The 64,208-nt window shown below is 36.2% G+C and overlaps 2 protein-coding genes and 1 long non-coding RNA gene across 7 annotated transcripts; 1 reads left to right on the top strand and 2 right to left on the bottom strand.

The window, feature by feature from the left end:
- Window positions 1–4,004: 4,004 nt before the first annotated feature.
- On the top strand, window positions 4,005–12,032 carry LOC113706749 (putative disease resistance protein RGA3). Of its 4 annotated transcripts, XM_027228723.2 has the most exons (4): window positions 4,005–7,637; window positions 7,874–8,003; window positions 10,676–10,754; window positions 11,889–12,032. In XM_027228723.2, exon 1 carries the CDS (start codon window positions 4,151–4,153, stop codon window positions 7,583–7,585), a length of 3,435 nt encoding a protein of 1,144 aa, XP_027084524.2. In that variant the 5' UTR covers window positions 4,005–4,150; the 3' UTR covers window positions 7,586–7,637; window positions 7,874–8,003; window positions 10,676–10,754; window positions 11,889–12,032. The 4 variants fall into 4 exon arrangements, with proteins under 4 accessions (XP_027084524.2, XP_027084523.2, XP_027084522.2 ...); XM_027228722.2 differs by lacking the exon at window positions 11,889–12,032 and having other exon boundaries at window positions 10,676–10,968; XM_027228721.2 differs by lacking the exon at window positions 11,889–12,032 and having other exon boundaries at window positions 10,555–10,968.
- An 18,176-nt stretch (window positions 12,033–30,208) lies between these two features.
- Window positions 30,209–36,397, bottom strand: LOC113705341 (uncharacterized zinc finger CCHC domain-containing protein At4g19190). The gene is made up of 7 exons (XM_027227157.2): window positions 36,046–36,397; window positions 35,005–35,067; window positions 34,653–34,813; window positions 34,421–34,534; window positions 33,809–34,010; window positions 31,768–31,882; window positions 30,209–31,669 (listed from the first exon to the last, which is right to left on the bottom strand). Exons 1-7 carry the CDS (start codon window positions 36,262–36,264, stop codon window positions 30,756–30,758), a joined length of 1,788 nt encoding a protein of 595 aa, XP_027082958.2. The 5' UTR covers window positions 36,265–36,397; the 3' UTR covers window positions 30,209–30,755.
- Window positions 36,398–37,648: 1,251 nt separating this feature from the next.
- LOC140013204 (uncharacterized) lies at window positions 37,649–44,552 on the bottom strand. 2 transcript variants are annotated; one of them, XR_011820270.1, is made up of 5 exons: window positions 44,213–44,552; window positions 39,471–43,810; window positions 39,215–39,328; window positions 38,682–39,125; window positions 37,649–38,578 (listed from the first exon to the last, which is right to left on the bottom strand). It is a non-coding gene; the product is annotated as an uncharacterized lncRNA (long non-coding RNA). The 2 variants fall into 2 exon arrangements; XR_011820269.1 differs by having other exon boundaries at window positions 38,682–39,328.
- Between the last annotated feature and the right edge of the window lie 19,656 nt (window positions 44,553–64,208).

Raw genomic sequence — 64,208 nt, 5'->3', positions numbered from 1 at the left:
TTTCACCTTCTTTGCATCATTAAATTCCAAACTAACATCCATGTTTGCCAACTTAAATTTGTAGGCTAATATAAGAAAAGTTTTCAGAAATTGCAAGTTCAATTTGAGGGTCTCAACTTTCTTTGGGCAAGTGAAGGGAAAATCCAGTTTGGATGTTTCCCTGGAACTTTAAAAAAAGGGAAAAAGTGCTGGGATTTTAAATGTATATATTTTTTACGTCTAAAAAAAAAAAAACCCACCCAAACTTCCAGGCGTTTGCCTCGATTCTTGGGGCAAATGTCCCATGATATTAACGCCCCATTTAACTGTCCAGGAGTAATTGTGGTTGTATGGGTTTTTATTAATGGGTTTTGAATTTAGCATTCTAAATAATGTTAGCACGTGCAAATCATTGTTTTGAACTTCACAAACAATGAAGTTCAAAACAATTAGATTCTCATTCCAAAGACAGCCGGCCATCTCTCTCTCTCTCTCATCCTCCAAATTTTAAAATTTCTTCTCACAAAAACCTCACCAATCTTCATCCAAATCCTACCAAATTTCATACACACTTAGATCCACTCTTGGACACCACTTTGAGCTGCAAAAAGGTTTAGTAAAGAATTCCCTACACCAACAATTTGTTGGTAAATAAATGCCCTACACCACATATTTATTAAGTGGTAATTAGAGGTTACCTAAATGGATTAATGTTGGAGAGACAAAAGGATAGCTTTAAACCAAAAAGGTGACAAGTGTCATTTTGTGATTCCATCTTGGACTTTGACCATCTTACCCAATTTTAATAAATAACAAAAATTGACCCAAAAATCATCACTTTCTTCATCCTCTTGGCCGAACCATCTAAGGAAAGAAAAGAAGAGAGTACTCCAACTATTTCATCCATTTCTTGCCCAAATCTTGTGAATCAGCCACCAAACTTTGAAAACTCTCCATAAAAATCCTTTGTTAGGTAGTATAGAAGAAGTTGGTGGAGTGGGTTGGAAAGAGGAGGTGCTAAGTTGCTTCTTTTTTTTAGTTTACAAGGTGAGTGGCTAAGGAATTCTTCCCATTGGTACTATTTGAAATCAACTAAAAGTTTAAATGTGCTAATTCAATGTGCATTGATTACCCTCAACATCTTATAGTTGAGGGTAATACATTTATTTAAATGTATTACCAACAAGAAAATTGCCGACAATAATTTGCTTTCCCACGAAGTTAGTCACTCAATTATAGCATTCTTAGAGTTCAGGCTTTGCAACAATTTAGGAATTAGAGCAGTAGATCTTCTACATATTTTTAAATCATGCCATTCAAAATAATTGCAACCTTTTCCTCCGTCACCCTTCACAACTAACATCATAAAGCTTTAGCGCAAAGGTCAAATTCATCAACTAAAATAAAAAACAGAGAACCATTCCTTCTTGATGGCACAAGTGAAATATCTTCTCCTAGAATTGTTGTCTATCCAGGATGTAACCATTATTGCTCGCTGCTTGCAATCACAATTTTTCATTGGTTCCATGAGGACCTAAATTGAGAATAGAAGAACAAAGTTCTGCCTAATTCTTGCAAATTTATGCCAAAATCTGCAATTTTTGTTCTCTGATTAGAAAGTGATTGAGGCTCCTATGGTATGTTCTTGAGTTGGACAAGAGAACATGAGGAAAGAAAGAAATAGAGGACATCGATACCCCTATTTATTTTGTGATTTTTTCCACTAATCATTACTAACTGCTTGATTAGCGAATTTTAGCCTTTTATGTCTTTGTTTAATAAAAAAAAAAGACAAGAAAAGCTGAAAATATTTAAATATGTGTTTCAAAAATTAAAAAGTTGAAAAAGGGGTTTTAAGTGCCGACACATGGTCTCACATGACTTGGTTCTAACTAAAATTGAAGAAATTTCATCAATTCTCCACTTTCGCGCAAAATTGAATAGATTGGGGACCAAAATTGATTTGCACAATTGATTAGGGACTAGTTCTGCACATGGTCTATAGATTAGGGACCAAAATTACAATTCTTCCTTTTTTAAATTCCCCTTTAAATTGTAGTTAGGGCCCCAAAATGTAATAGTTAGGTCTTTATATGCGTTTATTTTCTTATGTGCTTGCATGCTTGGGTGCTTATGTATTTATTCGAACTATCTCACTTGCTATGAGTCGATGTGGAACAGTTAACTGGCCCACAATATGAAACTGTATTTAATTAACCACAATCTACTCAAAGTTTATTTAAATCTATAACCGTGGGGTTTGGAGGGTATTTAACTCCAACTAAAATTCTTGAGGGTTATCAAAAATTCTTTTGATAAGGTAGATTTATTTATAGTACCTTTCATAAATAAACCCCATATGTTTATTTATTTAGTACCACTTAATCGAGTACTTATTTAGCACTAGAATCGTCATAACAAATAACCACATGTGGAGATAACGGTTATAACTATTTGGACATAGTAGCTATCAAAGGTACCAGTCAAATATTTCCCTCAAAGTTAGCTCGATTCGCCTGCTAACACTACTCTCAATTCTTTCATCAAGGGGGCGCCTGGAAGAAGGTTGCTAATGAGTAGTTCGACAACCATTTGGTTGTCTGGTAATCCTGATTCTTGGAATTGGTTAATTATCGACATTCTAGTATGACTTTTGCAGTGTGTAGATCCACTTAACCCAATTGTTCGATAGGTATTATTTAACATTAATTGTTGATAGTGAAAATCATTTAGCTGTATCTTGTTATTGCTGGGCTACACCCATTGTTTTGTATGGATGTCTGGGGGCAGTGTTGAAAAGCCCTACATTGTACAATAATTAGGGCCTTTAGTTATAGTGTATTTTGATGATGATTCCAAATTTTGTTCATCTGAGAATGAAAACTATTGCAATTATGTTAAAAGGTGGTTGTGCAAAGTGTGCTGAAAAGGGCGAAAACTACTACTATGAGAAGAAAAAGCTGTTGTCAGATGCTCCTTCAAACTTGCAACTAAGTCATATGACCCAAAAATTGGATCCATGACTAGCGTTAGTGCCCTCCCGGGTTAGGATCCTCTTTGTTAGATTTCTCTCCATTGGTCTCTCCATTTATTCATATATAAATTTATGTAATGCTATAAAATTATGTAATTGTGTCATTATTTTTCTTTTGATCTCTAGATCAATTTTTTTTGAGAATATTTGATTTGCATGGAACATTTGAGCGGTGAAAAATGGATAACATTAGGATAAAATTAATAATGATTAATTAGATGGGAATAATTTGATTCCCAGGCCCTCCACGTTCATGGGTGGTGCCGTGAGTCAGTACTTTCTTTATGAACATGTGCTGGTGGAGACCACGATTTGGATGAATTGTTAGGCATTTGCATAGATTGCATTATCTTGTCTGGTAACTGGAGCCCAGAACCAGGATGCGGTAAATTCTGTAGTGACATCCCTAGAGGTTGAAATTTCAATGTTCGGCAAAGTTTTCACACCCTTTCTCGAGGAATCTTTTTCTCATCCCTTCTTTAAGTTAACACATTTGCATCCGAGACTTTTATACTATTCTAATTAAATTGTTATCATAAGTACAATTTTTGCTTTAACATGTGAAGATCCGACCAAAAGCCAACGAAAAAAAAAAAAATACGGCCAGAAGATAATGGTGATTCTTTCACCGGAGACCAGGGATCAATGGAAGATACATGCTGCTACATTGCTTCGTTCAAGAAACAAACAAAGCTTCTTTTTTTATTTCTTAGGGTAATGTAATGTAAGCATATGCACAGATAAGTTTTGGCACATGTTCAAAGATGATTGAAAATGCATTACAAGTGTAGCAACTTTACCCAAATACAAAAAGTTGCCCCGAAAGCAAAAAGTTGGTTTGGTCCTACCTCAACTAACGTCTACAGATTCAATTATTTCAATGGTACCCACAAGCCGTGTGGTCCTGAATTATCTCAAGTCTTTTCTTTTCTTGATGCAGTACTTTTTTGTTAGTTTTCCAACTTGGTAGGAAATTTCGTTTTGGAAAGATATGAATGGAAGATAAGTAATGGATTCCCTGCATTGTAACGCTAGCTGTTGAATGTTGACCATCTCTGCCTGCAAAAAAAATACAGTTCAACTATTCAACTTCAAACAACGCATTTTACCTTCATCTGTTAAAGAGTTTCACAGACGATGGCTGAAGCTGTACTTAGTGTGATCTTGGATAAGATACTTCCACTTGCTGCCGACGAGATCAGCCGGGCATGGGGTGTAAAGAAAGACCTTCAGAAGCTTGCCAAGAAAATAGAGATGATGGAAGCTTTGATTTTTGATGCTAAATGCAAGCAATCAACAAGCAAAGCCGCCCAGCTCTGGCTCAAAAGGCTCCAGTCCATAGCACGTGATGCTGAGATCGTGTTGGATGACTTCGGATATGAAGTTCTGCGGCACAAGGTTGAGAATCGGAAGCGCGACCAGGTACTCAACTTCTTTTCTTCCTCAAATCCTATTTCCTTTCGTCTAGAGATGGCTAACAAGATCAAGAAAGTTATGGCATCTCTGGAGGAAGCTCACAAAGAAGCAAATGAGATGCTTGGTCCGGTTCAGCTAACCATGACATCTGCTGATCACAAAGGGAATCGGTCGATTGTTCCTTTTGTGGATCGGTCGACCGTTCCTTTTGTGCGGGAGTCAGGAACGGTGGGAAGGGAAGTTGAGGTATCTCAAGTTGTAAGCATGTTAATTAGCTCAGACTATAAGAAGGATTTACCTGTCATCTCAATAGTTGGGATGGGCGGCCAGGGTAAAACAACCCTTGCACAGATGGTGGTAAAAAATGAGAGTGTAATGAAGCATTTTGATAAAACAATATGGGTTTGTGTGTCTGACGATTTCAGAGTGGAAAAGCTGTTGAATGAGATGCTACAATCCCTCGAGGGAAAAAGTGCTGAGACGACAAACAAGGAAGCATTGGTGAGGAAGTTTCAAGGAAATCTGAAAGGTAAAAGTTACTTGCTTGTGCTTGATGATGTTTGGAATGAGAATCGAGAGAAATGGGATGGCATGAGGAGCTGTTTGCTCGAAATAGGAGGTGCTCCAGGAAGTAAAATATTGGCTACCACACGTAGTGATGAGGTAGCCTCAGCAATGCAAACATCTGGTATGCATCATCTAGACATCCTCTCAGATGATCATAGCTGGATGTTGTTCGAAAAACTAGCATTTGCAGACGGTGGTGCAAGAAAGACTCAAGATCTACTGGACATTGGTAGAAGGATACTGAAAAAGTGTGGCGGCGTGCCATTAGCGATCAAAGTGATTGGGGGTTTGTTGTATTCCAAAAAGGATGCCTCGGAATGGTTGACGATCGAGAAGAGTGAAATATGGAACGAGTCGACCAATATTGCGAATGGAGTCATTTCTGTCCTGAAGCTGAGTTATGAGAACTTACCTTCATTGTCAGTGAAGCACTGCCTTGCAAATTGTTCCATCTTCCCGAAGGACGCTTACATGGAAAAACAAAGCTTGATACAGATTTGGATGGCCCAGGGATTGATTACTGATGCCAAGGGAGGAGGAGGTCATTTGCAAATGGAGGATATAGGCAGTGAGTATTTCAACGTATTGCTTCGGAGTTCTTTGTTGCAAGCTGCTCCTGAGTACGGAATCGAGTTATGCCGGATGCACGACCTTGTGCATGATCTTTCACTGCATGTGTCAAATAATCGTTTCTTAAATACAGAGGATGACATGGAAGTCAGTCATCATGATGAAGTTATGCATTTGACCATCATTGGGAGTCAAGGGAAGGTGTTAAAGAATATCGAAGGGATTCCTCCAAATTTGCAAACGCTTTATTATCTTGAGGGTGATGGTATTATGCTCGAAGACATCTTGAAAAGGTCTAGATATCTTTGTGTGTTAATATTAAAGTGCGGGGATGTTACTCATCTCCCGAATTCAGTGGGTAATATGAAACATTTAAGACATCTTGATATCAGGCGAACTGGTATCACCGCTTTGCCAGATTCGATCACAAAGCTCAACAATTTGATGACCTTGAAAGTCTTTTCCTTGAAAGAGATACCTAAGAAGTTTGGCAATTTAATTAACTTGAGGCACTTCGAGTTTTTCGAGGATAGTTTGGATGGGTCCAGATGTTTGTTCCCTGGAATCGGGCAGCTGGCTAATCTTCGGACGTTGCCCCACTTCAGGGTAAGCCAAGACAAGGGATGTCAACTTGAGGAGTTGGAATACTTGCGCAACCTCCAAGGCGAGCTAAAAATATTTGGACTTGAAAATGTGAGCAGCTGTGAATCAGCAGCAAAAGCAAAGTTGTCCGAAAAATCAAGCATTCAAAGTTTAACACTTTCATGGGATGATACAAATGAAGATTGCGATGACGACAATATTAATAGTGTCATGGAAGGTCTCCAACCTCACCCAAACTTGAAAAGTTTAGGCATTTGCGGTTTCAAAGGTTCAAGGTTTCCGTCGTGGATGGTGGCAAAGGATCACTTCATGGTACTCCTTCGGAATCTGATAGAGATCAAGTTGACCGGATTGGGTAAGTGTGAACAAGTACCACCACTAGGGGACTTGCCTTGTCTCGAGTCCTTAGAGATGGAGTCCTTACATAATGTGAAGTGCATTGGGGCTGAATTCTATGGTCTCGATATTAATGCAAGGAGCAGCGCTTCTTGTAGTAGTAGCAGTAGCAGAGAGGCGAAACCAATCAGTCTGTTTCCTAAACTGTCGCGTTTTGTTTTGGAGAAAATGGGAAGTCTGGAGGAGTGGTCAGATGCAATGGTTCCCTCGGATTCTTCTTCATCAATTAAGGTATTCCCTAATCTCCGGAACTTGACAATTTCCGATCTCCCCAAGTTGGCTGTTCTACCGGATATGGAGAACTTGACGTCTCTTGTGGAGTTACAGATAAGGGGATGCGGGAGTTTGGCCTGTATAAGGAATTTGAATAGCCTCACATCTCTCGAATCCTTAATCCTAAGTGACTGCCCTGCTTTATTAGATGCTTCTCTGGATATGAAAAACCCCCAATCCCTACTTTTTCTAAGCATCTCAGGATGTGATAAGTTGAATTCTTCGTTGAGTAATAATCTTGAGAAGTTCACGTCGCTCAAGTGGTTGGCGTTCATTTCTGATGACCCTGGTTGTTGGCCAATTACGGTTCTCCACCATCTAGCCAACCTCAGCGAGTTGGAACTCGGTGGCTTCTCTGACATCCTTGACCTTGATCATTTCCCGTGGCCACACTCCATCGCCAATCTCGTCTCTCTGGAGCGTCTTGTATTGCGTGGATGGCCAAAAATCACGGCTCTCCCAGACCAAATTCAGCATCTCTCTACCTTGAGAACTTTAAATATTCGGAAGTTTGAGGGGTTGGAAGTTCTTCCAGAGTGGATGGGCAGCCTTCGGAATCTTCGAGCATTGTCCATTTATAATTGCTCTAACCTCAGACAATTGCCCTCTGCAGAAGCAATGCGACACCTCACCAATTTAAATTTTCTAGGTATCGCCAGCTGTCCTCTTTTAGCAGAGAGATGCACCAAAGGAAGTGGCGCAGAGTGGCCCAAGATTGTACGCATTCCCGATGTTTATATCGATTGAACAAAGGAAGTTTGACTGGTTTCGCATCAGGGACACAAACCCCACTGCAACTGTAAGTAGTTAATATTTCCAACGTTCTGTTTTAATCTCTACTTATTCGGTTTGTTTAGAATTCTATTAGTAGTACTTTTTTTTTTTTTTTCTTATATATAATCCCCGGAAGGAAAAAGGAAATAAAAAACGCTACTGCTTCCTTTTAAATGGCCATATCCTTCAATTGCTCTTTACATTTTCTTTTCCGTAGATTCTTTCGTCCTCCTCCTTATCATTCATTCTTTTTTCTTAAAGGGTCAGAATCAAGGCAACTCATCCAGCGTCACAAAAGAAGAAGAGCAGTTTTCTCAATTATTGATTCCAGATGTCTGCTGAGTGTCTCATTTATTCCGTCTTGTTGGATTTACCTGCTCTCTCCTTTGAGGTGCATCTTCTCTGTTTTTGTTTCAAGCTGTAACTTAAAAGACAGATTAAAGTATTGATAGACATTTTCCTTTTTAAATAAAAAAGATTCATTACATTGTCTGAAAGACTTCAATGCACCAGGGATTGTTTTAGTAGTTTAAAGTAGTAGACTTCAATGAAAATTTATTATTATTATTTTTTTTGGATGAATACTACTATCGAATTGCTAGAACAGACATGCGCATGTATTTTAAAAGAAAAATTACAAATTGACTTTTGCTCTCTGTTATGTAATCAAACTTCGGGCCAATAAAATCTAACAGCTCTGACCTGCACCTCTATGAACGACTCATAACAGGATGCTACTTGGAACGGTATGAACTCGGAATGACATCATTATTTACACTGAAAATTAAATGACCCTGGTCTCAGTGAAAATTACTGAGACCGAACTAGTTTAGAATTAGCATGATAGTTACACCACATGTTGTGAGATGAACATTAGGATATGAGTAGAATTGTGGTTATTTAAAGTTGTGTAACTCCAAATAATGAGGTATATGTTTACACGTTATAGTACCACTTAATCGTTAGATTTAAATAATGTGGTAATTAGAGGTTATAGATTTATTTGAACTAACTTCCTGCATAATCACCCATAGACTATGATGTTTTAAAGTCGAGTTGAGCTAGTTTTAACATTCTTTTGTATAGCTCCTCGATGGTTGGAAAATCATAAATGTATTTTGATCCAACCTTTCCTTTTGAGTTGTAACTTTGAATCCATACGTGTATAATCAACCACCATCATCCAACTAAATAATGTGGAGTCCACGCGATTATCTCCACAAGTACGGGTTATACTGCCCCACTCCAATATAACTGTCCAAATAGTTACACCACATGTTATCCCTCTGAGATAACATGTTTTAAACCACATGTTACCACATTTGCCACTTCAACCTTCTGAATTTGGAAAACCTAGGTTCTTAAACACTAGAAGATTTAGCGTACAGTACTTTTGAACACACAAGGAACCAGATCATGATTGGCAAGTCCTAATTAACTGATATCAAACTGAAAAGGTTGGCAACATCTTAATGAAATTGACAAAGAACACAAAATTAGTGCTCTCGAGTAGCAGCTGCCGGTTCCCTATCAAAAAAAAAAAAAACACAAAATTACTGTCTCATGAGTATATCCAGGGGAGGGGATAAGAAGGGATGGACTGGTTATAACCTAATTCGTATTTCCCCACGACTCTGAAAAAGTAGCCTTTAGGTGTCAATGACTTGGAATTGGGAAAGGTTCATATCTATCTTGACAATTCTTAGAGAAAACAATTCTACGTTTCTTAAGCTAATACAACTGTTTTGCTTGTATTTATTAGAGCTTATAAATTCTTCTCACTTTCACAACAGATGAACATTTCTTGAGTAGTTTTTTGGTATAGTTCAACTACTATGTTGGCATTTGATGTATTAAATTTTAACCTCTACTTGTAAGGGACATCATTCTAATGTTCCAGGTTGCATGGCATTCTCACAGAACTGATGCTAGGCAGTAATACCACCAAAAGGTTTCTGGCAACTATTCTCGAGAAATGAATGCTTTTTGGGTTGGTTCATAAACTAGTATCATCTTACAAAGATCATGTATAACCAATTAACCATCATTAGTGAGGTACACTCAATCAAATATAATTTTTGGCTCATATTGAAGATTTTGATCTGATATGAAATCAAACCTTCATTTCCTTGTTAGTGTTTTGCTTCGATTCTGGTCTTTGATTTTTTAACAAGTCCTTTCTTTTTTCTTTTTTTTTTGGTTTTCTTAATTCCCTTTTTCACTATGTCATTTTTTCTGCAAATGGCTTCAAGTTGGAGGTGGTCCTCAAGTTAAACCTCTAAATCTGGAGATTATGATTATTTAATTAAAATGTTTTGAGTTTTGACTAATCATGTATTACTGTCTTTTTACTTTTAATCATGTATTATTTAGAGTCTGAGGATAGTGTGCCTGGCTCTAATTTTTCACAACAATTAAGTAAGGATAGTGATAACCAGCTAGCCATATCTGGTTTTAGTTTTCATTTATTGTCAATGATACATAGCTTCATATGAGAAACCAGAGGATTTATGCCACCTTTTCAGCCAACTTATTTGTAGAAACTGGTGCCTTGTGAGACTAGTGAAGCTATTGTACTCGTGTTCTATTAGCATTATCAATTCATATCCTCACAGTTTGCAGAAAAACTGGGATTTCAGCCATGATTGTTCGTGCCATCAATCATAGAACACGAGCCCTCCTTCGCGATCATTATCAAATTATGTTATAATAATAATATTTTTTATACTTCTTTCCTAATATTGATTGTCAGCACGAGCAAAGATTAATCATATTGGGTTTGCCTTTTGGTGTTGAAAATTCAACATCAACAATCTTGTATCAATGTGTTATGGTTTTACCAATATTTGATATTCTTCCAGTAAAAATTACATTCTGCCTTTTGCTTTGCCAACAATTTTTTGTCTTTGACATGCATCAAACTAACGGCAATATATAGGCAGGCAATCAATGTCAGTTTTCCTCCGTCTCACCTGAAACACATATCTTTGCTTGTCCTTTGAGATGGAGAAGCAAACAAAACAATTACATACATTCACTTCCGGTTTGTTCATCATTTGTTAGTATGGAGAGGATTTTGGAAAGATATGAAAGATACTCGTACGCTGAGAAAAGACTCAGTGGCTCTGGCCCTGAACAACAGGTACGCTGGCCAATCCTTCAATCCTCTATTTATCTTATTTTGTCTGTATTTTCTGGGCTTGCAATGCCGTCCTGCTATATGTGTAAACTGCGGGACAACGAATGTGTTAAGGAGTCTGTAAATATTGCAGAAGACATTCTTTCTTAAAATTTTCATTCAAATGTACCTTATATGAAGTACTGAAAGTATCAAATGTTTGCTTGAGGGCTGGATAGATGGTTGCTTGTACATAGGGTAAAGAAGAGTATGTAACTAAAATTTGCCGGATCCATGTGTATGTGACGCAAATCTACCAGGGAAGTCAATGAGATTAGGACCATCGAATAAAATGCCTCTTCTTCTTGTTATTCTTGACCGCCGTGTTTCTAAATATTAGCCATCCTGTGCTGGACATAATTTTTCTTTACGCCTGAAAAACTCCGGTATGCTGCAATTCTCTTGCCCAAAACCTTGTTTTCTCCTCCAAATTTACCAGTTTGTATAGATAGGATGACCATGGTGGATAGCCTCAATGCAATTCTCAGGGGCTGTCAAACGAAAATTATTGTTCTGATAGCTCAAAGGGAATGACTAGAGATGAAGTGTTTTAATTGGAAAGGAAGATGGCCTGACTTTTGTTTCGTCACTTACATGACTTCCTAAAAGAAATTTGCATAATCAAATAAAGAACTTCTTACACATGTTTGAGTTGCTAGGTTGAGGGAATGCCTGTTCATTCATTTCTGCTAGGACAAGTGCTTCGCTCGGTAGCCCCTTTTGAACGACGAATGTCCTTGCCAGTTTAGAACAAATTCGCCTTTGACTTCATCTTGCAATGGCAACTTCGCTTTAGCACTTTGTCCCTTTTTCAAAGAATCGCCGGTGGACCTTTTTTGGGCCATGTGTTTATGGTGGCTTCGGCCGTGACATATAGCATTCAGACACTTTTTATCAATCAGAGCCAATTGTTCATGATGTTGCTTTAATCAATTAGTTTCTTCCAATTTGGCTTCCATTAGAATACACAATGTAGGGATTTCAATCTCGGCAGGCGGCACAACTTCCCTTTTTCTGCTTTTCATTCAAATGTCTACTGATCTTTATCTCTTTGACTTCAGTCTCGGTGCCATTGTTAACAATCTCTGTCTCTTCTAGGTTCGATTTGGATTTCTCTTCATATTGTTCGGGGACTTTTGAAAAAAGAACCAGATATTTTCTCATCATCACTCTCTTTTGAATTTCGGATTCCATAATCTCAAAGTCGTGAGTGATGTCAAGATTGCCATCATCGGATTCCAGAACAGTGATAGCCAAAGGTCAAATACTTTTATTTTTGGCCATCTAAAAGAGCTTAGAGCGAAATTAAAACCAATAAACAATCAATATAAACAAAATGGTATCAACCAAAGTAATGAAAAGATGTGACTATACATGCTATTGCAAAATTCAAAAACAACATAGGAATTTGATAATGCAAAAATTGTTTTAGCCAAAACTTGATTGAACATAATAAAACTATTTACACAAAAGCAAATAGTGCTGATTTTCATGAATTTTAACAAATGACAATCCCCAAATTTATCGAACTTCCCTTCAAGAGGAAAGATACTCGGCAATCCAATTGTGCAAAGTTCTTTCAAGATTTTTAAATTTCCTCGTTGGCGGTGGATGCCTCAAAGGTGTCCTTGTGTTCAGGAAAAGGATTTGTATGATAAAGAGGGATGTCATGGAAAAAATGATAAAGACCCTAAAAAGCGAAAATATGCATGAGATGAAGTGATTTTATCACACAATTATGATCTAACGTGCGGATGGTTCTTAAGGGTCTAGCGTTGGACTAGCCCTTAACTCACGTTCTCTCACAAGCATTGGACTTGTAAGAGCTCGAAGGGAAGACCATGACTAGCATTGGACTAGCCACGGTAACGTACATTCCATCCACATAGTCAGATATAATACTAAAAGCAAATAGGCATGCCAAACACATAATTTCACATAGCACGTAACACATAAGCATGCTTGTCTAGATGCAGAATCCTAGGGAAAACCATTGAACACATAAGCACACACAAACACATAGCACACAAGCACTATCTATTACAAAAGGGGATGCCTACTACAATCTAAAGGGGGAACAAAAATAAATAATTAAAATAAATACCTAACTATTACAACTTTGGCATTCAAGTGCCTTTCAAATAACCAAAATTGAACTAAAATAAGTATGCAAAATTAAAAATAAATAAAGTGAATAAATAAATAAATAAATAAATAATTCAAAAGGCAAGCAATTAAGCATATAAAGTCACATAAGGCACTTAGAGTCAAATAAAGTAAGAAATGAGGGAAAGGGTGTACCTCCCTTGATTTGAAACCCTAATGAAGTGAAATGACTTATTTACCCTCCAAAAGACAAGGAAAAGGTCAAGACATCACTTTAATTAACAAAATAATCACATGAAATGGAAATAAACACGAAATTGAATCACTCAAAACATTCAAATAAACTAAATAACTCACATTCGTCAATTTGACACAAACAAGGACCCATTGGAAAGAATTAAAGAAGTTCGAGGGATCAACTTATTATTACTACAAATATCAAGGGTTTAAAAGGAAAATAAATTAAAATTAAGGACTTAAGGTGAAACCTATCCCAAATCCAAAACTAAAATTCTCACAAAATGAATGAAAAACTATTTACTACGATTAAACAACAAAACACCAAAATCACTAAAATCCAAATCAAAACTAAGAATTATCAAGAATCATAAAATACTCAAATTCCATCCTAAAATTCCTAAACAATTTGCCCAAAAACATTAAAACATAACAAAAGAAATTAACATCGAAAGGGACCAAATTGATCGATTTTTTAAACTTTCTGGGCCATAGTGAAACAAAGGGAGACTTAGGGGCCAAAGCGCAATTTTTTGGGAATATTTCCCATGCAAAAACCATGCAAAAGGCTACGGAAACATTCTGTAACAGAACATTTCTGATGAAAACTTTCTGCAACCAAAAGTTACAATTTCCAGCCGCAAACTTTATCCATAACCTTCGGCCATCCAAAACTTTGCACTAACTCTAATGAAAGCAAGTCCAAATACTTCTTAACAAGGCAAATCTTAGAAGAATTTCAAGCAAGTTTCATGCAAAGAATGAGCTTTTGCAACCGAAAAAATGTTTTGCAATTTTTACTCACTCAATCGAGATAACATTCATGCAAATGACTCAACACATCTTCACTCATCAAACACAAAATGCAAAGACTTGAAACAAAGGTAGGGGAAAGATCAAACAGGATTCTGAACTAAAAAATGCAACAAAATGATCTGGAAAGCATGCTAACTTTGAAGAACAAAACTTCTGCAGCTTTCTCATGAAGACAGAAATATGATCATGCAAAATGCTAGAAATGAAACTTATTGATTTATCCACCGAACCCCCAATATTATAGCTTCCTACTCCTGTGGTTAACTGCAAGACAATCATTTATTCCCCAAAAGATCTACTCAAAGAAACCGAACATAAAGGGTAGGAAAACCGTGAGGAAACATTTTGTAACTGAACCCATTTAACAACCCACATAGCTCGGGAAAATTTGAGACAGAACTTCAATCATGCAAACGAAAAAGGAGCTGTAAAACATAACAAACAAAAAGCCCATTCAAGATTTATTCCGGATTAAGCTCAGTCAAGACTTCTTGTTGGAATTTTTCTGCTGCAAAGTTTCTACACCTTTCAGTTATTCATTATGCAAATTTATTGCTCAACAAAACGATGGAAAGGAAAGGGGCTACAGCCTGCGATTTCAGAAAAAAAAAACAAAACATATATATACCAACCCTCTTAAAAAAAACATCAACTACCTTCAACTTGAATAAACCAAAATCTCATGACAAAACATGCGAGACAGGAGAGAGTAAAAACCACAGGAGTAAGGAAAAGAAAGGAAACAGCAACAACTAGATGAAGTTTAGTTTTAACTAAAACAAATGCAACTTTAACTATTTTGGAAGGAACGCAAATAGCATGGTCTAGATGCAAGAACCACAACTGAGCACAAATCCAAAATCTCTGGTTACACAGACCAGATCTCATATGGAATGGAAATGGAGAGGAGAAAGATCGAGGACTACCTGTTCAATGCCTTTGGACTTGAGCCTTCAGTCTGGATTTGGCAAAGAGATCACTGTCGATTCTGATGGACAACTCTACCTTGGTCTCTCTCGAATCTATCAGTTCCTCTCTTTCCCACGGCTGTTCCGGCTTTCTTTTCTCAGTTCCCCAGACCCTCGGCCTTTCCCTCTCGCTTTCTCTCTCAAAGTCTTCCTTCCTTCTGATTTTTCTCAGCTATCCCCGCCGTTATCTCCCTCAGCCGCTCTATATCTTTTTCTTCTCTTTTTCTTTTACCCGTTGCTACCTTACTCCCCTCCAAACCCTAGCCGTCCCTAAACTCCCCTCTCTGGTTTCTTTTTCTAATTTCCGCCCTTCACCAACCGTCAAAAGCCTCAATGCTCCAGGGTTGAAAATTAAATGCATGCCAAATGAGATAACGGTTATAGATTGTGGTTTGTCCAAATTAAAGGATGTGGGACCACGACTATTTTGGACAAACCACACGATTCGGTTAATGTGGATTAACCGATTATTAAGTGGTACATCTTTAGTACAAACTGTATCTCTTGTACCCTGGTGTTTAAAATACCCTCTAACTATACCGGGTAAATAAACGTGGAGTCCTCCGTGTTTTTTGGTAGAGGGTAAATATAGCAAAGATAATTTTTCAATCGTGTTTAAATAATGTACAGTTTATTTAAACTGTACATTATTTATTTAGTACAAACTGTATCCCTCATAGTGTCTCGAGAGAAGGTGTAACTGACAATCGCCTACACTGTAGGAATAGAGATAACGGACTTTCTAATAAACAAATGTAACATATGCTTCCCCTCACGTTACACCACTTCTCCGTAGGAGTACTAAATATTGGACTTGTGCCTAGAAATATTATTGTGCTTAAAACTTGTTCAATCTTGGGTTTGTTGGCTGAGAGTTTTGACCAGTTATAAGGGAAAACTCTGCTAAATTTTTTTCAAAATCTTGTCCAAATTTGCAAAATTATCCCAAAAAAGTTGGACAACCTCGCTAGATCCTTGGGCAAACGTGCTACGTGTCTCGAAATGCGTTGATCGAGGACCGTATCATGGTGCCAAGTTGTTAGGGTTTGAGATGCTTAAGGAGATATATGCCCATGACCATGACTTTGGGGAAGTCTACGCATCTTGTATGAAGAGTCTACATAGAAAGGATTTCTTGCACAATGGATTCTTGTTTTATGTGGATAAGTTGTGTGTCCCTAACTCGTCCATTCATGACCTTCTGATTCGAGAGGCACATAGCGGTGGCCTTATGGGGCACTTTGGAATTGCTAAGACTCTAGCCATGCGTAATCTTCTTCCCTTTATGGAGGAAAGTGTACATGTTGGTATGACCATCATGGCTAGTACTCCTATCAAATTGCCATGGTCTACCAAGTAAAATATGGCTAGCCTGCATAGGTACCACATCACAAAATACTTCATCTTCATAAGCACCAATTTTAAAGGAAATGAGTACCTGTTGAGACACTCGAATGTCTCCGCAATTGTTTAGCCACTGTAGGCGATATGGTCAGAGGTGTTCATAGGTGGGAAGTCCTAATGCCTCGACCATCACCGCGCTTGTGACATTGGTACAGCTCCCCGGGTCAATCACCAAGCTACACACTTTACCATTTATATGGCATCGGGTGTAGAAGATATTTTTCCGTTGGATGTCTTCTTTCTTAACATGTGCAGCTAGAGCTCTCCTTGCAATGAGTCCTAATCCCACGGACTCTTCCAATGGTGGTTGTATGACCGCCTCAATGTCCTCCTCACCTTCTAAGGACGGTATTCCCTTGTATTCTTCCTCGTTGTCGGATATCACTTCGCCATTTGGTAGCACAATCATTGTCCTTTGGTTTGGACATTGGTTAGCAATATGGCCAAGTCCTTGACACCTCCAACACTTGGTGTCGCGGCTCCTTGCCCTAGGAAGTTCATTGGGCAGTTTGGAAATAGGTTTTCTCTCCTCATTGGGCGGCATGGTCTTCGGCTTGGTGGGAGTGGTATAGCCTCCCATTGGCTTGGTCTCCTTCCTTGGCGTGCTAGCTCAATTGTATGATGGTGAAGGCATGGAGAAGGTTCTAAGTTGACTCCTCCTCTTAAGCCTTCGCTCCACTTTTAAAGCTTTCTCGAGCATATCTTTCAACTCCACATAATGGAACATCTCGACTTCATCCGCGATCTCAGCTCGTAGACCACTGAGAAATCTCACCATGATAGCTTCTCGATCCTTCACTATGTCTGCTCGGAGCATGATTACCTCCATTTCCTTATAATAATCCTCCACACTTTGGTTCCCTTGCCTTAAGTTTTGTAACTTGTGGTACAAGTCACGGTGATAATGGCTAGGAACAAAGCGCTTGTGCATAAGGATCTTCAATTCGAACCAAATGGTGATCTCAATGTCTCCACTACACCTTCGACTAGTGGTAATTTGGTCCTACTAGATGATGGCATACTCGGAGAATGCCATGACCGCGAGTTTCATTTGCTGCTCTTCCGTGTAGTCGTTGCAATTGAACAGGAGTTCAACCTTCTTTTCCCACTCAAGGTAGGCATTTGGGTCGGATTTACCTTCGAAAGGTGGTACTTGCATTTTGATTCCTTTGATTGCCTCTCCCCTGGGTTTGTAGCTCTTGTTAGCTCTCCTCGTGTGTGGTCCAATCTCGTCGTCGGAACAATTAGAGCTATCCGACTCATGTTGGATTAATTTCCTTCGACTTCTACTCCCTCGTGATCCGCTTTGGGCAGCCTCGACTTTGTCAAGCTGTTCATGGACACTTTCCAATGTTTGATCCATGATTCGACGGATGTCACGCCTTAAAGATTCGGCAAAAAGCTTGAAGTCAAAAGCTGATGGAAAATCTCCTCCTGCGTTAGACATGCTTAGGTATTCCTGCAAGAAAAGGTTAGTTTCGAAAAGATAATCTCTTCCCTCACTCCTTTAGTGTTTACGCTCGCGCTCGTGTATCACACACTTTCATTTATAGGCTCACAAAATATTCTCGAAGCTTGATTTTACCTTTGAAGAGGTTAGATTAGCTCAAACAAGTTGTTCACTGGCCTACCAGAAGTAGATCACTTGGCACATGAGATGAGTTTTAGGGACTCGAAAACAGATTTGGAAACTTAACTAAGACAAATACTTGCGGATCAGATTTCGAATTTTAATAATGAGACAAGTAGTAGACTGATCAGCTATGAAAAAAAATGGACAAGTCAAAACTTGATAAGTGACTCAACCGAGTCTATTAAAGCAAGAGACAAAATGGCAGAAATTTATGGATCCTAGAAGGACTTACCCGATCTTGCACTTGGCTGTGTTTTTGGAAAGTGTAAGGAAGCTTCTTGGACTTTTGTCGTGTAGTAGTGGCGGCTGGTGACTGGTTTTCTACGTGGTTTTATGTTACCAATTAGAAACTGGGATTCCAAGTAGAACTAGGATTTGCTTTTACAAACCCAAGTCAACTAGGTTTCCTAATTCTAATGGGTTTCCTTAAGTTGGTAGGACTGAAACTGGTTTCTTTTTGTTGCTTTCTCGCGTCTTCCTTTTTTTTTGTGGTAGTATTGACGCAAACCAGATCTCTTTTGCTTCTCCCAATTCGGTCTCAACCCAACACAAAGGTTACGGCTATGGCTTGTGAGCAAGAATAGCCGCCAATTCAAGAATCAAGAACTAGTTAGTTGGGTTTCAAGAAGTTCAAGAACACCCACGGCTTTCAAGATTTTTGTCCAAGTTTTGCTGTGGTAATTCCAGATTTGATTCAAGATTTTCAAGAATATCAAGAACAAGGTATATCAGCCGTGCAAGATACAACTTTCCCAACCCCTTTGTTCAAGAATGTAACCCGAATTGCTTAAAGCAAGATAGCGACCAGATTTCTGTTTCTTTTTTTTTTTTTGTTTTGACTCGACAATTGAAGACTCCAAGATGCAACAACTAAATAGTAAAAACCGGACATAAACAACATATTGTATTCGGCAAACAACTAGACACAACAATGGACAGCAACAGAACAAGGAAAACTAGCGACACAACCAAATCAGGTTTTTTTTTTTTTTTTTGTGTTTTACGTTTGGACAACAAGACAGATTTGAAGCAACAAAATATGACTAAAACAAAACAAGAAAAGGTAGGATATAACCTAGAAGTTGTCAATTAGCTTTGATTACCAGATGATACGAAGCCAACCATGCTTGGCGAACTTGTATTCCAATAACACAAGACCTAGACAAGTGACTCCAAGGTTTGAACGAGCGGAACCCTAATCCCTCTTAGAATCCCTTGGATGAGAACTAAGATTGATTTTTAACCCTCAAGAAAAAATTAAAGGAACTTATGGTTAATGGTAGAACGGCGCCACGAGCAAGGGTAATTCATGCTTGATAAGCCAAGAAGAACACTTAGAACAAAATCTAAGATATTCAAAGTTAACCAAGGCTAAGAGAATGCTCTTAAAACTGAAATTTGTTTAATGATTATTGAATGAAATAAAGTCTCGGCCAAGCCTTTATATTTATAGGCTTTGTGAGCTAAAACCCTAACTATCAATGGAAAACTAACTCCAACTAACCCTAAACCTAACTTACTAACAAAATTAACAATGAAGCCCGCACATGGGCTGGTCGGCCAAGGCCCTATGGGCTGCCCATCTTTATTATGGAGCCTATACTCTCTAGTCTTCCTCGGCCTCCTCATGGACTTGGAGTAAGCCCACCATTGTATGATTAGCATCTTGAATCCTTCGAATGCGTGCATGAATTATTTGGAGAAATGTTTGGAGATTCTAAAGCATCTTTCTTACCCTTGCTCGAGTCATTGGTCCAAGGTTTATTGATGGCGCATGTAAGTCATCCTTACTCGAGCCTTGTGAAGCGACAACATGAGTCCTTGGCAGTTCCTCATCACTGAGCAATACCTAGGGTTAATGTTCCATAGGGTATGTGACTTGTTATGTTTTGTATATAAAGATAGTATTTATTTTAAATGTGTTCTATTGTGTTTCACTTTATGATTTGGAAATGCTTTTATCGAGGTTTATGGCTACTTTATTTTACTTATACTTATATAGTCCATTGCTCAAAAGAGGTATGAAGGGTAGGCGATGTCAAGGACGTGAAACTACCCGAGGACGCAGTTCTAGCCATGGCCGTGGGACTAGACAGGCACAAGAACCAGTACAAGAACAGAGAGAGAAGAGAGGTGAAACGGTTGAACCACAACCTAGACCCCGAGCTGAAGGGGGGGATCGGGTAGCAACGACAATTCAGCAAATGACCAATATTTTTGCTCGACTACTAAAGCAGCAGGGTGAAACCCCTGTTAATCAACCTAGGGACCCTGAAATGGGGTAGGACAGGGCCCTAGAGCGATTCCAAAAGTTTTCTCCTCCTAAGTTTTTTGGAGGACCAGACCCTGAGGTAACTAAGAGGTGTTTGGAGACGATGATCAATATTTTTGTTGCCTTAAACTATACGGAGGATAGACAGGTGAATTTTGCTATATTTCAGTTTGAGAGATCAACTAGAGCCTAGTGGAATGTAATAAGGGCTAAGTGGGAGAGAGAGAGAGTAGCATGGACCTGGTTGAATTTTATACGGAAATTTAATGAGAAGTATTTCCCACCGATAGTCCAGGAGAAGAGGGAGGACAATTTTATTAAACTCTGACAGGGAACTCTAAGTGTATATTTGAGTATGAGACTTAGTTCACCAAGTTATCCAAGTTTGCCTGGAATTGATAGCTACGGAGCAAAGGAGAGTGAGGCGGTTTGTGCAAGGATTGAACGTAGAAATACAGGAAACCTTGGCGGCTGCACAAATTAATACTTTCACCGATGTTCTTGAGAAAGCCCAAAGGATAGAGATTGCAAGGGCACAAGTAAAAGCTTTTCATGCAAGAAAGAAAGGTGTGTTTAATGGAGACCATGTGACGACCCAAAAATTTACTTATTTTTATCTTATTTTATTGGCTTATTTAAATATTTATTTATCCGTTTTCTTTGAATAATTTATTTCAACCCTTTTAGAACCAAACATGGAACTATGACTTGCATATATTTTTAAAATGTTCCGTTAATAAATTTAATTTTCGGAAGCTTGTTTAGTGAGATTTAGTGAATACGCGTTTGGAGGCAATATTCGATTTGAAAGTATAGTGACCTTGAAGATTTGAGAACTCATGCGTTAGTCTTAAAATAGGTATTTTATGATTAATTACCCTAGTATTAGTTAGTTATACTATCGTTGCAAGAATTTCTTAGAAATTACGCTTTATCGCGCGCGAGTTGGAAGTTTGCATTTTCACGCCTGCGACTAATTGAAGGACTTTAGAAATTTATTTTTAGACTACTAAGAGTGAATAATAATAGTATTAAAGGAGGTACATTAAAGGTTTACTGCACAAGTGAAACAAACCCGAGAGAAAACGGACACGAAACGCGAGTGTGTGCGCACTATTCAAAGTTGACTTTGCTTAAATTTGAACCACCAACCACCAAGCTTCTCCAAGAAGCCTCTTTGATCAGCCTTTTCTCTCTCCTTTCGTCCTCAAGGGCCAGCCATCCAAGCAAAGGAGAAGAAGAGAACTCTTCATCATTCCACTTTATTTCACTTCCAATTTTCCAACCATTTCACTCCAAATTCACCACACAACTTTCACTTCACTTGGACTAGGAAGGAAGCATCTTTCTCATGGTTTCTTGGAGCTTTTAGAAGTGCAAAATTTTTCATTTTTCATCAAAGCAAAGAGGTAATGATACGTTCCTCGATCCACATGGTTCGAGACACGTAGCACGTTTGCCCAAGGATCTAACGAGATTGTCCAACACTTGGTTTGCGGAACCTGGAATCAAACGGACGACACGATTTGATTTAGGTGGTAGATGACACTCCGATGAAGGTGAATACTCCAGGGGAATAGGTCGGATGAACAATCAAGAACAGGACGCAAGATTGCTTAATAACCCTTGCCAAAGCAAGTTAAGGCTCGAATTCTCTTGAAGAAAACGAAAGTGCTAAGAATTTTATTCATAAAACGTATTCCCTTAAACCTTACAAAGCAAGCCTATTTATAGGCTAAGTAACTGAAACCCTAAAGAAACCCTAAGGGCAAAGTCGGCCAGCTTGTCTTCAAGACGGACTGGCCCATGCCTTCTACTAAGCATCTAGTCCAATGAAATAAATGACAACGACTAAGGCCCTACTCGGCCGGTTCACAAAGAGGCCCACTTGATTCTTCATGGGCTTGGATCAACGTGTAAGTTGCTTGGTTGACTCTTTCCAAGCCTTTAATATCTCTATGGGCTCCATGTTGATCTTGGACAACTCGAACAAGGGCTTGAAGGGATTCTTTGAAGAGCTTGGCCCGTGCGCGTGTGACGGGGCCCAATGGGACGCGGACTGGGCTCTGGTTCATGCTCACATTAGTCCCCTCCTCTTGAGAAGGATTTGCCCTCAAATCTGGATCCTCCTCACCAAGAAATGGGCTCAGGTCCGCGACATTGAAAGTCGCACTAACATTGTACTCCCCAGATAGCTCCAATTTGTATGCGTTGTCATTGACTCGCTGGAGCACCCGGAATGGTCCATCACCTCTTGGGGATAATTTGTTGTGACGTTGCTTGGGAAAGCGCTCTTTCCTCAAGTGTAGCCAAACCCAATCTCCAGGCTCAAAAATCATTTTGCGACGGTGTTTGTTGGCTTGCTGGATGTATTGCTGCGTACGCTTCTCAATGTTTGCTCGTACGGCTTCATGTAACCTGCGCACAAAATCAGTTTTCTTTTTCCCATCTAAGCTTGTATGCTCAGAGGAAGGTAAGGGCACCAAATCAAGGGGGGTCAGGGGGTTGAAGCCATAAACAACCTCAAAGGGAGAATATTGTGTTGCACTATGCACTGTTCGATTATAGGCAAATTCAACATGAGGTAAGCATTCCTCCCAAAACTTAAGATTTTTTTTGATCAAGGCCCGAAGTAAAGTGCCAAGTGTGCGGTTGACAACTTCAGTTTGTCCATCACTTTGTGGATGACTAGTGGTGGAGAATAATAGCCTGGTGCCTAGTTTGGACCACAAAGTCTTCCAAAAGTAACTCAGGAACTTGACGTCTCTGTCACTAACAATAGTCCTAGGCATGCCATGCAGACGAACAATCTCCTTAAAGAATAAATGTGCAATATGAGATGCATCGTCAGTTTTGTGACAAGGGACAAAATGAGCCATCTTAAAAAATCGATCAATCACCACAAATATGGAGTCATTACCCCTTGGCGATCGAGGCAAATCTAGTACAAAGTCCATAGACAAGTCAACCCAAGGATGGTGGGGAATAGGTAATGGGGTATACAAGCCATAAGGATTTGTCTTAGACTTTGCCTTGTGACAAGTAACACACCTACCAACCATGCGTTCAACATCCCGACGCATATGGGGCCAGTAAAAGTGCTCTTGTAACATGGCCAGAGTCTTGGCAATGCCAAAGTGGCCCATGAGACCACCACTATGTGCCTCTCGAATCAAAAGATCACGAATGGAGGAGTTAGGCACACACAGTTTATCTACATGGAATAGAAATCCATCATGCAAGAAGTACTTTCCATGCGGGTTCTTAACACAAGTAGCATAGATATCACCAAAGTCATGATCATTTGTGTAGAGTTCCTTAACCAGTTCGAACCTGAGTACCTTGGCATCAAGACAGGCAAGCAAGGAGTGTCTACGTGACAAGGCATCAGCTACCACATTTGTCTTGCCAGTCTTGTACTTAATCACATAAGAGAAGGTGTCAATGAAACTTACCCATTTGGCATGTCTCAACTTGGGTTGCCCTTTGAGGTACTTCAATGACTCGTGATCAGTGTGTATCAGGGGTAATGAGTAATTTCAAGTAAAATAAATAGAGTAACCAAAAATTGAAGTAGTTGAAACCAAAGAGCAGAAATACATACTTGTCCAACGTTTCCCGCGCTAGTTTCGCAATATAATGTGCTTTAGCTTCTGCAATACCCGAAAATCCTGTAACACGAAATCTCTTCACGACATTATGAAGGTTTTTATGAAAGGAAACTGGCAACCAACGAAGCCAATCATTAATTCCTCCCCTGGGTCTAGTAACACGCTGCAATTAAATTTCAAGTGAAAGTAAAACTCAATTTCAATTTAAAAAAAAAAGGAAAAAAAAGAAGCATTGGTTCTAGAATGAATGTACCGAATCTCTAATTTCGTCAAATGATTTTACTCTTACATAGAGAGTGTGAGAGAGCCCCAAGGCTCGAACCAACCCGAGGCATTGGTTCTCCGCGCCGGCAATACCGTTGCCGATTATAACCGCTCTCCTGATTGTTGGCATATATAGGAAGGACGGATGGCTGGACGGGTAAAGGATGTAAATGGATGGAAAATTTGCAGAAAGATGGTACCGTAGAAATTCTTCCCAGTAAAGGTTTTGGAAAGGGTTTTAGCGAGAGTTAAGAAACAAACCAGTTGACTTTGAGAACCGAGAACGCTAGCTCAAAACGACAGCGCAGTGTATAAGCGATGGAGAGCACGACTCGAAAATGCGAGACGCAAACAACGACGGAACCAAAATTGATCGAGAAAATAAAGTGCTCTCGACCCTTCAGTAATTTCATCCTTTTTTTTTCTCTCTTTTTTCTTCTTGGTTGGTATTTTTTTAGAGTTATTATCACTTTACCCCCTTAACGTTTGGTACTACTATCAATTTCCCCCTTAACGTTATCTTTTAGTCATTTTACTCTCAAAACTAATGGTTAAATTTAACGGAATTTGTTGATTAAAGTAAAAAGACATGTTTAACCCTTAAAATTATTATCACTTTACCCCCATAAAATATAGTCTCATTATCAATTTATCTCCTGGAGTTTTTTTTAAGTAATTTATCCTACCATTAAACCAACTTAACAAGTTAAAAAATTTTAGAAGAAAATACCCTCCTCTTTGCATAATAAAAATAATAAAAAATTTAAATTGACTCTTCTCCTTTTAGTATCAAGAAAAAAAGTCAAAATATTAATTTCTTTCTTCTTGACAATTTTATTAATATTGAAAAAAAATAGAAAGATGGAAAGGGGGAAGGGGAGGGGGAGGGGGAGGGGGAGCTCAATTCTTTTTTAAAAATTTACAAATAAAAAGAATTAAATAATTTTATTATTTTAAAATTATTTCACTTTTTTGTTTACCACCAAATTCTAATCCTAATCTCGATAACCTTAAAGTAATACGATAATGTTAGACTTTTCTTTTTTTGCAAAATCTAATTTTTTGTGTTCTTCTTTCCTATCTCTTTTTCTTTTCCTAGTATTAATAATGTGAAAAAAATGAAATTTGAGAAAATCCTTTATTTTATGTTTTTCGATCTCTTAAAGTAAAAAAAAAAATAACTATTCCAACTTTTTATTTTTTATTATATATAAAAAGGCTAACTATATTTAAAATTTTTTGACTATACTAGTTAGATTAACGATGAGGTAAAATGGCTAGAAAATAATGTTAGGAACTAAAGTGATTGTATCACTATAATCTAAATGAATAAAGTGATAATAACAATGTAGTAATGTTATAAAATAAAAGGGTATTTTTGTCCAAAATTTTTTAACATGTTGAGTTGAATTACTTATGGAGGTAAAGTAACTAAAAGATAACGTTAGGAGGTAAACTGATAGTAATGGTATAGTTTAAGTAGGGCTGCAAATGAGTCGAGTCGAGTCGAGTTTTGGGCTAATCGAGCCGAGTCACGACTAAATTTTACCAAGCTCGAGTTCAACGAGCCGGCAATTTAAAGCTCGATCTCGATCTTGAATCAATTCGAGTCGAGCTCGAGCTCAAGTTCGAAAAAAATAAAAAATACTTATTTTATTTAAAAAAAATAAAATAATATTTTTTCTTAATAAATAATAAAATAATAATGGTATAAATGTAATTTTACTATTAAAATAAAAAATATATATACTTAAAAGAAAAAAATAAAAAATATTATATATATATACTCGAGCTCGCGAGTCTAACGAGCTTAATATTTTGAACTTGAGTTCGAGCTCGATTTCGACTCGCGAGCGGCTCGAACCGTTTGCAGCCTTAAGTTTAAGGGGGTAAAATGATAATAACCATTTTTTTTTATTTTACATAACTTCAGTGCTTCACCCCTTCATGTACTAAAAAAAAAAGGGCATTGAAAACGCCAAAACAATAAAAGTTGTACCATTAGTTTCATGTAATTAGGTGTATTTAGATCTGATACAAGCTCATTCCTAAGAGAGACAAACAAGCCTAAATGAAATTAATTTTTTTTATCAACTTATAAGTTTAATCGTACGTGACTTGATTATAGTTCAATCCCGAGCAATTTTTTTCTTTATCTTTGTGTAATTGATTCGACTCATTTTTCCTTTTTTACTTAAATTACTAGCATCAGAATTGAAAATGTATAAATAAAGAATTAATGGAAAAAGCATGATTTATTTGTTTCAACCGGTGACAAATATGTTTCTTTACGACATAATACATACTAAACTATGTAAATGATTGCATGTAAAGAAATGTATATTATTATTTTTTAATGCACATTCACTAATCACCAGTCAATCTAATGAATAATCGATATAGTTGATCTGGCTTATACTCTAAATCAGATTAATAGTGTTTTCTTTGTAACGTGGAGTTGTATTTCTTTTCCTACCATTGGTTTTCAATCCAAATGTAACCGGAAGCAATAATATGATGATTTAGTTCCCCTAAAGATCAACTTTATAAACTTGATTTTGTTCTTTTTTACAATGAGATAATTTCAAAAACCTCCTTGGAAGTTCCTAGTAATTTCACTCAGCTTCCCTGAAGTTTACATAATTATGGGGACTTCCCTGGATGTAATAAAAAGACAACAAATGCCCTTCATTTAATTGTCAACTCATCAAATAACTCTACCAATAATTAGTTTTCTCTCATTTATTATCAACCAATGACTCAAACTAGAGTTTTTCACATTTAACTCTCTATTCTCTCCCTCCTACATCTTCTTTTCTTTCAAACTTATTTATTTATTCTCATTGATCAAATGTGTATTGCCACCACTAACAAAACCACCATGCGTACCAATCACCAGTACTTACCCATTATGGTGTCTAATTCCAATTCCCTTTCTTTCAATACTAATAAAGAGCTTTTTTTGTGGTCATTTTTGGTTTCAATTTTTTGCAGGTATTAGCAAATTGAAATTGTCAAACAAGATGTTAAGTGATGATTTAGTTGTCAAACTAGATGGAGAAGAAGAAATGAAGATACTTGTAGTGATTAAAAAAAATTAAGGGTGAAAAATGGAAGAGAGACTAAATAAAACTTATACTATTATGGTTGTTATGGAAAAAATATGTTCCTAGTATATTATAACTACATTGTGTTTCTATTTTTTTTATTTGCAGTTATTGGTGATGGTTCTACAGAGAGAAAATTTGACTGATTTTGAACTTTGTACTAATGGAGTATATTGGGTGTTAGTATTAGTGGTGATGACTTAGGCTATTTTGTATTAGAAAGGTAGCAATCATGAAATTGGAGTTTAGGAATATCTAAGGTTGATATGAGTTTAGAAATATTTAAGGTTAATATGAGATTGTAGATGAGTTTAGGAATATTTAAGGTTGATATGGGTTCTACATAAATAGTTATGCTCTATCTTTTACAGCAATTGATAATTGTCGACTCTTCTTTATTACATATCAACTATTAAATGCGAAACAAAATTATAAAATAAAACTTTCTTTATGAAAAAAGTCAAACCATTTGTGTCAATTTAGAATGTTATTCAATTTTGTCTTTTACATCTTCTATTTTGTATTCTACCCTATAAGTAATTTGCCGGAACTCCAAGGGGAAAAAAAATTAAAATGGGATGTTCACGAAGGATATATGGTGATTTAATAGATGTTGGGATAGAAAATTATATAGAAAATGGAACAGAAGATCTTTAGCGAAAAAAGAAGTCATCGAAATATACCCTTTTTCAAAATCAAGAGCCCAATCTTTCATAATTTTGTGGCTTTAGGATTTTGGTTTGGTTATGTCCCATCAAAGGCAAATTACTTTATGGTGTGAGAAGGAAAATCGTATACTAAAAATGGGCCATTTTCTTGATTTTAAGATTTTCATATTTGTATTTATCATTTAAAAATATTTTAGTCATTCTTTGTAAGTGGATTCGGGCAAAAATACTAGCCATTTTTGTTTAAGCATGCCAGGTGGTAATGTTAGATTTGTTGACAAAATTACAAAGTCTGATTAACAAATAGGACCGGGCCCCACGTGTCACAAATTCATTAGTTTCTTTTTCTGATGGTTATGGGTTGAATCCAATAACTCCAAATCGAATTCGGTTTTGGTGTTAGAACTTCCTACTTTTCCTGACCTCGTTTCCTATATAAATAGTTTTTTCCTGGAAGAAGCACTTCAATCCTTATTTGTGCATTTTTTCATGTTGCATCGTGCTACATTTGATTAAACATACAAGAGAAAGGTCCCTCATTAGTAGAGCTGCAAACGAATCGAGCCGCTCGAGTCAAACTCGACTCGAGCTCGATCAATATCGAGTTCGAGTCGGGTTCGAGCTGACTCGAGTCGAAATCGAGCTCGAACTCGAGCTTAAAATATTAAGCCAGTTAGCTCGCTCGCAAGTTCGAGTATATATATATATATATATATATATTTTTTTTTTTATTTTAAGTATATATATATTTTTATTTTTTATTTTAAGTATATATATATATTTCTATTTTTTATTTTAAGTATATATTTTTTATATTTTTTTAATTTTAATAGTAAAATTACATATATATCCTTAATATTTTATTATTTATTAAGAAAAAATATTATATTATTTATTTTTTAAAAAATAAAATAATTATTTTTTATTTTTTATTTTTTTCGAGCCCGAGCTCAAGCTTGAGCTTGAAATTGTCAGCTCGTCGAGCTCGAACTTGAGTTCGAGTTCAATGAAATTATGTCGAGACTCGGCTAGATTAGTCCAAAACTCGACTCGTTTTCAGCCTTACTTTCATTAGATGCAACTATGTGCAAATATTGGAATTCAATAATTTCCAGTCCCATTTTCATCATGCTACGCTCAGATCTTTAGAGTTCAGATTGGATGCAGATCCCCTGCAAATGAGATGAGAGTGGTAGATGGAGCGTTGTGAAATTGGATGGAAGAGAAAAAAAATGCAGGACACATATTTCAATGTGTCAAAAATTTGTTATGTTTTTTACATCTTGTAATGGTGTCTATATTTGTTGTGTTAGTATTTACATTGTACCGTATAGTGCAAATTGGTGACAGTAGAATCCCTTAATCTAATTAGATCGCATAATCCGAAGATTAAGTATATTATCTTACTTATAAACGTAAGAAATTGGTAATAGCGAAATCCCTTAATCTAGTTAGACCACATAATCCTCCGACTAAGTATATTATCTTGCTTATAAACGTAAGAAAGTTTAATAGTATGAAAATGAAGAAGACCTCCAGCACCATAGCTAGCATCGGATCCAGGTTCTTCAACTCATGGTGAGAAATAGACAAATCTAAATTTAGACATTTGAGATTGAGTTTTGGGCACAAATTTCAGGAAGTGAAAAAGTTTTTTTTTTTTAATTTTGTATTTTCTCATGTTATCGTCTTAATGCTTACATTTATTGGGCTATATTAAACGGTGTAATTCTCACTGACAATTATAGATACCCTTGAATTTTGGTCCAGATAGCATCATATTCAATTCAAAATGTAAAAACCACAGCTTAAAAAGTTATTACCATGTGGGGTGGAAGTCTTGCTTCCCTAAACGGCTTCTTGCTTTTTTTTTTTTTTTCGAAACGATAATTTCTAAACGGCTTCTTGCTTGAGTGAGTGAAATTTGATGTAGGCAATTTGGACCTCTTTAGCCTTTACTTAAATTAGTGGAAGAATTTATCGCTGCATACTAAAAACCAAGTGAGCTTATTCGTTACTTCAATCAATTTTCTATTTTATCCACTTTTTTTTTTTTTTTTGGCTCACCATCCCAGTGATACTCACTTTTGCTGCTAAATTTTTGGCTCGGTCTTCATAGAGGACCTAATACGTGAGACAGAAAATTGATTGAGGCTAAGAGAAAGGATAATTCATTGCAAATTTTGCAACCTAGACGTGGAAGTCTTGTCCACAAAGTGGACTTTTCGACCAGCTCTTAACTGGGCACCTTGCTGCAACATAGCAGGAGTGTCTGGAGTAACTTAAAAAACATCTAATGCCACAGATCTACCAGTGTATTGAAACAAACCAATTGTGCTGAAAGATTCCAAGCTTTTAAACTTGCCTGTTTAGAATATTCAACTGACTAATAGACAGTCTTTTTACACCAAAGCTCTTGGGTTGAGGGAGGGAAATTTTACGAATATTTCAACCCCCGGCAACGACATAAGAGCCTGAAGAGTCAAGATTATGCATTTAAACTTTAAACCAAAGAATAATTGCAGTGATGTTTTTGTATCAGTAACCCCAAGAACAGGAGTGTTGAACAGGGAAGTGAATTTCTCCTTTCACCACAAAGGTCATTTGACTCCATCTTACATCAGCTTTAAGCAAAAACAGGTCCCCATAAATCTTGAACGCCTATAGCTGCAGCTTCACCATCATTTTTGTTCTTCAGCTTTGTATTGAGAGAAAGGAGGCAAATTTAGATCTAAATGCAAAAAACTGCTGTGTAGAGTGTCTGACGCAGTGAACGCTCATTGCCTCTCGGGTGTGTCTAACTGTATCAGTTTGGTGTAGCTTCATGGAAGGATCGTTGGTGGTTTCAAAAGGATGATCAAACCAGAAAAAAGACAATTCTAATGGCGATAACCATGACGATGACGACGATTTCTGTAATGCCCATCAGAGTCCGAATTCTCAGATGAGGTTGGATGAGAATGCTTGTACCTACTGCTCCTGCAATGCCTATCATAGTCAGAGATCTCAGATTGACTTGAGTAAGAATCCTTTGGTGACTTCCTCTTATGTATCTTTTTTGATCTCCTTTTTCGATCATCACCAGATGATGACCCATCGTCTTGGTGATTATACGGCACACCAGAATTTGAGTTTTCTTGCAAACTTGACTCTGAGTGCACCCTTGACTTCTTCTCATGTCTTCTGTCCTTCAATTTACTAATCCTATCACCACCAGCTGATGACCTATGGTCATTTCGGTTATTGTATGGCATGTCAAAGTCTGACTTATCCGGCAAACTTGAGCGAGAATGCTTTCTTGGCGACTTATGATGTCTCTTCTTCTCCAATCTCCTCCCATGATCATCACCAGAAGATGGTGACAGCTTTGATCTCCTTTTCCTATCATCACCAGATGATGACCCATTATCTCGATGATCATATGGCACATCAGAATCAGAGTTTTCCTGCAAACTTGACACTGAATGCTTCTGTGATTTCCTATCACTTCTTTTCTTCTTCAAATGTCTATCCCTTTCACCACCAGCCAATGATCTGTTACCCTTTTGAAGCATGTTGGAATCTAAGTTATCTGCCAAACTTGAGTGAGAATGCTTTCTTGATGACTTCTTGTGTCTCTTCTTCTCCAATCTTCTGCCACCATCATCATTGGAAGATGACCACTTTTCTCTACCACTTACTTCAGTAGGTGATAACTGCCTTTTATGTTTCCTCTTACTAGATGACTTTTTCTTTGGCTCGCTTGATGAAAAATTGGCCAGCAAGTCAGGGATGTTATCTCCACTTAGAAACCCTGGCATGATTTGATTCAAGACGGACTACATTTACATCTCTTGAGTAGAACTAATAAATCATTCAATTAAAACTTTATAGAAGCAACAAAAATATCACCTCCGTACTCATCAAATATGTCCTCAGCAACGATTTGTTGGTTTGGATCATCAGCCCTAAACCCACCTCGAACGGGACTCAATCCTGGCTTTTGTTTCAGCTCCCACTTCAATGGCTGCATAACAAGTGAAGAAAATTGTTTAAAGGCTTAAATCTACAATATACAAACTGCATGTCTTTCCTTGAGATTGTGATAATCAGTGATTAATACTTGTCCAGCAAATACTTATAGCTGCTGAATCAACTGAACTTGAAAGTCAAATTTACAGCAGAATGAGGCAACTAATGAAAGAAGCAAACTGTATAGTGTGCATCTCGAAGTACAACAAACAAGTATAAAAAATTATAGATAAATAATAACTTGTAAAACTGCCAAGTAGTTTTGATGTGCAATTTCCAGACATGACCAGTGGATAAATGATAGTCTGGTAAGAGCAAAGATGACAGGAGAAAGTATATACGAAAAATCAGATCACTTGCTTCAGATGTAGGAAGACACTGTCAAATGGAAACAGCAGAAGAACATGGCGGAATGGGGAAGACATTGCAACTTTATACCAAGAAACTTTCCTATATACTACATAGTAGAGTAATATTTGCCCTTCCAACGCCAAAGGACCTGTAATTATTTAATCTGATTGCAATTAATATGTGATAAAAGTATCCAGATGGCCAAAACTTGGGATCACACAAAAGTTATTCTCTCTTTTAGCAACCCCACCACCTTCTCCCTAACCCAGTGGAGGGAAAAGAAAATCTAAAAAAGGAAAAGAAAATGAATTTATTGTTTCAAGGGTAAATTTGCAGTGCACTTTGGCACACAATCCATCTCCTCTTAGAAAATTTTGGAAGTCATTCCACTGAGCTCTGCACTTTAATCTTAAAAATCTTAAAAGAACAAAGAGTTCGAGTTCCCCATTGGGAAACCAGATTGTCTTTTCCTTGTTTACCCCTATTGTCTCAACTATAGACCAGTAGTCCATCTGAATGTAAATAATACTTGGAAAACATTTATTAAAAATATAAAGTACTAGCCATTTGCACAGACATGATGCGTTGAACAGAAGAAGACAGTATATGCACATCCGATTTGCCAAAACCAGGGGCTATTCTCAATTATAAATTACCTAAAAGAATTACTACAATTTTCACTATGAGACTGTCAGGAATAACAATTATCATACCACATATCCCAGCTTTTACAGGGAGATGTAAATCAGCTTAAATTCATAAAAAATAAAAATAAAAAATCTATAAAATAATTATAATAGTTTGCCTACAAGTTGGAACATTTCGTTTCTGAGCAGAAGAGCCATTTTCAAGTGATGTTTGATTGATTACGTAGTCCTCACGCTCACAAGATAACTTCAGAGACCTTCCTTCATATCTTTGAAAAGGCAACAATCATTTTACTCTCTGCATTGCTATAGCCAGATCCAGTAAAAATGAGTATCTACACATCTAATAGAACTTTGCCAAAAGACCAACCAAAAATAACCTTCTTTATATGTAGTCTTTATATGTACCAATGAAAAATATTTGGAAGAAAAGCATGAGCAACTGCATGGACTTCTAAATTCCATCAGAGCTTGGCTGTCCTTTCGATTTCCCAAAGGAGACAAAAGGACAAAACACAGATTGAAGATTTAAATATTCTTGAACATCTAGTAACTCTCTCTCTCTCTCTTGCAGTTCTGAGGAAGCTACAGAGAGGTAAATGGGAAATAATTCCATCATTCACTATTATAAAATTTGGGAGAAAAAAGACTAACAGATTGAGTAAAGTATTATAAATTGAAAGCCAACTCCCCCCCCCCCTCTCTCTCTCTCTTGCAGTTCTGAGGAAGCTACAGAGAGGTAAATGGGAAATCATTCCATCATTCACTATTATAAAATTTGGGAGAAAAAAGGCTAACAGATTGAGTAAAGTATTATAAATTGAAAGCCAACATATTTATCAAGGAAAAATTAATTACTTTGAGTTAAAGAAGTCTATAGATGAATATAACTAGCTAGATGTGTAAGAAGAATCAATATTTACCTCATTCACATCTGTCAGAGCCTGGATAGCTGTTAAAGGATCATCTCTTTTCAATCTATTCTCTTCACTAGGCATTATAGCATCTTTCAATGGGCATTCACGATCACCACTTTGATGGCCAAAGTTTCCACATCGTAAGCATTTTACATTGCGTATCTCCACTCCAAATGGTTTGGACCTGCCAGCAACACCTGTCTCTAGCCTGGAGAACATCATCAAAATTAGCATTTATAATGTGAATAGTGAATACATACAATCGTGCACATTACTGATGAAGGATATACAATAAAGTATTGCCAAAACACATTTATGCAAATTTTGTTATGTATTATCAACGGAGACAAAAGCCACAGGGTACCTTCTAATATTCTTAAAACCTAACACATAAAACTGCTCTATGGAGAATTCTTGGTATGTATGAATTAATATGTTCAAGAATATCTGAAATGCAATTTATTGATATTAACAGGTTATATGGACAGGACCAATAATTTCCAACTCAGGAAGACAGTTACTTGTTGAGAATGTAAAGAAAAATACGTCATTCAGATAGGATACTGCTTTGAAAAACTATTATACACCAAGAACAAAATAAGAGCAGAACATGCGGACCTTGGAGCATTCTTAAGGACTTCAAATTGTTCTTCTGTTGGCAAGGCACGACCAAAGACATCCTTTGGCCTGGGCTTCTTTTTCTCCTCACTAGAAGGCAAAGATTCATGCTTCCTACATCAAAGCCCAGAGTATTTTAGCATTCATAATCCATGCACACACAGACATCATAATTAAGCAGCTATACACACTTAGAAATAGAGAAACCAGAATTTAAAAACTAAGCATTTACATCGACGTGGAAGCACCATGTTCAAATGGTCCTTGGGAAGTGTTATTTTGCTCCTGCTCTTGCTTCTTCCTCTCATCAGCCATGTCTGCAGCTTTAGCACTCTCTGCATTGTAACCAGGTGGTCTGACATACATAAAGCTAACAGCTTTCATCGTCTCCATCTACAAGAACACAAGTCATGCATCAATTACCTTAGTTTATGCACATTCAGTCAGACAATCAACACTTTCCTTGCATGCTCTATAAGCACATGATTAGAGCTGGTATCTCCACTAATGGGGAACGCCCATAGACATAATATAACTGTATTGAAGTGTACAAAATACAGAGTTATACAGTGCACGCAAAGTACCTTTTCTTTCTCCTTCTTGGAGATGAGAGCTGACTGGCGGAAAAATTCCTGCTCCTGAGCATACTGAAAAACACATGACCAAAAGTACCAATAAGCACAAACATTGAATCAAAATAAGACAGGGTATTATATTACATCGGAAAAAAATAAACAGAATCACATAGCTAAAATGTAGCAACAATCAAACAGTTAAAAAAAACTATAGGAATTAGTGTCTAGGGCATTTCGCAGGTACCCAACTAAAATTCAAAAAGATAGGAAGACATAGCCAATAATTCAACCAAGTCAATTTTTTTTTTCTATTTAACTGTCTGTATATGTTATACATAGAATCTTTATCATAGTTCAGTCACGTCTAGTTTCAAATTCAACCAAATGCAAAATATCATCTACTTTTATCCTTAAAAAATAGGCAACATAGTACGAGCACCTAAGTACCTCAAAATGTACCTCACGGATGAGCCAATGCCCATGATACAATTTAAGTATAAAATGAGAAATATGCTGCATGTACAACCTTTCCAAAATTTGTATAACTATTTATAGACTCCAATACTATAATAGTTTCTTTATATTCTGCTCCTGCCTATAAAATATGCAATACAAAACTCCTGAAACACATGATAATCAGGGTTTTCCATAATATAAAACCTTTGCAACATTTGCAAAACTGTTTAGATTCCAAAAATGCACTATTTTCTTACATATTCTGCTTCTGCATATAAAATCTGCAACCAAAAAAATCCTCGAAACTCAATACACCATGTAACTGGGGCTCTTCCCTTTCTACTAGTAGTTCGTAATCTGAAAATTCCACAAGATAATCCACAACCAAAGAAGCTATTGAACTTATCTAACTGCAACTAGGCTTTTGTCCTCTACTGAATACAAGAAACAATAATAATAACCAACCAAAAAGAATAACAGAAACCAAAGATTTCTGTATCTTAACTGGGCTTTTCCGTTCATTAAACAAAAAAAATGGAGCAAAAATGGTTCCTCAGAAATCAATTGAAACAAAATTAAGGAAAAAAGCAGTACCTCGCGGGCAACTTCTTCAGCGCGGCGTTCTCGCTGGGCGTGAGTCTGCTCGGCGATCCACTTGCGGCGTTGATTAGGGTAAGAAAGAGGGTGCCATGGCTTCTGATTGAGGTAAGAATGAGACCAAGCGGTGCCTGCTTTGGTTTTGTAATCAACCTCTCCTCCTTTGTCTGAAAATCTCTTGCTTAACCTTATTCCTCCTCCTTCTTCTTCATCCATTCCTTCTTCCTTGATTCTTTACCTTTTCTGGTTTTTCCTCAAAGAATTGAAATCTAGTTTTCTCCTTGTTCAGAAATCCAGGGCATATTCATTTGTCTTGGGAGGGCTGAAGGTCTTCCAATATAGCACTTTAAACCCTCATTTTGAGAAAATTGTTATAATGGTCGGTAAAGTTTTTTTTGCCCAAATTGCCATTAGGTTGCTATTTGAATTTTTTTTTAAACCTTTCATCCCTCCCCATCCCCGGTTGTCAGATTCAAGCTTCAAGTGCTGATAGCGGGGAAAGCTCGAAAAGTATTTGTGTTTACTTTTGTACTATCAAATATTTATATATTAAAATGAACCAACTAGGGCGAATTTCTAAGAATATTGTCAAAATTGAAAATGTTCAGAAAATTGGTGTTATGTCGGGAGTGTTTCGGAATAAGGGGTCGCCGCAATTGAGACTACTAATAAAAAGACATTTAGTTTTCATTTATTTTGGCTTGGTTTAATTTTTTTTTTAAAACGCTTCGCCGCTCATGAAATAAGTGGTGAAGGAATTTTGATCACCGCTCAACTCATGAGCGGCAAAGGTTTTTGTTTTTATGTGTTGCCGCTCATGAGCGGCGATGCATTCTTGCTTTTTTTTTTTATTGAAGCATTCTTCCTATCTTTTATTGTTTAATATTTAATAAAAGGCAGCGCGACCAAGTTTTTTTCTCCTGTAAAACGTAACCTTAATTAGGCGTAACTAGGGTTTTGTGTTTTACATGAAATACTAATTTTCAAATTACAGTGTAACTCTTTAACCCTAATTTTAAAATTAAAATTCTTAAATCGTATTACTAAAATTCTATTATAAACCAAAATTATCAAAAATTTAAAATATCATATTAGAATAATGTTAAATTTATAAATTAAGATGATAATCAAGTATGCTATTAAATTACTAATAAAATTTGCCTAAGTCATATTGTCATATTTTTTAAATTTTATAATATTATTATCGCAATAATGATAAATAATATAATATTTATAGAATGTAATAATTAGTATATAAACTTAAATAATAATAAATTATGCTTAATTAGAGTTTAGGGTTTAAATAATTAGTATGCTATTACAAACACTCTAAAATTTACCTTTTACCTAAGTCATATTTTTAAAATTTTTAATTAGTGTGTTTGGATTGTAAGTTATTTGAAATATTTTTACTGTAGCACTTTTTGTGATATGATGTATGTGAGATAAAAAGGTAATTGGGAAGATAAAAAGATGTATTAGAAATTGTAATGGTGATGTCAGCAAATATATTTGGCCAAATAATTGGCTGTCCAAACACACTCAATGTTAATGCTAATTTGAATAATGATAAATAATGCAACATTAAACAATATTTATAGAATGTAATAATTAGCATATAAACTTAATTGATAATAAAATGAGAGTTTCGATAAGAAAAATTTGAAAAATAATAATTTTCAAATCACCCATCAACGCGCCTCTTGCTCTTATCTCGCGGAATGGTAGAACAACCACATTTCCAATGAATTCTCTCATGTTGTAGATCTCGTCTCAATTGTAATCGTTCGAACCTCTGAGAAATTGCATGAATTTGTTCAGGTGTTTGATCATCGTCATCATCAACGAAGGGATTGAATACTGGAGTTTGACCGCATCTAGGACAAGAGCCATGTATAGGCGCTTGGAAAGAAGCACTAATGGGTACACTGTCGTCGTCCATATGCAAAGCAGGTGAGAAACCAGCCGAGGTCTCTAGGAAGTGGTACATTTGGTCAAGATTATCCTGAAACTTAATTTTTGGACACATTGTTGTAGCAAGCATTGTAGATGATGGTGCAGCAGCAGACGTATAGCCAAATACGGGTATAGGAGTAGGTGTGTCACTGAAATGACCTCCGAAAGCTGGCATAGTAGGAGGTGTGAAGAAAGTTTCATTATGATAAAAGTGTGTGCCAATAGGTGGATCGTAACCGGATAGTGATGAAATTTGCATTATATCTTCGTCCAGCACATCAACAGCATGTGTGGAGGTGCTCCCTCTGCAACGTCTATTTGCTTATTTCCTACCATGGACTTCCCTAGGTAGATGCTCGACAGGCATCTGAAAAGGGGCAGCAGAAAATGCAGATTGACCAATATCTTGACGGTCGAATGGACTAGCTACCATTTTTTGTCCTAGATTCAGGTACTGTAATGCCCCAAATGCCTCATCACGAATAGTTGTTAGTCCCGAATGAGCACTCTACGTTGGATTTGCGGAATCGAGATGTATCCCACAGATCGAACCGATTCTAGACATCGAATCAACCTAAAAAAAGAGAAATTTGTATATTGTAGTCATATTATATGTTAATAAATAAACATGTAAGGGGATTTGATTACATAAAAAGGGAAAGTGTTTAATAATTTACCAAGTAATCAAACTGTCTCCTTTCTGACCAATGAGCATCATCTACTGCTTGCCGTGAAACAGGAGGTGCTATATAGCGAGCAATAATATTCTGGTACCATATAATGTACTCATCTAAAGGCATTAATGGATTACTGCGATATCCACCAACAATCGATTGAGCACGGTGTTCCCAGTATTGCACCCAATGACTATGGTAATGGGTCCAATCCTTTCCGGAACGCCCTGAGCGACTTAAAGAATGCAATTTCTTATCTGTGTCTGTGTCAACGGAGGTAGGTACCAGTTGAAATAACCCAAATTGTCTTAGTACCCATTGCGGGAGGTGAAATTCCACAATCTCCTAATATATCAATGGAACTACTGACTGCCATATGTGCTGTTCGGCTGAACAATAGGTGAGGAGCTGTGCAATAAGGTTGGTAGAATACAGCTCCCAGATAAACTATAACAATAAATTTGTTCAACTAAGTGCGATTGTAAATACATATTAAGAGTTTTTTTTTTATCAAAATTGTATATTAGTTTGAGTACCTCGTCGGCTCCCATCTTGGTGAATGCATCACGAAATAATGAGACGACATGCGATGGCACGTATCTAGTCGTACGTTCTCCTGCTCAGTGACCACCTTTGGGAAAATTATCGCCCTGTATAGTAGGAAACAATACAGTCGGACGAATCCTGGGCATCCTCTCTCAGGTCCATAATACGAAATTGTTCACGTTAAATCACTATTGCATTTAAATGAAATATGGACGTGCAATGATTCCAAAATTATGCATCCAATACCTGCAAAACCATGTACGGGCCAGCTGTGTAGCTTGTCGTTGCGTAAGACACTTTACACAGACGAGAATATAAACAGGCAAGTGTGGCATTGCCCCAACTGAAATTACTCAAAGCCTCTAGGTCTCGTAAGTAATCCAACCCATGGCAACTTACAACATTTCCACACGTGTAGGCAAATAATTGTCCAACAAATAAGATCAAAATGTAGTATCAAACATGCTGTCGAACTAATTCCTCCGGTGCATCATCTGGAAGAGGCTCGTATAAAAAGTCAAATATTGGAACCAGTTTCAACCTCCCATCCTTAAGTGTCGCGTCTCAGGTCTAGAACCTAGAAGCTCCTTGATTAATTGTTTCTTGCGTGCAATATTCCTATTTCGATCAACAAGTGTCACTGATAATCAGCCAACACGTAGACCATAATACCTCCACGTCCTGTAAAGTGATTGTGGCCTCACCCACGGGAAGATAAAATATGTGGGTCTCCTACCTTCATCGCTCAATAAGCGCTGTAATCAATCCATGATCAATTTCAAAATAACTTACCTGTACGATCCCCCAAAAACCTATTACACGAAGGTAGTTTGCTATCTGAGAATTCAGCTGATTTCGTATCGGATCCCAAAAAGAATCGTCGGCTCGTTTAGTGGGTATTCATACTATGTATTTCTAATCTAATATTAAAAAATATATACCTTTGATTTCAAAATTTTTGGGCAAAGTTGCTCTGCACGTATACTAAATAGTATTGGTGCACAACCATTGGTTCTTTCCATTCCGGCAAAGTATTTATAGCGTGTGTTATGCTCTTGTACCTATTCGAAATAATGCATATATTTTTACCTCACGGCACACATGATGTCACAAAAGTGACATGAACCATGTCCAACTCCGATTTATCTCCTCGCCTACAGGTGCGAATGCAATCGGCCACTGCTGATTGGAAGCATCAAAACCAACAACAACCAATAATTTTGCTTTGTATGTATCATTCATAAATATGTCGTCAATACAAATAACTGGTTTAAGGTGTCGAAATGACTCGATCACCGGCTCAAATGTCCAAGACACGTAATGAAAGATTCTGCATCTAGCACTGCTTTGCAGATAGTGCTCCCACTCGACAACTGTTCCGGAATTGGCTTTCACCAATTCCTGCATGTACGTAAGGAGCGCGGCTATAGAAGTTGGCCAATCATCATACACAATATGAATTGTACGTTGCTTAGTATATCATGCTTTTTTGTATGAAACATCCGTATCAAAAGCACGTTTAATGCTCATTTGTATTTCTTTGATGGCACACAGTGGACCATTCTGGACGCAGTGTATTACGTACTCGGCTATGAGTTCCGAATTTAACTGTCAGTGGTCATTGGAATTCGAAACTCGTACACATGTGTATTCTTTCACAAATGTTACATGTGTGCATCTTAGAGTGACTCTTAGCTGCCAATTACATGAAAGCGAAACACTATGGGATTTGCAGCGGACATACCAAGTGGTCGGTTTACTTTCTCACACTTTGTACTCCCTGTTGTGCTTGATCGACTAGAGTTTGACAGCTCGCTGTACGTCGATCTTTGTTTCAAAAATTATTCTCAATCTAAGCTCCTTTGTCCACTCATCCCACACATTGTACTCCTCTGAAACTCTCTTCTTAAAAGAATCAAAATTCAGTGAGGCTTCCACACCTTCAAGGTCATTTAGATGGACTGGTATATGATATGAGATCGATGGACCGGCAGCCAATTGAATCGGCGGATTGCCAGATTCTTCATCGATTTGATCCTGCTCATCATTGTCCGAATCATCACCGTCGGGTTCTGGTTCCGTGTCTTGATCAATATTAACACCTTCACTCTTCGGTATGCTTGATAGGATTGTCGGATTGAAAATTTCTATTGAGAAAATTCATCAAAAGAACGATTTACCATCCTTGTACTTTCAGTTACCTCAGTACGAAAAATACTGTTTGACTCCTTTTCAAAATCATTCTCGACTAATGATGTTTGTCCGCCATCATGGTCACTGTGAATATGACGGGTTCGTGGTTCTAATTCTACATATATCTCACATGCCGTGTGTGGTGACATTGACTTCATATGATATAGCATGTCAATGTCATCTTCAAATTTCAATTGCACTCCAGCAAATATGTCTTGGCCAACAGCATTTCTAAACTATAGATTCAATTTGCAAACATTCCGATCTAATTGCATGTAGGTGCATACTCTATCCACTAATTCATCATAACTTATTCGATGTTTCACTAAAACAGTTTTTTTACACTGGGGAGGTTCATATGCAAATGATTCTCTGGTCTCGTTTATTCTGCCTCCCCAATAAAATTGAATCACCAATGCAAGGTCCATCGATATTCTTTCCTAATCTTACGAATATTTTTATGTCAACTTATTTCTTTTAACAACTTATCATAATTACTAATATTAACGCAATAAACGTTTTCATTGGTAGTAGCACCACTAATAAAATAATCATCAATATCAAATGAATAAATAAAAATAGATTTATCAAACAAATAGTATTATTCAAACTATTAGAGTAATGGTTCTTCTTTAATTAATCATAATTACTATTAGACTATGATTGTATTATTGTAACTTACATTTTAAAAACTATTAGTATTACTTACTATTTATTATTAATATTAATATTACTAAACTATAGATTAATAGTACTGGTATTATTAATGTATTAGTTACTATCTCACTATCTCATATTGTATTATTGTTATTTTTACTATATAATTTTAACCACTCACTATTTATTATTTATTATTTACTATTTACCATTTACCATTATTTATCTTTTATTCATCATTCGCCTAAAAGACTATTGCCTCTATAAAATTAATTCTAAAATCCGTCAACAAATAATCTTTAAAAAACTTCTTCAATAACCATAAAAGACTAACCTTATCATCTGACTATTAAATAATCTTAATTAATGTAAATATTAATTCGCCTATCAATAACTATTAAATCTTAAAAACTATCATCTTTTATTCATCTGACCATTAATGTCAACAAATAATCATTTAAGGGAATTTCATCATTTTTGCCCCTAAATTTTTACACTAAAATCAATTTCATCCTTTATGATTTTTTTTAGCCAATTTAGTCCTCTGACTATTTTGAAGTCTCCAATGTGGGACTTTTGCAGCGACGACACCCCATTTTACGTATTCTGTACAATCGGTGATGGGTATATCTGTTCTTTTAAATTAGATTCTTCAATTTAGATGGATCTTTGACCATAGTTCTTTTTCTCCGATAGAAATCTCATCCCATTCACCAGAAATTCGCACAAACTCTCTCTCTCTCTCTCACACACACACTCATATCATGAAACAAAATTCACAAGAAAAAAAATCAAGAACCATAAGGAAAGTGAAGCAAAATTCAAAGGAGAAATGGCTCTCAAACATATTCTCAGGTCTACTCACAAACTCATTTCGTTCGGGCATTTTGTCAAACAGATTAAGGTCATCACAAAAATTGAATATTTCGAATGAAATTTGACTAAGCCTCATTCAGGCAGAAAAGGTGAAAAAGAAACAACGAAATTGCAGCAAGTAGCATTGTCTAATTTCATTCATCTACAAAACAAAGCATACGGGAAGAAGATAGCAATTTCAACAGCCATAAGAAAATCATCTCAACCTAGAGATTAAAACAAAAAAAGGATTATGGAAACCTCACAGTGCTTTCTTCATGATGATTTGTAAGTTGTGGTGGTTCTAGCAAGAAGATAGCAACTCCGGCAATGGTGACGGCGGCAGCGAGTTCCCCTTGCTCCTCGGATTCCCTCAATGTTTTTGTTGGTTTTCTATTTTTTGGTTCTTTTCTTCTTTTCTTGGCAAGAAAATAGAGTATACAACTCTACAACTAAGATTCCGCAAGGATTTTGGAGAGATTCTTATGAGTTCATATGAAACTCAAGGTGAAAAATGTGAATGATGACTAGTCATGAGTTTTTATAGTTTTAATTGTTGACAGATGAAAGTGGGTCGGTAGTGACAATTGGTGGTGTCTTTGCTAACAACCATGAATGGAGGATCGAAGAATCAGAACCAAACAAAATGAGTTTGCCGATGAGTAGATCTAAAATTGTCTATGAGAGAGATTTCTCCTTCAAATTTTGTTTTAATTTCCTTTTGGTTCTTGGTTTTCTATTTTTTTTCTCATGGATTTTGTTTCTTGATTTGAGTGTGAGAGAGAGAGTTTGCGCAAGTTCCCAATAAATCCAGATGAAATTTTCGGTGAAATTCATCGGAAAGAAGAACTATGGTCAAAGGTCCGTCTAAATTGAAGAATCTGATTTAAAAGAACAAATATACCCATTATCGATTGTACGGAATACGTAAAATGTGGCGTCGCCAATGTAAAAGTCCTACATTGAAGACTTCAAAATAGTCGGAAGACTAAATTGACTAAAAAAATCATAAATGATGAAATTGATTTTAGTGTAAAAGTTTATTGACTAAAATGACGAAATTCCCATCATTTAATAGTATATCTTACTATTAGTATTCATTATTAATTCGCCTAAAAGACTACTGCTAACCATAAATAAATCATAAATAAAAGACTACTGCAAACCATAAATAAACATCTCATTCCAAAATTAAATAAATGTAAAGCAGGATAATATCTAGAACTTAACATAACTGCAAATATTATAAAATTATTATTAACAAAATTATTAAATAAACTAACCTTGTCAAGGATAATATCGTTTCCTTACAAAATTTCTTTCCGATCCACCACTCAAATTGTAATATTGCTTTCCTCGATTCAAGTCGTCTTAATCGACCAGCTACCCTCGAAAATTTAGGAGAAATATGTAGAGAAGATGAAGAAGAAGATGAGGACCACATCAGAAAGAGAAAGGTCGTAAAGGAAGTGGGTTTTCTTAAGTGAATATATAGAGAAGAGAAAATAGTTGAGATTGTCCACGAATAGTTATTGTCGGCAATATAACAAATAATTGTAGTACTGCTACTTTGACTACAAATTTTTTTTGACTAAATCTTGAACTTTGATTTGTAGATTTAGAGGGATGGATGATAGAAAAACTAACGCCGAAAATTCAAATTGCTGCGTTAGTTTTAAAAAAAAATTAGTGCATGGCCATTGCCTTTTTTTATAAAGAAATAATAAGAGGGTCAGACAACCGTTGGGTACGTGGGATTGACGGTGTCAAAACTATCACCACGATCGGGATTTGCAGTTTTACTTTAAAAAAATTCTTTTTTCAGTTAAAAAAATTAATTTTGGCGGCAATCAATAATTGCCTTATCACTTTAAAAAATTTTGATCAAATTTGCAGCGTCAATTAAAAAAAAATTTTGACTTTTGCGGCGTCGAGGAAAAATCAAAAAGCTAACACAAATGACGTTAGCTTTTTAAACTATTAAAAAAAAACTGAATGCCTCCTAATTTGTCCATATTAGCTGTAGTCCTCAAGTACTATCAAGTCGTTGTCTGCCTTGTCGGTGTCGGCAAGCCTTTCGTTGCTCAAGTTTGGGAAAAAAAAACCTGGAGAAATTATACAAAACTACAGCAACAAAAAATAAATGCAAATTAATTCTAATTTTATTGGTAGCCACGTACCTAAATTGTGGCGACTCTAAAATAAGAACCCCCTCCCGAATACCCCCAATTTTATGATAGTTTTTTATTTTAGCAATATTTTTAGAAATTCGCCACCAATTAGGGGTTCAAACCCTTAACACAAGTAATTTAAAATCTAGAAGAATTGTAACAGCGTATACATTTGGTCTAGAAATCAATTTCTCCTCATTTAGCCCAATTGGGTTGGTTCAAACACTCGCACATAGCAGTCCTATCAAACTGAGGGTCAAATGCTTAGCTCGACTTAACATTGACTAAGTTCGAACTTGAGTTCTAGCTACTCATTTCAACCAAAGTTATGAAACCCAGCATGTTCATTGAAGAATAGAAATCTTGATTTGTTGATGTCAATGTATGTTCATAGAAGCCCTTAAGAGGACGAAGTTAAAATTAGTTATGTTGAAGTAGAGTTCAGCTAAGATGATTTTAACCAGATGAATTTAATATTGGTTGTCAGCATATGTACAAATGCTGCAAGAAGATGGAAAGAGACATCTTGAGATGTAATAGCTTCTATAGTTGATAGTTTCATGTTAAGATTTTAAGTGCTTACTAATAAGCATAGGAAGGATCCCAAATTGAAAGACCATGATTAATGTTACTTACAATGACCATAAATTTCTTATGTCAAGTAAACTATAGGTGACTAGTGTCATTTAGACTATGCAACTGGAAACTTCCAAAATTTTGGTTTATATGTCATGTGAAGATTGAATATATATTATTTTAGTCGATATGATGTCAATTGTGCTGACATATTGGTGTAAGATGTTATAGTCCTCTGTGTTGACAGTTGTAGTTTTAAGCTATGGATTTATCTTTTCAAATAATGGTGATGTGTAATAGATAGGTCATTATTTAGGCTTGATTTTAAGTATGGAAGGTAAGTTCCTAGGTGTACTCGAGGATGTACAGAGCAAGAACCATATATGTTTAAACTTTTATTCTTTTACATTTAAATTCTTGTCAAGGGCATTAAGAGTTCTTCCTTTCCTTGTTTTCTATGTACCTGGTTTCGTTATTCTATGTTAAAAGCTGTTATATGTGACTTTGATCCACATCGATTTTTGTATAAAGGAATTTTTCTCTTAGTTGGCTATTAATAGAGTCAACCTGCAATGAGATTAAATGCACCAAATCAAGAGAGTTTTAGTAGCCTATTTGGGTCTTTGAGTCATTAAGTCTTTTTGTAGTAAAAATATTTTGGTTTCTTTTGTGTTTTAGGATTAGATGCTTTTGGGTCTAAAAATACTTTCCTAAAACTTTTGTACTCTATTTTTCATAGTGAAATTTTGCTTTTCCTTTGCCCATAGACATAGGTTAATTTGATCGAATCATTTAAATTCTGTGTTCCTATTTCATTTATTTTTACTTTTTTATTTATCTTTTTGGGATTGCCAAGAATCCTTTCATCAATTTTCTGAAATCAGACCTAATAATTTGGTATCAGAATTTCTTCAAAAACTTTGGATTCTATGGTAACGATGACAAAACAAAAACTATTATCAATAAATTCGATAGAAATGTTAACTTCAGGATGTGGCAGCTCAAGATGGAGGCAATTTTGGTTCAAGAAGAAGTTGATTTAGTGACATATAGGGTTTAGAAAAAGCTAGAGAATGTGACAGATGCAAAATTTTCTGAAATGGATAAGAAGATTAGATCCAGTATTATTTTAAATCTCTCTGATAAGATTTTACGGGAGATAGCCATTGAAACTCCGGCTAAGGCCATATCGGATAAGTTAAATTATTGTATATGAAGAAGACAGTTGAGAATCGACTTTGTTTAAAACAAAGTCTGTATATGTTTCGAATGACTGAAGGCATATCTATATTCTCACATCTTAATAAATTTGATACCATTATTATGGATTTGAAGAATATAGATTCGAAAATGAATGATGAGGATCAGGTCATGATACTTTAGTGTCCTCTTCCCTAGTCCTTTAAATATTTTCGTGATACTATGATTTATGAAAAAGAAACAATTGTGTATCAGAAAATTAAATCTGCATTAAGATCTAAATAGCAGATAAACAATAATATCATCGGAGAAATTAATGGAGGTTAGGTGGAAAAACTGGTTACTTGAGGCACAATTAATAAAAGAGAATTTGACAATTGTAGATTTAAATTTAGATATAAAAATTTGGAGTGCAATTATTATCACAAAATGCAGCACATTAAGGCTGATTGTTTTAAATTGAAAATTAAACTAAAGCAAAAGGAAAAATATGGTGACAAAAATATTGAAACTGCTGAAAATCGTGTTGCAACTGATGAGAGTAATAAAAATATTTTTTTATGACAAATGATAGGACAAGATCTAAAAATGAATCAATTTTAGATTTTGGGATATTCTTGTTACATGTGTTCTAATAGGGAATTATTTTTCACTCATGAACCTTGTAATGATGGAATTGTTTTGATCGACAATAATCCATTTATGATATTATTGATAACGGTACATTTCGAATTAAAATGCATAATTATATTGTGAGGATGCTCACTAATGTTAGACATATTTTTTATTTGAAAAAGAATCTCATCTCTTTGGGCACTTTGGAGGCTCTTGAGTGCAAATACACGGCTGAAATGACACTATGAAGGTCTCTAGAGGGCTTTTGTTGTTATAAAAACTTGTAGGCCTGGTAGTTTGTATGTTTTGCAGGAATCTACTGTTACAAGTTTGGTTACGGTCTCGTCATCATCTTTATTTGATTCTGACATCACTAAATTATGACATATGTGTTTGAGGCATATGAACAATGAAGGATTAGGTATACTAAGTAAAAGGGAACTTCTTTGTAGGGAGAATATTGGACCATTGAAATTCTGTAAGTACTATGTTTTTGGGAAACAAAAAAGAGTCCATTTTAGTTCACCAATAATTCATAAGACGAAAGGTACTGTTGATTACATTCATTCAGATCTATGAGGTCCAACTCGTGTTTCGTCTAAAGGTGATGTCACGTATATATTAACTTTCATTGATAATTATTTAAGAAAAGTTTTAGTTCATTTTCTTAAACATAATAATGATATATGCCTAACTTTTAACCAATCAAAAGTTTTGATTGAAAAATAGACAGGTAGACAGATCAAGCGGTGTAGAACAAATAATGGCATGAAATTTTGTGAAGGTGAATTTGATGAATTTTACAAGAATAAAAGAATTATTCGGCACTACATTGTCAAAATGATGTCTCAACAAAATAATGTGGCTGAACGTATGAATAAAATATTTTTAAAGAGAGCGAGGTGTATGATCTCTATGCAGGGTTGACAAAAGGACTTTTGGTAGAGGTAATCTCTATAGCTTGTTACATTATCAACTGTACTTTTTCTGCAACTCTTGATTTCAAAACTGTTGAGAAAGTTTGGTCAGGTATTGCTATTGATTACTCTAATTTAAAAGTTTTTGGGTGTCCAGCATACATGTATATAAATGATGAAAAATTGGAGTCTCGAGCTAAAAAGTGTATTTTCTATGGGTATGCTTCTAAAGTGAAAGGTTATAGATTGTGGTGTTTTGATCCCAAATTTTCAAAAATTTTGATCAATAGAGATATTACTTTTGATGAATTCTTTATGCTATCTTCTAAGGAGTCTTTTAGTTCTTGTCATACAGATGACAGTATGTAGAAGTGGGAGAAGCTTGAAATTGGTAGCTCTGGTCCTTCTTAGTCCACCTCTTCTATTTAGCAAATGCCAGTAAATGTACTTGAATCTACTGATGAAAATAATCCAAAAGAGAAGCAATATTCCATAGTCAAACATAGACTAAGGAGGGATATTCGACCACCACAAAAATATATAGATTTGGTTGTATGTGCTTTGTCTGTTGCAAAAGAAATTGATGGAGTTAGTGAACCTACAACCTATTCAATAGTAGTTTCTTGTGATGATTTTGCTAAGTGATTGATTGCGATGAATGAAAAAATTGAATCTTTTTACCAAAATAGAACTTAAGTTCTTGTGAAGTTGCCTTTAGATAAAAAAAAAAAATTGTTGGATACAAATAGGTGTTTAAGGAGAAAAAAGGTTATTCTAGGGGTTGAAAATACAAGATATAAAACATGGTTGGTTGCAAAGGGTATAGTCAGGTACAAGGTGTTGATTTTAATGATGTATTTCTACTTATTGTTAAACATAGCTCTATTTGTGTTTTGCTTGCTTTAATTGCCATGTATGATTTGGAGTTAGAGCAGCTTGATGTTAAGACAAATTTCCTACATGATGAACTTGAAAAACAAATTTATATGAAGCAATTTCAGAGATTTGAAATTGAAGGAAAGGATGATCATGTTTTTCGTTAAAAAAATTCTTATATGGATAAAATCAACCTCAATGACAGTAGTATAAGAGGTTTGATTTTTTATGTTGGGTCATACTTATTTGAGGAGCATGTATGATAGTTGTTTATTTTCAGAAGTTAGATAATAATTCTTTCATTTATTTGTTACTTTATGTTGATGAAATGTTCATTGTTGCCAAGAATTTATCAGAAATTCATAATTTGAAATTGTAGTTAACTAGTGAATTTGAGATGAAATATTTGGGAGTAACTAAGAAAATTCTTGATATGGAGATCAAGCGAGATTAAGAAGTTGGAAAATTATTCTTTACCAAAAAAAATTATCTTGAGAAAATCTTGGAGAAATTTGGCATGAAAAATGCTAAACCTGTGACTACTCCTCTTGTTTGTCATTTTCGACTATTAGCTGTTCAGTCACCCCTGTTAGCTAAGAAGAAGATTATATGGTATGAGTTCCTTATTCTAGAGTAATTGACAATATAATATATGCATTGGTTTGTATTCGTCCAAATATCGCACAAGCAGTCAATATTGTTATCAGATATATGTCTTATTTTGAAAAAGTACATTGACAAGTTGTGAAGTGGATTTTTTGATATTTGTGAAGGATTTCAAATAATTGTTTAAAATTTGGGAGAACTAGTGACAATTTGGTTGATTTTATGGACTCTGACTGTGTCAAGAATCTTGACATAAGAAGATCACTTTCAAATTATAAATTTTGCATTGGCAGTTCTGCAGTTAGTTGAAAAGTTACTTTATAACCTGTTGTAACTTTATCTAATATAGAGGTAGAATATATGACTGTGACCAAAATAATCAAAAGAAACCTTATGGTTAAAGGGTTTATTTGGGGAGTTTAGTCTATATTGAGGTGTTACTACTATTTACTCTGATAATTAAAGTGCTATTCACTTGACTAAAAACTAGATATATCATGAGAGGATGAAACGCATTGATGTAAAGTTTCACTTCATTCGAGATACTGTTGCTGAGGGAAAAGTTCTTGTTCAAAAAATCAATATTGAGGAGAATCCTACTGACAATTTACAGAACTTCTTCCAGTTTATAAGTTCAATCAATGCTTGGATTTGGTTGGTATTCATTGTTCGTGATTTAGATCCATTAGAGCTTATATGAAGAAGACTATTTATCGATGTTAGGGACACATCAAAGTAAAAATTTGTTATATGTGGCTTTGTTCCACATTGATTTTGTACAAAAGAGTCTTTCTCTTAGTTGGTTATAAATAGGGTGGACCTGTCATGAGATTAAGCACACCAAATCAATATAGTTTTAGTAGGCTATTTGACTCTTTGGATTATTAAACCTTTTTGTAGTAAAAATATTTTGAATTCTCTTGTGTTTTAGTATTAGCTACTTTTGACCCCGGAAACACTTTCCTAAGGTTTTTGTACTCTCTTCTTCATGGTGAAATTCTGCTTCTCCTCCACTTGTGGACGTAAATTCTATGTTCCTATTTCATTTATTTTTGCTTGTTATTTGTCTTTAGACCTAACAAAAGCAATTTTGTGGGATTGCCACATAAATTTTGTGTTCCTGTTTCATTTTACTTTTGCTTTGTTAATTGCCTTTTTAGGATTGTTAAGAATTGTTTCGTCACATTCTTGAGGTCAGACCTAAAAAAGTAATATTAGATTAGTTAATCAATGCACGTGATTTGCTGCTTCCTATTGCAGTAAACCTTGCTCACTTACTCAGCTCTTACTTCTGCTTTGTGCTTCTGCTCGAGTTACCTGTCCTTATAAAAGCTAATGGCTTTGTTTTCTAATTATCAAGGCCAGCATAGTTTTTTAGTTTGAAACTACATATAATACTTCATGACTAGTGGTTTATAGTGCTAGGATGTTAAATCTTACTTCGTCTCTATGGCATGGTTAGCAATATCGGTCGATTCCGATATGACACGGTCAAGTCGTAACTGGAACAGAGGGGACCGGTATGATACCGATCCCCGAATTGTAGATAATTCTATATCCATGATGACTCACTTTGATTCAGTCGATATTGGCCGATTTGAATTCATAACGCATTATATTAGCCAAAACCTCCTAGGTAACTCAAAGCCGACTCGATCAAATAAACAAAACAACAAAAAGTTGCTGCAAAACAAAACTACATCCAAAAAGTGATCCAAACAAAACATGAACAGAAAGATTAGAAAAGATGATCCAAGTGAATGAAAACAACAAAAAAGTTATTGCATCCAACTCAATTATTGCCACATGAATTCAAAGCCGTCATAATAAGCACCAACAAAGGACTCAAAGTTATCAGACATCCTTCCTCTCATGCTTTATTCTTTTCTTTTTCAGCCACGAAGACAAGGAAAGGGGAAAGGAAAGATAAGGTATAGAAAGTAGAGAACAATAGATAATCAAGTAATGGAGAAATGTACAAGCAATTTCATCACTGATTTGTCTTCAATTTGAGCATGAAGCAGTGCACCGGGTTGTCTTGATTAAACCCATGATTCTCCAAGTGAGTTTTCTACATATAAAATAGGAAAGAATAAAGAAATTATTATTGAAATTATTGCTAGAATTGGAAGTGATTGAGTGGGAGGTAGAGCTGTTAAGTCAATCGAGTAGCTCAAAAACTCGTTAGAGCTCGGCTCGTTAATTTTGGTTAACAAGTTGAGCTCGAGCTCAAAACATGCTCGTTTAGTTAACGAGCCGAGTAGATACTCGAGTAGCTCGTTAGAGCTCGTTAATGAAGGGCATATTTGTCATTTTAAAAATTAAAATTATAAAAATTAAAAATTATAGGTTTTTATTAAGGTTAATTTGCACGAACTCGAGCTCGAGCTCGTGAATCTCGACTCGTTTGTAATAAACGAGTCGAGCGTACATTTAACAAGCCGAGTTCAAACACATTTTAAAGCTCGTTTTCCTAACGAGCTCGAGTCGAGCTCGGCTCGAATTAAACTCGAGTCGAGATCGGTAGTCAAATACTCGACTCGATTAACAACTCTAGTGGGAGGTGGTCCAAATTTGAAGTGAGAATTGTCTTTGACTTCTAGAACATCATTGGTGTAGACACAAAAATGTTACCATTTTATTTTTCTTCATTTTATTCCTATTTTTTGTTCATTTTTAGTTTATTTTGTTTAAATTTTATTTATTTTAGTTTATTTTGTTTCATTTCTATTTCTTAAGAAAATCATTTCAATTTATTTTTTGAAAATTAGGAAGAAAAGATAAGAAAAGAAAAGAATGGAAAGAAAAAAGCAGAAAACAAAAGAAAACAAAAATCAAAATCAGTTTTTGTAAAAAAAAAAAAAATTCCTTCACGCATGCGTCTTCTTTGAAAACTAGTACAAAACCAACAACGAGGCCATAGTACCAGAGAATTGCAGCGGCCATTTGATCCCTATTCCACTCATTTTTTTTTTTGCATTGTTTTCTTTCCTTCTAAGCCCACCAATACAAGGGCCAGATTGTCTTCCAATTCTTATTCAAAATCAGCCATCTAATGGCTCCAAATCATCCCCAAAAAGCCAACCAATCTCCACCAATGCTCAAAGGGTTTTGGGGGGAGGGTTTTGTTCCATATAAATGCATAGAAATACAGCCATTAGGGTAGAAAAAAGAGTGGGAGGCGGCAGAAAAACAGAAAAGGAAGGAAAAGAGAGAAAACAGAGAAGGAAAAAGAAGAAAAATAGCAGAAAATTTTCAGAAAAAATTGAGCTAGGGCTGAACGGGCAGCCCTGTTCAAATGCCATTTTCTTCTTCGTCTTGACTTCTTTTAGATCGATTCTTGATTTCTAGATACTCTGTGGATGTAGTAGAGGAGTTTTCATGTTGAAGTTTCTTGAAAAAACACTTCCAGAACCTTCATATTCGAACCTGAAGTTGCCAATTTCTCAGCTCTTAAACTTCTACGACAAGAAGCGTTTAGCTTCACTTTCGGAATCTGGGCACATTTCACTGTGATTTTTTCATGTCTATTCAAGTTCCCTAACTTAGGTAATTATAACTCTTTTTCTTGGTTGTTCTAACATTTTCCATGTGTTTTTAAGTTATTACATGAGTTTATGGGTTTTACATCTTAGATCTCTTTTTTCTCAAGATTTTGTTGTTTAAATGGTGATGTATGATATTTTAACTAACTCAAGAGATCATGGGAAGTATGTTTATGTCAAGATCCGGCATTAAAAGCTGGTGAAAATGGATTCCGGCGAATTTCCGGCCAAGATGGCCGGAATTTTTCCAGATTCCGACTGGTCATCCAAGCGGGTCAACCCGCCAGAATGTTCTTCACTTATTTTCTTTTTATTTGATTTGATCCGATCTGGGCCATGATGGGTTGATAAAACATGTTTTTGGTTAAAGATATGGGGAAGATTTTCTTTTATGCTTGGGTTTGTAATCGGGCTTGGGGTTCAAGTCCAACCTTTTTTCACCAGGCTTAGTTTAGTAAAACTGACAGACTAGTCCACCTATTTTTTTGGAATTTTTGCTGGATCTAGGTAACTTTGGCCTAAAGAAAAATTTGAAGAATGGCCCCATGCCTTTTCTGGCCAAACTAGAAAATGAAAATTGCAACTTGGTCCCTTTACTTCAAAGTAATTGTATTGTGGCTCTAAAAACTTTTGATTTCTTTCAATTAGGTCCCTAATTTAATTGTAATTTGGTCCCTGAACTTTATTTTTTATTTGACCCTAATTTTGTAATAATTATAATTTGATCCCAAAAACTTTCTCATTTTTTACAATTAGATCCCTGACAGTTTTAATTTCTTAAATATAAGTTGTTTATCTTCTTTAATTGTTAATTATAGTTCATTTAAATGCTTTAATAGGTAGATTTTATGGTTATTTCCATTGCATTATAATTTATTTGTTAATTAAATTGGTGGTTTGAGCATTTTGTTGATCTTGGAGTATAAATAGAGCAAATCCAACATCATTTAACCACTATTTCAAAGGGAAGTACCTTCTAGTATTATTTTAAATCCCTTTATGTGCTCGTATGTGCTTTTTATATGTGATTGCATGTTTTGAGTGCCTTTTCTTTTATTTATTCATTTTATTCATCTTAAATTTTCATTTATTATATTTAATTTTTAGTGATTATTTGAGGGCATTTAAATGCCAATTTGTAATAGATAGATACTCAAGACATGTATTTAGTTAGGATATGTAATAGATAGATTTTAATTTTTGTCAAAAATGTATTTAGTTAGATAAATGAAATTGTTATGTTATTTTTTTTTAAAAAAATTTTCCCCTTAGATTGTAGTTAGGGCCCCAAATAGTTAGGATTTTATTTGTGTTTATTTGCTTGTGTGCTTGCATGCTTCTATGTTTAAGTGTTTATTCGCTTTCACTAGACTTTTGTATCTAGAAATTATACCTATGTGTTATGTGTTCTATGTGCATTATGTATTTACTTGTTTTAGTTATGTTTTATAGGATTTATTTAGTTATAATAAATACATGACGTTACCACACTAATCCAATGTTAGTTGTGAATTTTTTCCCCGATTTCTCACTAGTCCAACGCTAATGAGAACTTACAGAAAAGGGATAGTCCAATGATAAACCCTTTAGGCCGGTTTCACGTTAGAATTCATATTTTCTTTGACATTTATTGTATTTCATGCATACTTTTCACCTTAGAATCGTTTTCTTCGTTTGGCATGATATTTCCTTATCTCCCTTACCCCTATGTGCGCTAAACGTGACATTTAGACTTGCATTCCATTTAGAAAACTAGAAATATGTTAGTTTATTTGCTTGACTATGTTAGGAGAGACACCCTTCAAATATGGAAAATGGACGAACATAGTTTCTTAGTCTTAGCACGTTCATATCTCCTTTATAGAAATGAAAATTGAGTCTCGAATTCAGATCTCTCATATATGTTATGTTGCATTCCTCTACTTTAGGTCATGTATATTTATATATTATAATTCTTCTTTTTTTCGAGTCTCATCTTTTGCATATTCGTAACTTCTTCTAAAAATCATTTTGAACATCACAATTAATGTGATTGCACCATTTAAATTTTGAAAAAACATCTCGACCCTCTCGATAGCCCCCAGGTTTAGGGTTGCATCCATATAGAAAAGTTTTCATAGATAAGATTACGAAAATTTTTGACTAAATCTCACAATTAACATTGGTTAGATTGACAGGGTTCCTTAGGTTTGATTCTATCAAATCTTTGCATTCTTTTTCTTCAACCGTAATTCTCGAATTCTTTTATCTTGTTTTCAAAAACTTGGAGTAGTCTAAAAAGGGTTTTATTTTTTTTTTATCTTTTATATTAAAAACATATTTTGGATGACTTGGTACACCTTAATTCAATATCAAGTGGCGACTCCTATTTTTCTTAAAAATTCTTTTTAGACTATTATTTTGGGCCAAAACTGTCGCACTTTTTAAAATCCCATTTTAGGCCATTTTTTTTCTTTTTATTTTTGCAAAATTAAAAACTAAAATAAAAACTAATCAAGAACTAAAACTCATTTTTTTACTCATCTTTTAATAAAAATTACATTTTTATGCGTCAATATTCTTTAAAATAAAAAATTTTATTTTTTAATCATTAATTTATTTTTTTTAAAATGGGACGCGACAGCTAGTGACACCACTAGAAATTTTTAGAGAGTCCAAACACTTGATTTAGTCTATTCTTTTCTTTTTCTAACATTTTTACATGTCATAGTGGGATGTTTAGGTTGCATTTTTCTTTTCCTTTTTCTTTTTCCTTCTTTTTAGGATTTTTTTCATTTCGCACACGTAATCGTCTCTCGATATCCATGTATACGATGAATAATTTATTTATTTACTTTCATTTATTTATGTTTATATATTTGTATCGCACTTTATATCTTGGGGGGTATAGCTACCCTAGAGCTTTTACTCATATTTAATGGTATTTAATCCATTCCCTCGAAGGAAGCATTTCATACGTGCATGCATTACTTTTGTCCTATTTTTATTTTTCTCGTGGGCACCATCCCACATTTTCTTGTATGATTAGAATCGATTACTTAGGTAGGCGGATGGTGTGTTCTGCGCCTATATCGATGCCTAAGGGATCACTCAATCCACCGACTGAAGGTTTTGGAATTGCTAACCTTTCGCCTCTTGGTATGAAGGTTTGGGAACTTGAAATCTTATCGAGTCTAGATGTATTAGTGAGCCCAACTTCATCTATCCATGTTAGAAATCGCCTAGGATAGAGTCAACCTTACTCTATTAGGCATACTAGACACGAGGGGAGGGATTCTACTAATGTTCTCTTCTTTTATATTTTTGTATCATTTTAGTGCTCCAATGTGCTATGTGTTATTTATTAATTGAACTAACCTCTCTTTGTTTTCTTTTTTCTTGCATTCACAAATCTTAGAAAGTAAGAATTCTGGCATGGTGCTCGTTTAGGAAAAATCACCTTTTATAAAAAACACGTTTAAATTTTAGTTATTACATTAATAATACGTATATATATTGTACATCATTTTAGACTTACCCCGACATTTAAATGAGGCACTTTGAGGTCGTTTTCCAATTATCGCATTGTATATATTTACACGTTTTAATAAACTGTCATCATGCATCAACCATAAAGAGAATGCCGGGATCCCATGTTAGGAATATGCCACCTTGTGTCTCGAATATTTAATCTAATGAAATTTGCATGTTTATAATTTTATATTTTCTAAGGGGTAAAATCCTGAGATAAGGTATTAAAAGTGAATTTCTGCTTAGATGGCTCGTTGCAGAGTGCTGAATCAGATACCTCGAGAACTAACCGATTGAAAAAATAATATGTCGCACGAGGCGAAAAAATTATTTAAGTATGTGGGGCATTTGCCTAGTCTTCTGAACGTGACACCAAATGTTTTTTTTTTTAGTCCCATTCAGATTCTCTTTGGTACCATCATTGCCGACATCTTTTGACACCAAATTTCTTTTGGTTTTTCTATGCATCAAATTTGATACTTGAAATATGGGCAATGGAACATCTAGTGAAGAGGATGCTCAATCCCCTGGGATCTTGTCTCCCAGCAGAGAATTGGATCGAATCACATCGAAAAAGGGTCAAAAGATATTACTGAATAGTATCTTCGAGTCAATTCGTTTAAGAGTTTGATAGTTTGACACCGAACAAAATACAACGGGTTCTGGATTGGACGAAAATTAGGAATCCGACTTTCAAAACTACCCAACACAATTTTATTCCTCTAGCAAGCACTAACGGATTGGTCGCATATGTTCCGCAATGAGTCATGAGGCAATTTGGGTATCCACAAATACTTTTAATGATACAAGAAATTGGAAATATCAGATTCAACACAGTTATTGAGAGTCGAAACATGGTACTAGAAGCTTGGGGGAATCTTCATAGTTTAGAGAACTTGCACTTGGATTAAGTGAACAAATTGGAACCTAAAGTCATTTCGAAATATGATGAATGGATCAAACTTATAGTAGAACAAGGAAGAGAGAGATCATAGTCTACTCTCGCCCGTCTTGAAGAGCATATAGAGAAGTTAAAAAAAGAGATCAAGAATTACCAATTACAGTTTTTAGTGGCTGGCCATGCCTTGGAAGACGCCCGATCACAATTAAAGAGAGAGACAAGAAAAATTAAAAAGTTGGAGAAAGCATTAGATGCATTTGATAAAATTCAAGAAGGAATTCAGAAGTTTAGTATAGTAAGTTTACTTTAGCGAGGTATGAGAATTTTGTAAAAATGATTAGCCAAACTACTAATGAAATTGTAAAAAATGATTGAACTTATTAGTGTTTAATGAGAATTTCTACTTTGATTTCTACATTCACTTACAAGTTTGGAATTGAGATTTTATCCCGAAAGAATTGTGTGACGACCCCATCTTCTCCTAAGGCGAACCAGAGGGATCGACGGACCGCCTGCCCAGCTCTCGCCAGGACTACGGGTCGCAAACAATCAAATCACGTTTAATATATAAAGGAAAATTCAACAAAGTGAACGATTTATCCCATTAACTTGTTCTTATAACCATAATATCATTATGCAAGAAAGTATAGCGCTCGAGCACTTCAATCGGACAAGAAAATGAAAAAACGAAAATTTGCCGCGGATGAACAGTGACCTGCTGCGTCACTATCCGGCCAGAATCTGGCCGGATATCCGGCCGGATTCTTGGCCGGATATGAGGCAGTAGCCAACCTCAAAATTTTTCCAAATCCCTTGTCAATCCGGCCGGAAATCCGGCCGGAAGTTGGCCGGATTGCTTCGGCCGGATTGCCACCCGAAGCCAAAACCCAAATTTTTTTTCTTTTCCCCTGCATATCCGGCCTTGTATCCGGCCAGAAACTTTCTGGCCGGATTCTGGGCAGAGTTTTTGCCAAAATTCTTCCTCCCTTCGTTTGCAACCGATACTCACATAAACACATCAAAAACATAACGCAGTTGGTCCAAGACTTGATAAAGCTATACACATACATGCCTTATATACATAAGAAAGGTTCAAATTACACCTCAAAAGCACTTGAATTCATATACATCAAGGTTTTCAAATGTGAGAGGAGCTATTCAAAATTAACTATATAACTAGCTCAACCCTTTTCAAAACTTGAGTTCAACAGTGTCCCTGTAAGGAAAACAAAACAACGGGGGTGAGCTTACGCCCGTGAGGTACCAATTTCACAAGTAAGTCATACAATCCAACAAACACACATAAGTGTTTTATGAACTCAACCATGTATAAAAGGATACAGTCGGCCCTCAAGGGCCGTTTTCCGATTTCCACACTTGATCATATCCGTTGACACTCCGTCAACCATTGAAGATAACCAAGATCCGTAGACACCTCTTCTCACCATTTCCTTCCACCATTCACCCCCTAATCGGGCCCGCACACTTCATAGTTTCAAAAGGTAATACTCGAGTATACCACAAGGTCGAGGAATTAACACTCCACTCGCCTACTAGTGACCCAAAGGCTCGTTAACGAATCGCCCAAGCCCTTGCCGGCTCGACTCGAATAACGGTCTAAGGGGATGAGCTCAATTTTCACAGTAATAATAGGGCATAGCCCTAGCAATTATCAACCCATATACACATGAAATTCAACAGTTCAACAATAACAGTAATGCACATAAGTGGTCAAGAGCGATAAAGTACACCCTTGACCTATTCAAATCACATAGCAAGTACATTCAACCATTGCATGGTACACTCACCAAGTAATCAAGTAAATCACACGTTCGAGTCAGGAGTAGGTCCCGGTCCACCGGTACGACCTAAAACAAGCAAGCAAACATATATAAGACTCAAACACCAATCACGTACAAGTTTAACTAACTAAGACAAGTTATTCAAAATAACATAAAATGGTACAAAATGTATGGAATGTGAACAAACGCTCACAACTCATCCATTTCTACTCTCTTCCTTCTAAATTCTAAACCATCCACATCTCTAACCATTTGGACGGCATAACCCCTTAATTTCTTTGATTCTCCAAACTACTCCACAACATCCAACTCATACCATTACACTTAGCTATCATCAATTGATCCATTCATCACATTTAAGCCACCAACTACTCAATTACACACCTAATACTAGCATAGATACCATACATATAAAAGCCCCAATTTCTTCCAAACCTAAAAACCGGAAATTCTCAAAAATGCCAAAATTCTATACAATTAACCACCATTAACATATCTAGGCTCCAAATCATTCAAGAAAAATCCAACACACCATACTCAACAACAAGTTACCATATAAAACAGAAAATTCCTCAATAAATAGAAAATTGTCACAACCCAAGTATAAATCATGAAATACTCCATAAAATGGCCTCTTTAATCAATACCATCCACTAATTTCATCTTACAACCAACAAGAAATAAATTCCATACTTGCTTACCTTACAAATACTTGATATGAGATGGATGAGAGCTTTTCCTTCCAAACAAAAACCACCAAGCACTTCAAACACTCCTAGCAAGAAGGTTTTATGGAGGAATTTGGAATATTAATGGTTGGTTTGCAAGATTTGGCCAAGAAATGAAGCAAAAGTTGAAGAGGTTTCTCTCTTTCTTTCTTTCTTGTTGGTCGACAAAGAGGAGGAAGAAAGTGAATAAATTTGGGTCAAAATTTGTTTTAGTAAAGGTGTAGGAAAAGTCAAAAATTCAAGGGCCAATAAAAATCCAACATTTGTCTTTCAAACTTATCTCTTCCTTATGTCTTACAACACCTAATTAAACCCACTAACCTTTAATTAACTCATAACACTAGGTCATAAAGCTTCCGTATATAAAATTTCCCAAAACTACATTTTACTGTACCGGTCGTCTTAGTGGGTCCCGCAACCACTGTACACCAAAAAAAAACACAAAAATTAACCTAAACCCAGAAAATAATGCAAAATTCATATTTTCTCATAAAATTCCCCAGAAAACCCACATATAAAAGAAAATCCTAAAATTAGGCCCAAAAGCCCAAAATAAATGCTTGGAAAATAAGAAAATTTTCGGAGTCTCACACTCTCTCCCCCTTAAAGAATTTCGTCCTCGAAATTCTCACCTGAATCACTAAACAGTTCGGGATATCTGGTTTTCATCTCATTTTCCATCTCTCAGGTTGCCTCCTCGACTCCGTGGTTTTTCCACAGAACCTTCACTAGTGGAATTTGCTTATTCCTCAGCTCCTTAACTTTCCTATCCAGTACTTGCACAAGTTTTTCTTCGTAGGTAAGGGCCTCGTCAATTTCAATCCCCTCCGGCTGGACAATGTGGGTTGGATCAGGGTAATACTTTTTGAGCATCGACACATGAAATACATCGTGAATCCGCGATAGGCTCGGTGGCAATTCAAGTCGGTATGCCACTTTTCCAACCCGTTGAAGGATCGGAAACGGTCCTACGAATTTAGGTTGGAGTTTCTTTCCTTTGCCAGCAGTGAGGCTCCGCAACGGTGTAATTTTAAGGAATACATGGTCTCCTACTTCAAACTCCAGGTCTTTCCGTCGATTATCGGCGTAGCTCTTCTGGCGACTTTGGGCTGTCTGGAGTTTTTGACGGATTAATTTAATCTTTTCTTGGGCATCCTCCATCCAAGGGATAATGGTAGGGTCTAAGACCTTCTTCTCTCCTACTTCATCCCAGTATATCGGTGAACGGCACTTTCGCCCATAAAGAGCTTCGTACGGTGCCATTTGAATTGATGAATGGTAGCTGTTATTATAGGCGAACTCTACTAATGTCATGTGCTGTCCCCAATTACCCCCGAAATCTAGAATACTCGTTCGTAACATATTTTCGAGAGTCTGAATCGTTCGCTCCGATTGTCCATCCGTCTGAGGGTGATAAGTAGTACTCAAATTCAGCTTCGTCCCCAAGGTCTCCTGAAACTTTTGCCAAAATCTGGACACGAAACGAGGGTCTCGGTCGGAAACGATGCTCACGGGCACTCCATGTAACCTCACAATCTCTTCCCAATATACCTGAACTAACTTATCCATGGAATACTTCATATTCACAGGTAGGAAATGAGCCGACTTGGTCAATCGATCAACGATCACCCAAACAGCATCATGTCCTTTTTGAGTTCTAGGTAATCCAGAAACGAAGTCCATGGTGATATGTTCCCATTTCCATTCGGGAATTTCCAAAGGTTGCAGTAATCCCGAAGGCTTCTGGTGCTCAGCTTTAACTTGCTGGCATACTAAGCAGGTTTGTACGTACTGAGCTATCTCTCTCTTCATCCTGTCCCACCAGTACAATCGTCGCAAATCATGGTACATCTTGTTACTTCCTGGATGGATTGTATACTTAGATCGATGAGATTCCTCCAAAATTTCCCTTCTCAACATTTCATCATCGGGTACCACTATTCGATCTCGAAATCTTAAAATCCCTTCAGGGCTCAAATTAAAATTGGGTATTTCTCCTTTCTTCACCTTTTCTATCCACCTTTGAACTACCGGGTCCTTAGTTTGAGCTTCCTTGATCTTTTCTAAAAACACGGACGTCACTCGAATATTCCCAAAGGTTATCCTATTATGCTCCAGCTTTGGATTCCATTCTCCAACAGCTCCCAATAATTCCCACTCCTTCACCATCAATCCAGAAATTTGAGCCTTTCGACTTAAGGCATCGGCTACCACATTAGCCTTACCAGGATGGTAGTTAATCGTATAATCGTAATCCTCCAAGAATTCCATCCAACGGCGCTGTCTCATGTTCAACTCCTTCTGGGAAAAGAGGTATTTGAGACTTTTATGGTCAGAATAAACTTCAAAAATCACTCCGTATAGATAGTGTCTCCACTTTTTCAGAGCGAAGACAACCGCGGCAAGTTCTAGGTCATGAATGGGATAGTTTTGCTCATGAGTTTTCAATTTCCGAGAAGCGTAAGCTATCACCTTTTGATGCTGCATCAATACACACCCCAACCCTTCTTTGGAGGCGTCAGTGTAAACAATGAACCCGTCCGGACCGTTAGGTAAAGCTAGAATAGGGGCCATAGTTAATCTCCGCTTCAGTTCTTGAAAGCTGGTTTCACACTTATCACTCCACAGAAATCGTCCACCCTTCTTGGTTAAATCAGTTAAGGGACTGGCAAGTTTCGAAAAATCTTTAATAAACCGCCGGTAATAACCTGCCAACCCTAAAAAACTTCGGATCTCCGTGGGGTTATCGGGTCTCTTCCACTCAGTTACCGCTTCTACCTTGGCCGGATCCACAGCAATCCCTTCCTTTGAAATCACGTGCCCCAGAAAAGCGACTCTTTCTACCAAAACTCACATTTGCTAAATTTGGCATACAACTGGTGCTCCCTCAGGGTTTGTAAAACCTCTTTTAGATGTTGTTCATGTTCCTCACGGATTTTTGAATAAACCAATATGTCGTCGATAAAAACAACGACAAATCGGTCAAGGTAAGGTTTAAAAATTCGATGCATGAGGTCCATGAAGGCAGCAGGGGCATTGGTAAGTCCAAAAGGCATCACGGCAAATTCGTAGTGCCCATACCGAGAATTGAAGGCAGTTTTAGGCACATCATCTTTTTTAATCAAAAGTTGGTAATACCCCTGTCGAAGGTCTAATTTCGAGAAGACCACTGCACCTTGTAACTGGTCAAATAACTCGTCAATATGGGGTAGGGGGTACTTGTTCTTAATGGTCACGTTGTTCAACCCTCGGTAATCGATACATAGCCTCAAGGTCCCGTCCTTCTTCTTAACAAAGAGAACAGGTGCCCCCCAAGGTGATCCACTCTCGTGAATAAACCCTCGCTCTAGAAGATCTTGCAACTGTAATTTCAACTCTTTGAGCTCCGCAGGTGCCATTCGGTAAGGAGTTTTGGAAATAGGTGAAGCCCCTGGGCAGAGGTTAACTTCAAACTCAATTTCTCTTTCTGGAGGCAAATTTACTAACTCGTCAGGAAAAACATCGAGATATTCACTCACTACTGGAACATCTTCTATTTTCACTTTGTCGGCAGGAGTGTTTATAAGAAAAGCTAGAAACCCTTGTGCCCCTCTATTCAACAATTTCCTAGCTCGAATACCCGAAATCATAGCGGATGAGGCTAGACTACCCCTCACATCTAACCTCAAAGTTGCCTCCCCAGGAATACGAAATTCAACAGTTTTCCTCTTGCAGTCCAGCTGGGCATCGTATCGAGCCAACCAATCCATGCCTAATATCACATCGTACCCCTTTATGGCTAGACTTATCAAATTCCCCAATAACTTCTGCTCACCTACCCAGATCTCACAAT

This window comes from Coffea arabica, chromosome 8c (genome assembly GCF_036785885.1).
Source record: "Coffea arabica cultivar ET-39 chromosome 8c, Coffea Arabica ET-39 HiFi, whole genome shotgun sequence".
NCBI classification, from domain to species: domain Eukaryota; kingdom Viridiplantae; phylum Streptophyta; class Magnoliopsida; order Gentianales; family Rubiaceae; genus Coffea; species Coffea arabica.
This window is presented reverse-complemented; position numbering and strand designations above follow the sequence as displayed.

What these genes read in the sequence shown, in the direction of transcription:
- LOC113706749 (XM_027228723.2), top strand. Translation starts at nt 4,151, where the DNA reads ATGGCTGAAGCTGTACTTAGTGTGATCTTGGATAAGATACTTCCACTT.
- LOC113705341 (XM_027227157.2), bottom strand. Translation starts at nt 36,264, where the DNA reads ATGGATGAAGAAGAAGGAGGAGGAATAAGGTTAAGCAAGAGATTTTCA. An exon ending in GTCCTTAAGAATGCTCCAAG is followed by an intron (nt 34,011 to 34,420) that starts GTCCGCATGTTC and finishes GATGTTCTCCAG; the next exon opens with GCTAGAGACAGGTGTTGCTG. An exon ending in CATATTTGATGAGTACGGAG is followed by an intron (nt 31,670 to 31,767) that starts GTGATATTTTTG and finishes AAATCATGCCAG; the next exon opens with GGTTTCTAAGTGGAGATAAC.